This window comes from Ostrea edulis, chromosome 2, assembly GCF_947568905.1.
Source record: "Ostrea edulis chromosome 2, xbOstEdul1.1, whole genome shotgun sequence".
Taxonomy (NCBI): domain Eukaryota; kingdom Metazoa; phylum Mollusca; class Bivalvia; order Ostreida; family Ostreidae; genus Ostrea; species Ostrea edulis.
The window spans coordinates 36,126,551-36,198,639 of NC_079165.1; the positions used below are offsets into that span (position 1 = coordinate 36,126,551).

Below are 72,089 nucleotides of genomic sequence, written 5' to 3' on the forward strand. Positions count from 1 at the left end.
GCTATTTCAAGGTAGTTTATCGAAAGCGAAAGTAGATTTTTAATTAAGTTTACGATATTTACTAATCAAGTAAGACTCTATTATAGCTTATGGACTTCGCCTCACATATGAAGCAATATTAAAGGTGCAAGCAGTAAATCTTGAACAAGCATTTCGGAGTTTATTGGCAAAATTTGTTAATTGATAAGTATAGATTTGTGAAGGATGAAGGATTGTTGTATTTGAAGATATACTCATTTTGATTAGGCTTATTGTCGGCAAAATGCCCACAAATAAAAAATATCATCGGGCTTAACATTCGATGTGTATCATGCAAAAATATTTTCCATATATATATGGAAAGTGTTGTGAGTGCATTGGAATTTTGTGATCGATTATTACATATCATCTAGTCATCATACACAACCTTGGTGTCGAATATGAACTTCTAATATCTCAATAATTATAGCGTTGTTTCCTAGACGCAAAGTGGGAGGAATGGATAGGAGATGGTCATGTAGACAGATATGGTGATTCCTTTATAACATCTAGACATTGTTTACAGGGGTCATTGCTCTGTACTTAAAATTGTTATGCGGTATGCTCAGGCATAAAGTAAAAGACTCTAAGAATCAAAGTTGTTTTTCCATATACATGTAGCCCTTCTCTGTAGTCTGGACTCTTTACTGTTAATTTCAGTTTCGGTAAATGCGTCCTATGCAGTCTGTGTTGAATGGTAAGATTAGTTGTTTGGTATTGCAATTTTAAAGAAAGACTGCTTATTGACTGTGTATGAAACATAGAGCCTTGCCCTAACATTTAAGTCCCTGCCCCATGTGGAGAAAAAGGTAATTATCTCCTCAATTTTACTGTGTGCTAATTTAGTTTAATGTCCAGGAGACAAGAAGACGATTTAAAAAGAAATAACATATTAAACGTTGGGCTAAATATATGAAAATGAAGAACTCGACACTTTGTCAAAATGGATAAAAATATAAGAGGAATATTAAAATCTCGTATTTGCCAAGTTAAAAGTAAATTGCCTACCATTTATTCCCATGTGTTTAGTAAACCAAACGTGAAAGAGTTGCAGAGGTTAAGTTCCCTTTCCAAAGATGAGATTCTGCAAAATCATGTTTCAGTTTGAAACACATTTAATGCCCCTAGTCAATGGCACGAATGAATATGAGTTACCGTATACGTATCAAATTACAAAACTTCAACAAAAATCTCTACAGATATACAGATATGCATTCTGTTATTTTTAGAAGCATATAGATTGTTATAAATTATATGTGTTTGTCTGCCACCCACCACAAAAGACTAACTCCTTGATGAAATTCTTCAAAATCATGTTTTAGTTTTAAACACGTTTAATATCCCTGTGAATGGGACGAATGAATATGAGTTACCGTACCTATACTGGATTCCTAAACTTCACAAAAACCCTTACAAACATAGATACATTGCTGGGTCCAGTAAATGTTCTACCAAGCCCCTATCTTTACTCCTCACGAAAGTATTAACAGCTGTGATGAAACGCTAGACGTAAAGTGCCACAACATATGCGATAAGTGGTGTACACTTTTCCAAAATTAACAGCATCAAAACGTACGACCTTTCAACACCGTACATAGTCATTCCTCACGATAAATTACTAGTAAACATTGAGCCTTTTGGCATCATAGACAGCTGTTTCTTCAATGAAAATGGAACTCGGAAGTATTCATATCTTGTGATCAGTCATCGAAAGAATTACTTTGTTAAGCACCACTCTGATTTTAAGCACAAGTACTCTGAGGTTAATAATAAAAACATGCTGGGGTTCCTCATTGATAATATGTACGTGGTCTTTGGAGATCAATTATTCCAACAGTCTTTTGAAATTACCATGGGCACGAATTGTGCTCCTTTATTAGCCGACGTATATTTTTATATTCTTATGAGGCATAATTTATTCAAAAGTTTCTACATGAGAAGAAAAAAATCTTGCTGTGGCCCTCAATTCAACATTTAGAGATGTCGACGTTTTATCTATCAAGAATGTTCATTTTCGTTCATATTTTGAGGCAGACTGTATTCAAAATCTTAACATGAGGAAAAAAAAGAATCTCTTGCTATGACCTTTAACTCGACATTTAGATACATCGATGCTGTTTTACCTATTAACAATATTCACTTTCGTTCATATGTCTATTCGATATATCCTCGTGAACTCAAAATTAGAGATAGCACAGAGTCTTCCGATATTTCATGTTTGGATATATTGTTAGGTCACCTGAGTAAACTCTGGTGACCTATTGCAATTGGTCTGCGTCCGTTAATGTCCGCCGTGCATCGTCTGTTAACAATTGAACATTTTTAAGTTCTTAATAACTGCCATTCCAATTCTGTAAAGCATCTTTGGAACAAGATATGTGGTTATAGAGAAGATTTGTGAAAATTGTTCAATTTTTGTCAGTATATGTCCCGTCCTTAAGGCCACGGGGGGTGCAGGAGTCCTGAAATTTACAATTTATACCACCAACTGTTTGAAGACCTGATCACCAAAGACTACGAAGATGCATATTTAGGAAAAAACAGAAAAGGATGTACCAAAATTGTGAATTTCGCAACCCCAGGGTTTTGACATTAGGATGGATCCAAATTAGTCATATCATGTTCATGTTACATATATTACGTAAAGCTTTTCATCAGTATAGACACGTTCGAGGGCATTTAAGTATTAAGAACACATCTTGTTTGATACTGTTGCTGTATATCAGAATTTATCTTAGATACTCAGAACAGGATTTTTTTTTCTCTATTCTGTACCACTTGGGACTAGTCTTGTGATACTTATAATACTCAGATGACCGATAATGACCGTGGGTCTCTTCTTGAACAAAGAAATCAAGGGTAAATTAACGGCTCAAGTTTATGACATACGGGATGATTTCAACTTCTCCATTATTAACTCCCCATATTCATGTAATAATATTCCATTGTTACCTGCATATGGTGTATATATCTCTCAACGGATTTAATATGCGAGAGCTTGTTCAAGACATGTTCAATTTTAAAATTTAGACAGGCTATTAACAAATAAGTTGATGTTACAGAATTTTAAACAGTCTTGTTAAAGTCAGTATTTCGCAGATTCTATGGTCGTTATAATAATCTAATTTGCAAATACGACCTGTCGTTAGGTCGGGTTTCATAACAATTGTTAGATCTTTCGCTTTCCTCCATACGCAATTTGATAAAAAGTTGGTCAGGTGCATTTAGAGATATTGGTTATGATCAACTGTCAACGTGCGACGGCGGACAACCATCAATCACAATAGGTCACATGCCATAATCTGATTGATGTCCAGGATTCGAGAAGAATTCAAACGAAGTAATACTTTCACTTTATGAGGCATAACAGAGGGTTCAGACATGTTTAAAAAGAAACAACATATTTGTACGATATGAAGCATAAAGTTCATCCGGGCAAACTAAAACTGAGAATGAAAAACATTCTTGATGCATTAACATGTTAAGTCAATCAACATGGTGTCAATTATTAAGTAGTGGACGTAACTTACGATTCTCTACAAAGGTTTAATTTGAGCATGAAGGAATGCGAAATCAGTGACTTACTATGGATGCCAATGAAATGTCTTTGGTCGCTATTTCCAATATTTCAAATGAATCAGTACAATCCATTTAGCAATATTTCAACGCACTAATCTTTCCTTCATTATGTCAAAGGGATCAAGCGAGACACTATTGAGCATTAGCGTTTACATGTATTAATTGTAAAACATGATCATGAACAATGGATTTTCATGCCAAACAAGCTGTCTTTCTTAATCTGTTTAAGGTAGAGATTGATAGGTTGATGCTAAAAAAATTAACCATTGAATTTTTTTTATTTTGATATATGTTTATGATGAAGCTTCGATATAAAACATAATAAAAAATCAATGTAGGTAATCGACCTTGTTTTTGAGAAATATGGCGATTTTAACAACACCTTCTTTAGTCCTTGTAAAGCGTAAAAAGTGAAGAAAAATAAGTAGAGAGCAATATACAAATAGAGCTATAACATTTTTATTGTAAAAAGGATCATAATTTGTCATATATGGTTCCAAACAACCTTTCACATAATTGTATATTACACATCAATTTCAAGTTCAGCAATCATTATTAACATGCAACAACATTACTTCAACAGAGCTACATTGGCCAGTTACCTTAAAACAGTGCACAATATTTGCACACAGGGTCATACCTTTGCTTAAGCTGCAAAAAAATTACCCATCAAATTTCTTATTTTATTTCATTAAGTGGTCAGTCTATTAGTAAGTAAAATATATGAAAAAAATTATACACCATAATGGGGTTCAATATGGAACTAGCAAAAAATTCCTAACCCCACCCCCTTTTAACAAACTACACATTTTCGTAAGAAAAAGGGCTATTAAAAGATGTTGTAAACAATCCATCAAAAACAGCTTGCTGAAATTCGAAGATTCTTTGTAATACCTTTTTTAAATTAATAAATATAATACAGAAAGTATGTATTTCAAATTTTAGCTTATATTTTGTTGTAGTTCTCGTTGTTGACCTTTGTGCACTTACACTCAGAATATAGATTTATCATACGTCATCATATTTGATGATTAATATCAAGAGTTTTCCCAAATAAAAATCCCCATACAAAATTGAAATACAATTTATATTTGTTAAAACAAATGTCTCCATTACATCCCAACCCCTTTAATATACTGCATGGTATGGATGAGAAAGAATGAGCAGGAACATAGACGTCATGAATTGCACTCGGTGCATTGAGAAGAAAGAGATAAACTACTGACCTTTTTATAACTCAGAATGTTTAAGCATTCCCAAATTACCTCTTTGAAAATTGAACATGACAATAAGAAGGTTTCTATAAACTATTTCAGGGGCGGATCAGGAATTGAAGTTGGGAGGGGGGTGCAACTGTATGAGGCAGGGGTCTGGGGGCCGCCTTGAAGGGGGGGGGGGGGGCGATTCCCCAGAAACTCCTGGATTTTACAGATTTTTTAGGGCTTAAAATATGTCTCCTATGTAGTCATTTTCATTATTTTCTGTCATTTCTAATTAGGTGAAATTAATAAAATAACGCAAATTTTAAGGGTTTTTAGAAAAAGTAGCAGTTCTCCCACTAAAAGTAATTCAATAAATCAAAAGATTTTGTCAGACATTTATTTCTCCGAGAGTGGAGGAAATTATGGCTTCTTTTATCGTATATATTTCTCTAAACAAGAGACCACGATTTACTTTAAACTTGAAAATTTTAAGGGGGCTCGCGCCGGTTGCCCCCACCCCACCCCTTATATCCGCCAATGCATTTATGTATGTGCTCTTGCGATTGACCTTTTTGCACTCACAATGATTGCATTAATATTTAGTTATTTTTCATACATTTTTTTTTATAATAACCAGACACGATTACCTATTATAAGAAATTGATATGATTATACAGCATAGTGCACCAAATATGTTTAAATAACAACTTTATATTTAATATCAATGGGAAGATTTCCACCCAATCGACCCATGGATTGATTGATTGTATCTTGTTTAACGTCTCTCGAGAATTTTTTACTCATATGGAGACGTTACCAAGACCGGTGAACGGCTTTAAATTTAGGCCTTTGCTCGGCGCTTACGGCCATTGAGCAGTGAGGGTTCTTTAGCGTGCCACATCTACTGTGACACTGGACATCCGTTTTGAAGGTCATCTCCGAGGACCAGTGACATTCACACCTGATGCTGAGCGTTTGGCAATGGAACTGTCACTACCTGTTTCAACAACTCAGGTCTGTCGCGGCCGGGATTCGAACCCAGGCCTTCCGCATGCGGGGCGAACGCTCTAACCTCTAGACCACCACCGCGGCTCGACCCATTGATCTCAAGGCTCATATCAGCTATCTTGCTCTCACAAATATATATGTCTCTTCATAAGTTTACGAGTCCTACTTGTAGTCTCACACTGAAACAAAAACTCGCTTGGATAACTTAGAATGCATGCATATTGCATTCACAGTATATATGCACCGAGTGTGTGTAACGGGGGTGGGGTGGGGTTAGAAAATGAGAAATTCAAACACATTGATTAAAGTAATAAAATTGGTATTTTATTTTCATTTACAAATGTTTACTCATTTTGATATATCAAAAACTTAGAATAATCAACAATGACACTTCCTCTATATTTATACAATATTATTGTCTTTAAAAAAGACATGTAATACATGAGTACATGTACTTGTTTTCCATTAAATTCACACTTTAGTATGTTGCACAATATATCCATTGCTCTGGGCTCACAAATACATTATTGATTCTATCCAAGTCCCACATTTTGCAGAAGTTCTTGAATTTTCTCTGTAACCTGTAAAGTTGTGGGGTCCAGGGGATATGACATCATCAATGTAAATGAAGTACCTGTTATAAAAAATATATTCTGTATATTCAAATATTGAAAAAAAGATGAATATCTAATATACTAAGAATTGTCTTTATAAATGTCTGGTGTTAAAATGAAAAATTCTATCTTACTAAGATAGAAAATATTGTACCTTTCTTGCTGATTTTCATGGCAAATTGCTGTTGAAGTTGTTGGCTGGAAGCCCATTTCAACTTGCACTGGTCCTTAGGATGATGCTTAGAAAAAAATCATCATAATTAATATTTGCACAGTCAGTATTAATCATTAATTATACTGTGTCAGACAATGTCAATTTTAAAATTGTGTGTCTCAATGCATGTTTAGTGAACTTTAAAATGCTGATATATTGAAAATTACACACATAACATGTATTTTATTAGGTTAATTTTTAAAATCTTGTCTGAAATCAGTATTACATATGTAACACTACATGTATGTTAAATGTGTACAGTGCAGCAATGTGAACTCTTGCAGTAGTAGTACATCTGCATGATTGTTATTTATTTCATATTGTTAAAGTTACCTTCTATTTAAACTGTACATACCCTCCCACCCCCGGGTCCTTAATGAGGTGAATAAACATCATAATTATCATATTACAATATGAGATGCCAGATATGTTTTCATAAACTGCCAGTTCATTCTAATAATATCAAAACAAGTCAACTCTAGATTTATCAGACCTGTCTCCTTTACGGAGTGTGGGTCAAGAGAAGGACATACATATCTTATTTTCATACAATACATTTATTTGTCTATGAGGGGGGCTTGTGATTTTACAAATATTTTAAATAAAGTTTTGTAGACCTACATGCTTGCATGAAACATGAAACCCCAGATTTGAAATATCTCTCAAGTCAATGAAATTTCAAGATACTATAAGTACTATCATTTATACCAAATAGAATTTTAGTGCAACACCCCCCCCCCCTCAAACTTGTGAGAACCCTATTTTTTTTTTTCAAATCTGGCATATACATGACATCCATTTACAATTACATGCACATGCAGGAGTTATATTTTGGGCACATATGGAATACATAAATGCACAAAAAATGAAACAGCTCCAAATTGTGCGTTTATAGGCATGATAGATGTTATTATAAAATCGCGTTGTGAAATAGCAGAGGAAAAGTGGGTTGAATACAAATTCAATTTGCCATTTTTTTCACTTACCAAACGAAATTATGATTTCGTTGTCCACGTTGAATGCATCCATAGAATTCCTCTTCTCAGAAGAAACTTTGTTTAAACTCTCAATGACTACATAAACAGTATTGAAACTCGCAGCACTCGGACATCACGATCACGCTACATCAACAACTTTGTTTACGTAGCGCAGCTATGCATGGTGGTGAATTTCGTGAGGTAAAAAGTGCCATTCTGCACGGACGAAACATTTAGTCCACTATTATTACATTGACGTATTCCTAATCTAAACTATGGCCAAATTTCTATATCTTTCGTCGAGACGACCCTCTCAATCATCGATTCAGTCACAGCAACAACTTGTACTTTCGGAACCCCTTTTTGTTTTTCAACTACTCTATGGCGATGTACGGAATTCCGAAAAATAATTTCACGTGAAAATAGCCTGGTACCCGAGGCCTTCCGATGTTCAAAGAACTTTGAACATCGGAAGGCCTCGGGTACCAGGCTACACGTGAAAATACACGATTTTTACTGATCACGTGGTTGCTATCGGTCTCTACCTTAAGATAATAAAAAGTGAAGATAATCTGTAAACTCCTATAAGGAATATAAAATTATGAGTTGGGGAAACATGGACCCTTGGTCATACATGTACCAGAAGTGGGATCAGGTGCCAAGGAGAAGTAAGCATCCCCTGTCGACCAGTCACACCCGCCGTGAGCGTTGTATCTCAATCAGGTAAACAGATAAGATGCAATAAGATGAAAAACCCTTATATGATATTCCTCTTTGGTAAAACTCAACTTAAAAACACCAATCTAATAAAAGGTTTCTTGGCACACTGATTTTGATTGCGGATAACTCCGTTTACCTGATCAGGATATGGGGCTCACGGCGGGTGTGACCGGTCAACAGGGGATGCTTACTCCTCCTAGGCACCTGATCCCACCTCTGGTGTGTCCAGGGTCCGTGTTTGCCCAACTATCTATTTTGTATTGCTTGTAGGAGTTATGAGATTGATCACTGTTCGTTATCTTCACCTTGCATGCATAACGTGTGTCGGTAGCGTTTCAGGGGGGACTCGTACTCTTATTTGAAATTCTGTATCTAAAAACATATACAGTGGCGGATTTAAGGGGGGGGGGGGGGGGGGCTCAGCCTGCGGCTCCTCCCCCCCCTATCAAGATTTTTCAAAATTTAGGTAAATCGTAGTCTCTTGTTTAGGAAAATGTAAATGGTAAAAGAAGCCATAATTTCTTCCACTCTCGGAAAAGTAAATGACAAAATCTTTTGATTTATTTAATTATTTTTATTGGGAAAACTTACATTTTTTCCAAAAATCCTTAATTTTTTTTGGTCATTTTCTTAATTTCATCTTATTAAAATGACAGAAAATAGTAAAACTGCCTACTTAGGAGACATATTTCAGGCCCTATAGAATCTGCCAAATCCAGGGTTTCGTCCAGACCCCCTGCCTCATAAACTTGCATCCCCCTCACCGCAATTCCTGGATCCGCCCCTGAGATACTTTTCTTTAATTTCTAAAACGCTAGTCTTGCAAAACTGATAATGTGGTGTTGAATTAAATGTGTTTCTCGCGAGTAAAGGTTCATGCAAACACGTGGTGTTGAATTAAATGTTTTTCTCGCGAGTAAAGGTTCATACGAACACGTGGTGTTGAATTAAATGTTTGTCTCGCGAGTAAAGGTTCATGGAAACACGGGGATACCTCTTCACGGTTATCCACAGAAAAGGAAACGGAAATGAAAATGGGTATTCTTGATACTTTTCAAGTCGTTTTCCAACAATTTACTCTGATTCTGTACCGATATCTTTATTACGTTGTTTGGAAAAGAAAAAGTATCGTTTGGTGAAGTAAGATAACAGACATAATGCCATTTAACATGTACAATTGCATATTGTCTTTGTGAAACAATAAATTTGAAAATTCTATTCTGAATGTTTTTAGAGTGATACACAATACTTCCCCGGTTGTGTGTATGCATAGTAATGAGCACCAATCTAGCGAGCTGTCTCATTTTGTATATTTTTTAAATTTAGGAATGGCTTTCATTTTAGGGAAATATGCCATTCAATCTCATAAAGACTCTTTCAATCTCGAATTACAAAAATCAAATTCACATGAACCTTGCAACAGAGGTCCAATGCCAAGATAGAATTTGGGACGATGAACTCTCTCTCTGCTATAGTTAAGAGCGCCTTACAAAGCAACGATAGACTTTTGACACTTTACCTAAAATGGCCAGGATTTCCAAGTGGAAACTTGGACTTCAGTCTGAGATTTTATTCAAATTTTGATTGCTTAAATAACAGAAAACTAAAATCAAAGTTTGATGTTTTTTCGAGAAATCCATTTACGTCTCTACATGAGTAAAATAATTCTCGAAAGGGACATAAAGCACCACACAAAAACTCCGAACAGATTTTCATCTGAATTTTATATTATTTTCGTTTTCTAACGAGTGTATATGCATATATACTGTCAATATAGCAGGTATATGGTGTGTTACATGTAAACATTACAATGTTTGATCTTTTCCATTAAACACCCCCTCAGATACAATACAAACGAAAAACTATACAATGCATGTGAAAAATTATACATTACAAAAAATACAATAAAAATGAAAAAAAAAAAATGGTGCAATACAGATGAAAAATATAAAATACAATGGAAACTATAGAATACAAATGGAAAATGTGCAATACAAATGAATAAAAAATACAAATTTAAAATTCATACAGTTGGAAAATATACAATACAAATGATTTTTTAAAAAATAAAATGAAAAAGCATACAATACAAATGGAAAAGATCGAATATTGCAATGTTCAAAATGTCATAAAGGAAAATACATGTTATCCGAATTTGACTTGTATGTCTGCTTCCACTTTAACATTATTCGAATTAATTTCAAATGAAGATACTCAAATCCTTCTTTATGTCGGTTGACTACTATGGTAGAATTAGACCAAATGAAGATACTCAATCCAAATTCTTTGTGTTACAATACAAACTAGCATGCACTTCGTTAAAGTTCAAAGAAAATGTTTTACGTGCAGATATTCTTTTAGTGTGCGAGATCTTTATGAATATGTGGCTTTTGTTGAAAGGAAAGGCTCTATCTCCATTAATTAAGGAATATGCCCGCAGATTTCGACAAGTAGCTGGCACTTGTGTGCTACTTGACAGAAGACGAACATTGCAAGGTATGATGCTGAATAAGGAGCGACATATTTTGCATTCAGGCCAACGCGGAACATTTCATTGTATACTAATACACCTATTTTTTTTTTTATCTATCCTGCGGGAGATGAGGCATCGTCCAATAATGTTAATACCTACAGTTCTAAAAATGAATGAATCTGGAAAATTTACAAGATTCTGTAACTACTTTTTCTATTTGAGTTTACTGTTGTACTACATGCCATTGTTATAGGTTATTATCAGTCAAGTATTTACAAACGCTACATGTAATATTGTACTGTTATGAAATAAAATAGCAATTTTATAACGTAGCAATTTTATAACGCTATTGCTTCATATTCCGTGGAAATAAGGCTATTGTGTACTTGCCAGAAATACAGAATCTACTGTAAATGGTTTTACGAGTGTATTCACAATGGTTTGCGAACTGCTATAAAAAGGCATGAGTTGAATCATTTTTGTCATTTCAAGCTCATCAGTGTTGCCCTCTTTGTGTGAGATTCCTAATTAAAAGAAATGAAGCTTCACTAACCTCCATTCTTGTATTGGGGTCTTTAACTGACTTCCTTAGGTACGTGCTAATGAGCATTATCTCGTCTGCTGAGGACATTCAAATGGAAATAAGAGATACATTGTTTGTGTATATCTGTAGAAAATTCAAATCGAGCCTGCAGGTCTTAATAATTCACTAGATTATAGCCACAGAATGTCAGTAGACAGTGACAAGGGAACTGTATTGATGTACCGAGCAAAACTGAAAGTAAAATGGTGAAAACTTTATGATTAGTCAGTAACGATACCTCATCAATATCTTAATATTGTCAGGTTTACAGCAATTCAAACTAAATCGTTACATGACGTGTTTCATACCGATTGTTAGGTCGTTCTTGGCACACGGATTTTGACTACGAATAACTATGCTTACCTGATCAAGATATAGGGCTCACAGCAGGTGTGATCGGTCTACAGGGGATGCCTACTCCTCCTAGGAACCTGATCCCACACTGGTATACCCAGGGGTCCGTGTTTGCCCAACTCTATATTTTATATCGCTTATAGGACTTGTGAGATTGATCACTGTTCCTTATCTTCACCTTTCAGGTATATGGTACAATATCCTGCTTTTCATATAATATAGGTATGATGAATTGCAATTATTGTCAATAATTTGTTGATGGGAAGTAAAGAACAAACATTATTTTCCTTGCAGTGAATCTTTATTAATCCTCCAAATACACATCTTATATCGTGATAAGATAATGAGATAACATAGAATTCCTCTACAAAGGAAGAAAGGGAGAATATTAGGACACAAAGAGAAAGGACAGTAACTTTCAACGATCAGGAGGGACTGTTCCTACAATTTGTGTTGAATTCATTAATATTATTAGTTTCCTATTTGTTGTGTTTTAAGGTTTTTAACGAGACTCTTGATTTCATTTGGCAGGCCATGCACTGATAAGTTATGATTTAAACATCGCATTTTATCTATGTAATGTTTTATGAACATCACTAAAATAAAGGATGGTTTTGATATTTCACCACTGTTTAGTTCTCAACACATGAAGGTTTTGGTATCCCAGATTAGCATTATATTGTTGACATTACAAACTTGATGAAATCATCCAGGAACTGTCAGACAATGTAGCAATTCCATAATAAGTGATCAATTGTTTCTCCTTTGCTTTTACAGAAATCACAAAAATTTGGGTTTGGTTTACCAATGTTGAGCATACAACTGTTGGTAATAATTACTTCTGTATTGAAACCATTGTAATTTATCGTTTGTAGGGCTGTAAAAGAGAGAGTATATATTGCATTTCATTGTTTTTCTGTAATATTTAGATACCATCTCATTTTCTTACCAATTGGTTTTACCATTGATTTCGTCTATTCATGATATATTACATATATCTGTAGGTTAAGACTTTCCTTTTCGTAAATACAAAGACTTTGACGTTCAATGCAATATCATGGTTTATGGACGATTTTTTACAGGGAATTTACTATCATTTTTTGTCTATCGGTATGACTTGAAAGGTGAAGATAACGAACAGTGATCAATCTCATAACTCCTATAAGCAATACAAAATAGATAGTTGGGCAAACAGGGACCCCTGGACACACCAGAGGTGGGATCAGGTGCCTAGGAGGAGTAAGCATCCCCTGTCGACCGGTCACACCCGCTGTCAGCCCTATATCCCGATCAGGTAAACAGAGTTATCCGTAGTCAAAACAAGTGTGCCAAGAACGGCCTAACTATCGGTATGATATTGACTAATTCTTTGTAAAGGTCAAATGATTAATCTGAATATTGATTTTGAAGTTTTCCCAGGGATAATAAATTTCCGTTTTTATTTAATGATTATGAAGTGTTTCCAGGGATAAGAAACTACCGTTTTTATCTAATTAACTTCGAAAATTTTAAAACTTTTTTCATACTATGACTTATAAAGCATGGACTCATTACCATTTCTATATCTATTAATAAGGCTAATATACCACAGTGGCTAATTAAATTTCAATTTCATAATTATCTTGAATTTCTTTGAAAGGCGTCAATACATCTCTCTAAAATGCATTTTCTTTTATATGGTCAATAAAATCTGGTCCTGTATTGAACGATTTATCTCATCTGACAAAATTTTCCATTTGGAGTTATCGTTCCTAATTATTCTTCTTATCCGTGATTATTTTAATCCCTAAATGTAAAAATTCCAACCTACCGTTCTTAGTCCATCATATGCTAAATCTTATGTTCTATTTTCTTTTTAATTTTATGAATAGTTGACTGCTATAAAAGATGAAACAAAATATATTATTTAGTTCTTCCACTGTTAGTAGTAGGACCGGGGTAATAAACTAAATAATTGATCAATCTTCCTCCTACTTGTATCACGTTGCTTTTTTCCTTTGTTCAATTATTGCATTTTTCTATTTTTGTCATGCTTTCATTATTGATGCTTGAGAAATCAAAATCCTAGTGAATTTCTAATTATTTGAATTATGTAATCCATTAGAATTCCATTTCCAGACAAAATTCTATCTACTGAATATTTTTTATGACCTGTGGCCATCCATACTATTTGAAGGAACTAACACGAGACAGAGGTTAGTGTATACAATTTGGAATATGTTGACCATGGTGAAATTGATGGTGTTGCTGATCTGATCAAGAACGTTGACATATTGCAATAAAAATGGAAATGCTAATGATTTTGCACATTGCAAAGGCATAAAAAATTGATAAATCAACTTAACATATTATTTAACGGAAATCATTAACAGTTCTAACGTACACTGCTCCAACAGATGGTAAGGAACAAGTCTTTATCAATAGCTCCCACGTGTGTTATCTTGGAGTCAGGGAAAATTCAATTTTCTCAGATATATCATTAGCATCCCATTTTTTAACTACAGGTTATCAACAGGGGGTATGTGATATTTTGTGTGGCTTACAGCGCAAAAATGATAACCATTAATTTGAGACATATGTTTCTAAAGTTGAAGAATATTTACAGTGGAAAGGCGAGACCTGTTTTATAAACACACATTAATACACTGTTAATCTGAAGCTTTGAACAAAGAGATTTGCCTCCAAATCATTCATTGATTATGAAACAGATGTAGCGATATAAAAGACAAGGTGTTGAAACAAACACCGGGTATTGCAAATTACATGCAACAGCTTAGACTTAAGTGAAAATTCAACATTTTAAAAAAATCAATTTGTACGAACCTTGTTTTCCAGAATTGATGGATACATTGATTTTGTAGGCCTAAAGATCGCATGAAAAAAGAAATTTATATGTAGTTTAAATCATTTATGTATGGCTTACGCTAGTCAGCATTTTTATAGTGTAGTAACCCATCGTATAGGGAATTCATATCTCAATAAATTATTTAATTTATTCAAGGGTTTACGAGCCCTTATTGATGGTTAAGGAAAGTGTCTCAGGCATATGCTTTCTAGGTGTATTAAAAAAAAAAAATTGTTATGCTATGTGAAGAACAAAATACTTATTTATCATGTTTCTATTCATCGAAAGAAGACGAATATTATGTTGATGATTAATTTTAGAAAGATTATTGCGCAAGTTACAATTCAGTTCTGTAATTCTTGCTTAATTTAAGATAATATAAAAATTGCAAAAATAAAATATAAAGCAAAAATTGAATGAAAATTATATAGGCCTAGTGATTGAGAAAACTACTGCACCATCATGTTCATGGTACATGTATGTTGTATTTAATTCTGTAGTATGACGTATATACACCTAGTTTTCGAAGTTCACAGTGTTACAAAGGCGCAATTTCCGACACGACGCTCTATATTACTTTTCAAACGTGATATGAGGAATTTTCGATGGGTAAAGAGTTATTTAGTTGCAGGATAAACAAAATATCGCATTTGTATTGAAAATGTGTGTGATATTTGGGTCCAAGTCCAAAACGTGAAGAGGGCTTTACGAGCCTCACCTTCTATTACGTCATCAAGGGAACGGGGCCAAGTTTTTGATTTTACCCTCGCCCAGATATCACTCATATTTTATGAACATAACCATGCATGTATATTTGATACATATTCATATTCTATATCTTAAAATGTAGAGATATATAAGTATTTCTCTTATCTTTCCCCTTTTAAAGGGGCTGGTTCACGGTTTTCCCCATTTTTATTTTATTTTTTATGTTAAATTTTAAAGATATGACCCATTTAAAGTTTACATCCAAAATTTGGACCTTCTTGATACAAGGATATGGGCAATATTTTAGCCTTATCTCTGTGTTATGCAAACAAGACCCAAGCCTTGATTATGTTTACAAACAAACTAGTGAAATTTTAATTTTATAATTCAAAGCATCCTAATATTGCACAGACACAAATTTAACTTTTAAATGACACATTTTACCTAAAGAATAATTTAAATGTGATATGTACATGTACCATAAACTTATATCGTCAATCATACATTTTCAAGACTTTGTAAACAATAACAAACCTCAATCTTGGTTTACACAACAAATAATAAACCCCTTATAAAGATCTTCAGCCAAAATGTTTGACCATATTTTTTGTGAAACCTTTCAAAGACATTAGATAGTATATTTTGACTGTCAAAAGTGAAAAACAAAATTTTGGGGGAAATTCTTTCATCAAAGTCTTTGTAAGAATTTTCATTAGTCATGAAGTACAGAGATCGTCTGCTGTACAACATATTATTCAATCAATAGTTGAAGCTCTAGCAATACTTTTTACAGATAAAAATCGAACAATCTCCCCAGATATATGACGGAAGATCGGGAAAATATCAGTGTGATTTATATGCTTTGCTGCTTTACTAATAGCAATGAATATGACCCCTATGATTTGAAATGACCTCTGCTGGGTTTATTGGTAACAAGAAAAAATAAGAGTAAATTGGTCTCACCATTTGGAATAGTGATATAAAAAACCCGACGCAGAAAATTGGGTCTATTTCAGCTTAAGAAAACATCAAATTGCTCATCGAAATGTCATACGTTACATGACTCCAAACAGAGATCGCTGTGATTCTTTCTCCATGGCAGTACTTAATATTTGTCCATACAGAAAATCAGAAAGAATACACATCTTAGCTATCGTTTCGCTTTGTTATTTCGGCCTTCAGAGAGCGATTTGGAGAAAACCAGAACTGATATTGTATGACACAGATCATTTAGCAATAGTATGAAACTTGGCTCTGTAATCATAGATCATCTTCAAGTATTTAATGTTTGAGATTGAAAAAATAAGACCATTAGAGTGCAAGTAAAACATTTTATTAAGGCACGTAAATGTATCAATAGTCCAAATCTTATTCAGATTCGTATACGAAAATGTACAAAACCAATAATGCCCAACTAGCTCACGAGAACACAATTAAGATAAAATACACTTCAATATAAAATCATGTGGTACCTGTTTTTGCTCAAATTCAATCCAAGTTCAATTAAAACTATTAGGATAGTGTTTGTACAAGTAATGAACTATTTATTTATGGAATATTGTATTTAAACAGGAAAAATAATATAAGAGCTTTCACTTGGAGACTGAGGCTAATTAATCCCTTTTTCATATGATTAATGTTTTCTTAGCATGACACAATAAACAATACCGAAATCAATGTAATACATAAAGAATCGTGACAAAAAACTCAATTTAAAACTTATGAGGTAGCAAATAATGCGAGGATTGTAACATTGTTTAACTATCTCTGAAACAAACTAAGGCTGTAGACAATTATGTAATTGTATGGACAAATTAAACCCTTTATTGAGACACTTAATGCTTGAAATAAGAATATCGATGTATAATTTCGCTCAAAGTTTAAATAATGCGTCATATACTCTGAATCTATTTACAATGGCTATAACATATTGAATGAACGACAAATGGCCGATACAAAGAGCAACCCTGTAAATTTGAGACGTTCAATTTCGAATGACATATTTTCTATGAAACTGCAGCTTCATACAGTCCAAATACTGATTAAAAATACCTTGGGAAACAAAACTAATGATATTATTCAAATAATCCATTGTGTGTAAACAAGCTTGTATGAATACTCCTACTTGTTATTTAATCACCCTTAAATCATCCACCAGATTTATGATTCAACAGTTTGACAAACTAATATTTTTGGCATTTCATCATTTTATCATAAAACATGATGCGATAATCTCACCATCTGGAATAATGATTCATGGGATTGTAAATCCTTGTATTATATTCTTACTGATTGAATATACAATCATTATTTCCACTGTTTTATGGAAATAAATATAAAAAGAACATCTGGACACATTGAATAACCGAAATTATTCATAATCATTTTACAAAATGAAGTTCAAGCGTACCATTTTCAGAATAAAGTGCATAAACTGTTCAAATATCAAATAGGTAAGCTTCTGATATGATTCCATTATGAAGTGTGGGGTATGTCACCGCACTTCGTGTTAAAAAAAGATTTCACAGGTGTGAGTTACATTTGTGTAATGATGGACAATTTCGGAGATAAAGCCAAAGTTGTACCCAATATCACATGGATTTTCATGAATTCCACATGTGTCATCTGCTGGACGCTCATCTACATAATCTAGAACTACCCTTGTCGTAGGTGACTTTGATGTGACAGATACGATGCATGTAATAACCTTCTTTTTTAAAAATCCAATAGGAAAAAATGATTTTGTATAAGCATTTTAATATGAAAAAGTAAAGATATCAACCAATAACTGATCTCAAATACTACATAAAAATAGAATATCAAGAGTAGGGAAAACACAGAGGAAATTTTAGTGAAAATCCTGAAATAATTGTGTTCTGTAGGAAATTTGAATTTCTTAAGTTTGTTCTCAGTAAGATTTTTCAAGCCGACTAGAAAGTGCTGTATCATTGAATACATTTCAATTTCTTAGACATTATATTTTGCTATAGGAACTTAGATCCAAGAAGACTTTCTAAAGGGTTTTTAAAAACTTACAGGAGAAATTAATCCCCAAGATTAAATTTTTTCGAAAAAAAATCCGATCGAGTTGTTATATTTAAATGTCCAATGGTAAATTAGTTTTATTATGGAATACTTTTTCCTAATGATGTTTATTACATCTGTTACTCGCCCATGTCAAAAGTGATTCTAAAGTCTCTAGATGATGACTTCTGGATAAGTCTAAGGTTATTGGGATAAGAAATGATTATCGGTTTTGGTACATGTATTGCAATATCTGACAATGCTTTAAGGTTCCAAAAAACCATTTTCTGAGCAAAGTGCATCTATAAAAAAGCATTGCACAACTATCAATGAAGATATTTCATAGCTTCGTCGGATTACTTTGTCTATAGAAAAATAATTTTAGTGTATGAAGTTTTACATGGTTTAATGCCAGATTATTTAAATGTTTTTAAATATGTATCAGAAGTCAGTCAGAGGCAAACTAGAAATTCTAATTCAAATATATTGTTTATACCCAGGGCAAAACAGCATTTCTTTAGAAGACCTTTCAGCGTTTCAGGGAGCACTATGTGGAATGCCTTGAGTGAATATATACGGAACTCAACAAGTGTTGTGTGTTTTTAGAGAAATTATCTTGGAGATCATCACCATACTTTTTTTTAGGCTTCATGTTGTTCATATTTATCTTACATTCATAATTCTTTCTTAAGTTTATATGTACTCTACTTCTTTTAATCTGTGTTTATTTTTACTAATATATGTCTGTATGTATGTTATATGCAGGACCATATTGAAAACTAGCGTTATCGCTAAACATGTAATCCTGGATAAATAAAGGCTTTATCATTATTATTATTATAGCTAGATATATACCGGAGGTTGAATTAGTCAAGAAGTTCTAAAGAAGGGTTACATTTGTAATGAAATGGAAAATAAAATCAGTCAGAGTTGTGAAGTTAAGTCTCCTGTCTAACGTTGAATAACAAAGACAGCCATAACGCTAATGTGAGGTATACACATTCGAGATATACAAAGTAATATAAGTCTAAAAGACCCCATATATATCGGGGGTCATATGAACCTCACATCATAATGAAAGTGAAATTAGATGAAACAAACACAAAGATACAAGGTGATCATTTCCTGAGATGCACGAACAAAATGGGTAATTTACTATAGCATCAAGACGAGAAACCAATTTGCATATACATTGTAACTTTTAACTCATTTGTCTTCTCATTCAACACAACATTCTATCCCTCTCAACTACCCTAACACATAACAACCATTTTGTGAATATGACATTTGGGAATACCCTGATAAAACAATGAGAACAAATGTACTCTTGATCACAATTGAGAAACTTGTGAGTGGAAGACGTTGCAATATTTGGTCGTTTCTGTTATAGATGTTCGCCTTGCCATCTGCTATGGATCGAATTTTCTCCGATGCTCAACGTTCTCGTTAAAACAGTGATAAGTTCTTCATCTTTGTCTCTCCCTAGATCTAGAAACGTATTTCTGTCTACGTGATTATGAACACTGTTTTCTTCGGGCTTGCTATTTAGCTAAAAGAGAAAAACGTCATGTGCAATGCGATGTTCAGTGCTATTTGGTATGATTTTAAATGACAAAGGCATTATTCTTTTCCTTAAGTGTAATTTTTTTTTGTTTTTCAATAAAGCAGATTTTCAATATCACATACATTTATTCGAGATAAATTATCAATGCATCTTACTCGTTAAATGGATAATAAATCCATTGAAATAAAGGAAATTGCATACAATGTATAATGTTATATGAAAGAAAATAAAGTCTGAAAGAGAATGTAACACTATAAAATAATATGCTTGTATGACAACTAAGCTGTTGGAAATAAACGCCACGGGTCTTTTGGTTGTGACCTTAACAATGAAGGTCCCGTGCCACGGTAGGCATAGACACGATAAAGAGCCCTCACTGTTATGGAGGTTAGTGCATATGTTCAATTTTGTGGCACATCATCTAAAACTGGAGACTTCTCTACATGAATGTAACAAAAAACCCGAATGTGACATTAAACAATATGCAGAAAAACTTGTTATTCATGAACATGAAAGATAATCAGTGATCAATCTCATAATTCCTATAAGGAATACAAAATAGAGAGTTGGGCAAACACGAACCCCTGGACACACCAGAGGTGGGATCAGGTGCCTAGGAGGAGTAATGAACAGTGATCAATCTCATAACTCGTATAATATGATATAGATGTAAAATATTGTCAAAATTAATTTATACCTCCTGTTTATCCTCACGAGCTTGCTTCTTGGAACGCTTATGGTGCAACCATTCAATGACGAATACAACCAAAGCCAGTACACAGCCTCCTGTCAGAACATAGAACATCCCAGAGGCCACACCCATTTTAATCTCTTGACTCTTGGCACTGGAACGGGGATCCGGACATGTAGGAATACCAAAAAATCTAAAGAAAAACATGTTCCTATATCAATATAATTATTAAATGGAATGTCCGCTGTTGTATATATACTACGATGTGAATGTCTTTGATATCCGGCCTTTTATTCTAAGAACATTTTCACTACAATTACTAGGAAGAGTTGTTTTAGTACACTAAAACTGATGTATCCTGCTCCATTTTTCATAGTTTTAAAACATTTTTAGGGATTATCTTTAAAGTGGAAAAGTAGGAGTACATAACAGTCACCTAGATGCAAGGTGAAGATAACGAACAGTGATCAATCTCATAACTCCTATAAACAATACAAATTAGAGAGTTGGGGAAACACGGACCCCTGGACACACCAGAGGTGGGATCAGGTGCCTAGGAGGAGTGAGCATCCCCTGTCGACCGGTCACACCCGCCATGAGCCCTATATCTTGATCAGGTAAATGGAGATATCCGTAGTCAAAATCAGTCTGCCAAGAACACGTCAGACAGCATTTGACCCAATGATAGGTTGTATTGGCAAACTAGATTGTTATAACGACCATAGAATTTGCAATATGCTGATTTTAAACGAGACTGTTGGAACCCCTGCATCATCAACTTGTTTGTAAGTAGCCTGCTTCGATTGAAAAACGGACCATACGCAGAACAAGCTTTTGCATATCGAATCAGTTGAGAGATGTAAACACCATATGCAGGTGATAATGGAATATTCCTACAAAAATATGGGAAGCTGACGACGGAGAAATTCAAATCATTCTGTTTGTCATAAAGTTTAGTTGTTAGTTTGCCGTTAATATCTACTGTCAATAAAATATCTAAGTATGAAACATAAGTGGACGACTCCGTGGTCTCTTTTATTTCGAGTTCACTGGGATATATTGAATCGACATGAAAATTATTATTGGTAATACATGTAGATAATACATCGTCGATATATCTAAATGTCGAATTGAAGGCCACAGCAAGATATTTTTTCTTCTCATGTAGAAGTTTTTGAATAAATTCTGCTTCATAGGAATATAAAAAGAGGTTAGCTAAGAAAGGAGCACAATTCATGTCCATGGGGATACCAACCGACTGTTGGAAGACCTGATCACCAAAGACCACGAAGATATTGTCAATGAGGAACTCCAGCATATTTTGTATTTCAACTTCAGAGTAATTGTGCGTGGAATCAGAGTGGTGGTTAACAAAGTAATTTTTTTGATAACTGATCATTAGGTATAGATATTTGATTTTTCCATTTTTGTTGAAGAAGCAACTATCTATGTCAAAACGTCTAGTCTTTCATTTATCGTGAGGAATGGTCGTGTAAAGTGATGAAAAGTCATACGTTTTGATGTCGTTGATTTGAGAAAAGTTTTGTGATTTCAAGTTAACTAAAAGTTCTTTAGAATTTTTTAGAATCCACATTTGATTTACACCACTTCTGGCATATGTAGTCGCACAGTACGTTTGAAGTTTCTCCTTCACAGCTGTTAATATTTTCTTGAGGAGCAAAGATAGGGGAGTTGGTAGAACATTTACTAGGTTCAGCAATGTATCATTGTTTTTAAGGATTTTTATGAAGTTTAGGAATCCATTATAGGTACGGTAACTCATATTCATCCGACCCATTGACTGGGATATTAAATGTGTCTACAATTGAAGCATGGTTTTGAAGAATTTCGTCTTTTGAAAGGGCAGTTGGTGTATAGGTACGATTACCAAAAGTGGAAGTAATGCCCTATTCGTTTAAAATACAGTTGTAATAATGAGCCTTACAAACAAAGACAATGTTGTTACAAGCTTTGTCAACTGGAACCAAAACATATTCCTCGTGTAACCTATCTAATTCTTTTATCACTTCTGATTTACTAAACACAGAAGGATAGATGTTACGTACTTTTGTTTTCATTTGTCTAATGCGGGATTTTAATATTCCTCCTAAACTTTTAATCCATTCTGACAATGTATCAAGTTCTTTTTCATATTTAGCCCATCGTCTGGCATAATCCTCGACAGAATTCATAATAGAAATGAAGTTCTGTCGCCAATTGAAAGACCGAGGTTCTCTGTATTTAGGACCTTTTAGAATAAGTGATTTGGGGTCTTCATTTTCAACTATATTAACATCACCAGTAATGACATGTTCAGCTGGACTATAGTTGAAAGATGATGAAGAACAAGAACACGTAGGAATATTAAGTATAAGATGGTATATATCTAGCACTGCAAAGTTTGATTATAACTGAAACGTTTGGATGCAATAGTAGAAGCAGATCATGTGATAGTAAATTAAACTTACCAACATACCAAATATCAAAGGCCTATGTCAAAAGACAAAAAAAGTTATGGCCCGGACAAAACATACCCCAAAATTATATTATTTGACCTTTACATAAAGTCAAGGTCATAAAAATGGCTTTCGACACACTGTCTTATCATGGTATACCAACATACCAAATATCAAAGGCCTATGTCAAAAGACAAAAAAGTTATGGTCCGGACAAAAACAGTCCTACACATTATATTATTTGACTTTAAATAAAAGGTCAAGGGTCATCAAAAATGATAAAATAAAAAAGTTATGGGCCGTATGAACTTTAAATGAGAAGAATTTACACTAAAACAATATATCCCCCTTTCTTATAGTAGAAGTGCTCAGATACTGTAGAGCACTTTTATTTCGCGAGACCTCATTTTCGAGAAGATACAATGATATATTTATCCACGAGGCATAACTTTCGCGAATTATCATTCAATGTTCACAAGAGTTTCATCGCAAGATCTAAATGTTTGCGAATGGCTAGTCTCGTGAAATTACATGCAAATAATATTCTTGCGAATAAAATGATATTTACAGTATAGCAAATACAGTAGAGGATGTCAAATCAAAACTGTGTAAGCACAGATATCTTTTTTCTTTCTTGATTAGCCTTAGATCAGAGCAGGTGTTTGGTGGACTTCATGAATATTGTCCGTTACATATATATAGACGGCTGCTAATATTCTGAAGCCAAGTCAGGTTGTTCTACCTCGTTAATAAAGCGAATTCAAGACAAGTAAACGACAGCAGAAAGAAGACGAGTCTGGGAATACAAAACGACGCCTCCTGGGATTTCTCAGAGAAAAGTGTCAAAATTGCATTACCGATGCTGTCACTCACCACATATTGAGTTCAGCTTTAAAAGCCACGAGGTCATCGACTCGCGGTGATCAGAAAAAAATACATTACAGTTCAATAAGCTCAACACTCGGAAATGGAACTTGAATGTACCATAGCAGACAAAGCAACGCAGTGCTAGATTGAAAGGATAGATCTATTACTACATAGAGTACCCTATATGTACATGAAGGAGGGGGTGCGACACTTATCTATATAGATAGTCCTATATATAGATTAATTATGATTGTCATGGACTGCATTGCACTAAACTGATACTGAATCACAGCCCGTTTCAGAAAGCCTCTACATAATATGTGAAGTACCAAGAAAACGATTTTACGTTATTGTTAACTGCATACCAAAAGTTTTCTACTCTTTACATTTGAAGTCAAACATTTGTAGAAATGAAACAAAGTTTAAGCATTATCTTCTGGGCTACTGAACATTATCTTAATGCTTGATATAATTTATAGCCCATGTATTTTCACTTCCAATTCAAAACAGATAACTTTATGATCCAACTAAAGCTTGTACATAAATTGATTATAATCAAAGCTACACTCACTTGCCCTCCAGCTTGTACAACACTCCATTATCATTCAATTTCAAAATTCCAAGTGAAAGTTTCTCTGTATATGGAGAGTGTTTCCTCGCTGCCATTCCATATCCTTTCAGGTCAAATGGACTCCCTATCTCCATTAAACTACAATCACTAGAAATTGCGTGACGGATGATTGGAGAGTCCCATAAAAAAGCATATTTTTCTTGACTACATTTAAAAAACCCATCCTCCACTCTTCTCACAATTGCTCCTTCTGTTATTTTCATGTGAGCATACATAGCCTGGTAGTGGCTAATATTAGTTTGGCTAAAGAAGTTCTCTATTTGGCTACCTTCGACAGTACCATAATTGTAATCATTCTGTTTGGGAAGATCGGCAGCGGATGTAATAGGCATGTGGGCATTAGAAATTGTCAGAAAAGCCGCTAAGTTGGCCGTATATACAGAAATCACAATTAGAGAGAAGAACCACCACGCACTGCTGACAATTCTGCTAGATATTCCAGTCGGAGACTCTGTTAGATTTCCACGTAGTAAAGTTCCCCATATATACCAGAAACTCTCACGAAAATTGTTTAAACAGCGTTCATTTTTATCAGAGTTCACACGACTTACAGCGAAAAGCATCAAAGCAGTGAATAAGTACGCCACAAATATGGTAATCCAAACTACATGGGATAAAGGCATTAGAAACTGAAAGGGAGATACACTTCTTTCGGGTTTTTTCACAACCAAGCTCGTTCCTTTTGTCATGAATGGCTTTGTAAAGTCCACAACTCTGGAACGTGATGGAGTTATTTGGAAAGGTGCTAGAGCAATATCTGCCTTCTGAAATAGAATAAAAGACCATAATAGTTAAAATGGCTACTTGACTATGGCAATATACAATTATTTTGTGGTCTACTTTCAACATCAATTCAAGAAGGGTAATGTAAAAGTAATGTTTACGTTATCCAAAAGTTGTCGAACCATTCCAGTCCATCCTCGTTTTTTTCCTTTGTAGCTTCCATACTTGCCGTCGGGTACTAGACTTATATTGAAGGAGAAACCTAGCTCTTCCGCCAACTTTTCAAATATACTTATAAGAAAACCCTCTAGTTGATCACCTATGTCTGTTGTCTTGTTGCCGATTCCGGAATCATTCTTCCACTGAACAAATGGTTCTTCCTGTCATTTGAAATATTAAGATTTCTTGATAATATCCAATATGATTTTTATCAATCGAATGTAAACTTCGTTGTGCATCATTGGCTTTTGTCAATATACAACTGATTTAGTATTGTGTTAAACGCAAACTAACAACTCAACTTTATGACTAGTACTGGGAATATTTCAGTTTCTCATCGTCAATTTCCCATTTTGTATAGCAATATTTCATTATCACCAGTATATAGTGTTTATTCAATACGTGAGAGCTTGTTCTGTGTATAGTCATTTTTAAAATCGAGACAAGCTACTTACAAATAAGTTGATGGTACAGGGGTTTCGACAGTTTCTTTTAAAGTCAGCGTTTCGCAAATTCAATGGTTGTTATAATGATCTAATTTGCAAATACAACTTATCATTGTATGCTATCTGTTGTGTTTCATACCAATTATCAGACCGTTTTTTACATACTAATGTTGACTATGGATTACTCCGTTTACCTGATCAAGACAGAGGGCTCATGGTGGGTAGGACAAGAAAAAAAGGGGGAATGCTTATTCCTTCTGATCCCAAATATGACGTTTTCGGGGATCCCTGTTTGCCCTGCTCTTGATTTTGTACTCTTGATGGTACATATGTATATTTATGAGGTAGATCGCTGTACGTAATCTTCACTTTTTCATTAACAAATTGTTGATAAAGTAATTACATAAAATAACTGCAATGAATTGACATATTTTTAAAGAAACCTATAAAACCGCATATCTGTAAGAAAAACTAAATGCATAATTAGGTCGAGAAGGACGGCTTCCATCAAATTGTAAACCTCATGATCCCAGATGTAGGAGTTTTGGGTGGGCCAAATGGTCATAGTGATTAAATCTCTTAATCAGTTGAAAAAAAAAACAACCTTTTTCACTGATAGTACATAAAAACTAAATGCATATTCAGGAAAAGCAGAAAGGGGTGTACCAAAGGTTTGAATTTCGCAACCCCAGGGTTCTGTCTGTTGGGCAAGTACAAATAGTCAACTAATACATGTAGGCCTATATAGTTACATGTATATTTAAAACTTATACGGTACCAATTTTGATGCACCAGATGCGCATTTCGACAAATAATGTCTCTTCAGTGATGCTCAACCGAAATGTTTGAAATCCGAAATAACGATAAACTTGCTAGAGCTGTTATAGGGAAAACAGAGTGCCAAAAGTGGAGTCAAATTCGTCTAAGGATATACGAAAATGAAGCCGATTGTTTGTGCATATTCATATTTTAAGCCTCTACTTTTGCAGTGCAATTTGTAAATCTGTAATTGGGTATTGTGGAGTACACATTTTCCCGTTCTAATTTCTCTCTTAATCTGATGTTGTGATACAAGGCCGTGTATTGTAGATTTGCCGTTATGTCAAAATCCAGTTTCCAAGAGATTTATAAACTACAACCAGCGTTTACAAACTATGATACATATTTTAAAACTATTATGAAAGGTACATCTTATGAATCAAGAAACTATGGCACAATTTCACATGTTAATTGTGGTTTAAACATTAATCAGCATTCTTTATAATAGATATCATAGATGTCCTGAAGCATTATATTCCGATCAAATAACCTAATTTATCATAAATGCAAATCTGTGTTCCACACATTTGTAACAAAGTTTATCCTAATACAAATCTATGTCTCACACATTTTTATCATGGGTTTGTCGTAAGAAATTTCAGCGTTCAAATTAACAGCCATAATTTATCACACAAACCAATTTTGTTGTGACTCTTATTCTCCCATCTGAAAACACATCCTGCTCATCCCTCTTCATCATCGACGTATAAGACTGTGATGGTTGGATCCGCTCCCTAACCCGGTTTTTGCCACTCCTCCATGTTCCGTACTGAAATAAATGGGTCTGTCAAATCGACAGAAAAGTTCATTGTCAGTTGTACATTCAATAAAAAGAAGCAGGTGTGCGAACACCAAGTATGTCATGCATCTTGTTAGGAGTATTCAAAGTAGAGCCCTAAATCTTGCACAACAAAGGAAGGAAAAACAAAGAAATTCTAATGGCTTATATGATTATGGTAGTCATGACAACATCACAATACACACCAAACCACAAACTTTGATAATTCTACATAGCGTGCGTCATCCATCCAAGGGAGAAATTATATATAAACTATCACTTTCGTTACAGTTTTTCGATGCATTTTGCCCAATATCACAAATTCATGAGAGATTGAATGTACGACCATCAGCATTAATGGTAGACAACTTTGGCAATTTCAACATTTGAAATCGGAGTAGGATAAAAAGAGGTCCATGGGCCACATCGCTCATCTGGGTAATTGTATTTTCCCTTGTACCCCATTGTGGCTCCTACGATTAATGGTATTAACTATATAAGTCCTAGGTATAGGCGAAATATAGAGAAGATTAAGTCGAAAATTTCACATATATTCCAAAGCTCTACGGCTCTTCCGTGGAATGGGTCTGTCAAATCGGCAGACAAGTTCATTGTCAGTTGTACATTCAATAAAAAGAAGCAGGTGTGCGAACACCACGTATGTCATGCACCTTGTTAGGAGTTATTGTTGTTTTTCAAATTCCACTGGAGAGCATTAGAGCGAAAACGCTTTGGAATAAATGTGAAATCTTCGTTTTAACTTTAAACCCTTATTGTGGTCCCGTTCTGGTCAAAGAAGTGTAATAGTGTGAAAAAACATACATGCTTGCATATTGCATCCTTTTAGTGGTTACTTGATAAGATAACCCCATATATTATAATCACGAGATGAACAAACTTTACGTCTCCGATTCATGTGTGTGATTTCATATTGATTTGACAAACTGTAGAGTTTTTCCTAATATACTTGTGTACCGATGTAAAAAAAAAAAAAAAAATTTGTCCTCACCTTGAGTCTGGGGGTCATCGCGTGAACGAACTTGAATCAACATAAGGAGGCTTCCATATTAATTTCAGAACTTATAGACATGTGGTTCTTGAGAAGATTTTGTAAACACCCTATTATTTTATGCCCCTTTCTTTAAACAAACTGGGACCCTCGTCACACAGGGATACTTTATGCTAAAATATGATCGAAATTGGCCCAATGTTTCATCAGTTGAAAATAATTTAGGTGAGCTAACATCCTGTCTAAACGGATGTAAACAAAAATAACCAGACTTCATCAAGCAACATATACATTTAACAACACCGAATCACAACAACCATGGTCCAAATTCTATCCAATCAAGAAAACATAATTGTCATAGCAAACAATGATCAACAACATATTTTGATAAAGTTCCATGCATCAAATTGTAAATAGTTATCTGGCAAATCGCTACCCCCTTCACAACTCGTGCTATAATCTTCAACAAGTTGAAGGCGATCACTCATCGTATAGAAATAGAAAACAGAAAAAAATCTTAACTGTACAATTCGTTGGAATTCTAAGTTATCAAGGTTAGTAAATGTTTCAAATACATTTGAAATGTTTAAGCTCACTTACCGTTCCATTTCTACTGGTAGCCAGAGATTTCAGCTGCAGATACGTCTCATTTCTGACCCCCTTTTTAGAAAAGGACAGTTTACCAGTACATCCATGAACACGGATCTGAAAAACCAAAGCATCGCCTCCAATCTATTTAACACGATAATGCACATGTATAGATGAGAAATGAATCAAATATAAAAATATTTTTGACACACAAAGATGTTCGTAACAATTAATTTAAATCTGGCAGTTTGGTGTAAGGAACATACAATTCACTCAAAGTAATAGTATCAGTCTACAAATCGACAAAATTAAAAAAAGAAAATATAAATTGTATAAAACACTTTAACAGCAATTGGTTCTCAAGAGTACATACATGTACATGTAGTTTAAGAATACACTGAAAAGAGTACATAGCGGTGTAAACGTAATAGATGACGATAAGATGACCACGTGATCGAACCAGTGATAGCTACATTGTACATGTATAGAACATGTGGTGAAATATGCATGCTTTTGATCCATGATTTCGTGCATGTGATGGTGAATGTTTAATATTTTCAGGGGAGCTTGTACAGGGAAAATAGGTAGATGACAAATAAAGACATGAATGTGCTTTTCATACAATATATATATGTTGCTCACATTTCTCATGTTAAAATCATTCTGGAAAAGACAATAATGAAAAAATTATCATAAAACTGTTAAAGGCAGGGTGGAGCAACTGAATTTGTATTTGTTTTCTTTCACCTGTTTTCAAACATTCCGGGCGCGAAAAACTAAATAGATGTTTTAAATCTTACATTTCGTAGAGCCTTCCTCATCTGAAGTCTGTTTTTGCTGACATGTTGTTCTAGAATGTTCATATAAACCTTGAAGGCGTCGTGAAGGACGGCATTAGACAGAGATACATCAACCGTCTCCAAGGCACAGTCATCCGGGCTACTGTTGATCATGAGGAGAAGTGACGTCAAGTTAGCGCGGGAATCTAAATAATCGTCTAAGGCAGCTACATCTGTCCCCTTTTTCAAACAAATATCACGGATGTTTTATGATGTAGCATTAGGACATACATTTGATATTGCTTAAACTAGTTCGAAATAAAAAAAAGATAGATTCTAATATTTAAATCGTTTCAATTATACAAAACATCACTCTGACCGTACACGTTATAAGTATAAACTAATGTCACTAAAGCGACACCCCGTCTTCAAAAGCTTATAATTTCCTAAACATCATTAACTTACTATTTCTATTCAAGTGTTTGACTAGATGAATGGAAACTATGATTACAGCGTGATATCCTAAATACTGAGATTTATAACCGATGTGGATCCGATTAAACGCATTCTCTTTATAATGGGATTGGCTTAACACATTTATATAAATGACTGATTTTTGTCTATTACGGACTATCTAATTGAGGGTAATCAGTAAACAAAAACCATCAGCGGTTTCGCAATACAGAGGATTAACTATCTGAATGAATAATAACGATCACGGGCTCAAATTGAGCTACCCCAATGTTCTAGAGGATTCTTGTGTCCTGCAGGTGTCAATGAGGTCAAAAGTTCAAATTAGTCTTCCTTAATTTTTCCTGAAAACAATTGTTTAATCTTCGATCGCCTGCGTACAAGTGACCAAAGTGGCAAGGTTAGGAGTGTTCTGTGATCTGTTCAATTACTATTGCCTTTAACATACTTGCATAGGGATATAAATGAAATTCGTTCGTCCCTACGTTTGTATTTTCGTGTGTTTCTTGGATTATTGTATAGAGATAGATTTCTAAACTTATTAGTTTTCAAAATATGCCAAGTTTCAAAGCGATGGTCCGCTTTGTGGGATTCCTGTACATTTTAAGATCCCTGGTGATACAGATACTTTTTTTTATATACAAACAATCGTAATGAATAAATTAAGCATTGGACAGTAAATACAGTCGTTGTTAAGTCCTAGTCATGAATTTGACTTCCTTAACATGAATAGGTACATGTATATAACATTTAAAAGCGTTTACGGTAAGCAGCTCCAGATCCTTAGAAATCATGTAGCCTGTAGAAACAGACAATAATACGCGAATGAAGAGCACCACTCCAAGAAATCTGAGACAGACTAGAAAATAACAACGTTCCCTCACATAAATGTCTGGAAACGAAAACTAGGCTTAACATTATAAAATTTTGTAATTAGCATCATCTAAAAACATATTATTTAATTTGTACATGCATGATAATCACGTCTTTTTAAAATTTGAGAAACATCTCCACTGTGAGATCCCTTCAAATACCTTACACCGGGACCTCCATAACTCTGAAAATAGCACACTTACCACATTTGCAACTAGCCAAGCATATGGACGGGAAAGTAGGCTAAGATATAAAGCCTGAAACAGACGTAATTGTAATTATAAACTATAATTACTACACTGTACTTATTTTAGTGGTTATTGTAATTTATTTTAGCGCTTCTTTTAGTAGCCTTGTCCCTCTTACATGTAATTCCTATACATAGTTAATCTACATCTTCATAAGTCAAGCGTTATTGATTCGCTACCTGGCACTAACCCTTGACATCAGTGACTATCGAAACGTTGGGCTCGTTCTGATCGTTTCCACTAAAGAGTGGGAACCAATGAGAATGCGGTTCTATTTATAACAACGAGAAGTGAGAGATTCAAATAAAAACACGTGTATTGATACCCACAGTTTTGGCTATTTCAATTGTCTAAGCAATATTGTCTTAAGCAAAAAGGTTTCCAAACTTAATCTACTATCAATAAACGTAATTAGTGGTGTAAATATTACAATTGCTCGTGTTTACCAATGCATTAGTATGAGATCGTGTCATTTGTATCCATGTACACCATAACAAGATACAGTGATTTCATTGGTTGTTTTATTTATAGTGGATTGCGTAATGGTCTAATGGGCTCAACTTTTATATAGCGACTGATGTCAAGAGTTAGTGCGAGGTAACGAATCAATAAACATTGACTTATAAAGATGAGTTAATCTAATGCATAGACAAGTCTAACAGAAGGTACAAATGGAATCTGGAATTAAAAATAAATTTCTTCAAGAATGAATTATGTTGGAAAATGCGCAAATTTTTTATTGTTACAATGTTTCATGTACAAGGTAGTTATTACTACAGAAACGTTTTTAAGTAGGCTGTACCTGCGTTAAAACGATTTTTGTATTTGTTGATGAACATATCACTATTATTCGTTCAATGAATCTGCTACGGACGTCCTTAAGGATCCCTCTGACGTACGTTTCTGACGTATTGTGACGTATGTTGTATGCCTTAAGGTCAGTCGGGTGCCTGTCAACCAGTAAAGACACAACTGGAGGACCTATAGAAACATAAATAATATGGGTATGGATGTCCATACACATGCAGCATATATATCTGATAAAACAAGTGTAAAATCGGAGAACATGTATCTTAATACCAATCACAATGTAATACCGTGTGAGTTAGTTAGTGTTCCGGAACACCTAGTTTACTCTCCCTGCAGTGTTTCGTATTCACCCCCCCCCCCCCACTCAATAAGATCTCTAAGAGTTAAACACGCCACTCTGATTCTACGTACAAGTACTCTGAAGTCGATGTTAAAAAGATGCTGGAGTTCCTAATTGACAATATCTACGTTGTCTTTGGTGATCAGGCCATCCAATTGTCTGTTGGAATTCTCATGAGCCCGAATTATGCTCCTTTATTAGCTGACTTGTTTTTATATTCTTACATGACAGAATTTATTCAAAAGTTTCTACTTGAGTAGAGTATCTTTCTGTACAGCCTTCAACTCGACATTTAAATACATCGACACTTTTTATTTATTAACAATAATCTTTTTCACTCATATGTCGATTCTATATATCCAAGTGAACTCAAAAGATAAGACACCACAGAGTCTTCCACGTCTGCTTCATGGATATTTTATTGAACATAGATGTTAACAGCATACTAACAACTCAAACGGGATTTCAGCTTCTCTATCGTCAACTTCCCATATTTATGTTGAAATATTCCATTATCACCTGCATATGGTGTTTATGTCTCTCAACCGATTTGATACACAAGAGCATGTTCTGAGTATGATAATAATTTAAATCAAGGTTACTGCGAAATGTTGATATTACAGAGATTTCAACAGTCTCGTTTAAAGCCATCATTTCGCAAATTTTATGGTCGATATAATAATCTAATTTACCAATTCAACCTGTCAGTAGGTGAAATGCTGTCTGATGTGGTCCATACCATTTATTAGATCGTTCGTTACATAGTAATTTTGAAGACAGATTACTCTGTTTACCTGATCAAGATGTAGGACTCACGGTGAATGTGACCGGTTAACATGGGCTGCTTACTCGTCCTAGGCACCCGATCCCATCTCTGGTATATATAGGGATCAGTGCTTGCCCCATTCTTAATTTTATATTCTTTATATGAATTATGAAATCGATCACTCGTTATCTTCACTTTCTGTGTGTGTGAGAGTGTGTGTGTTTTCATAAATGAATGTTCGACGCTAATACTGACACTTTAGATATTGAATTTTTTGAGTCCTCCGTTAAAGTGGATTCAAATTGGTTTGATCGCTGAAAATAATATCTACATATATATAAAGATGACAATTATAGTAAAGCCACATCACTACGAGACTAACACGTGATATAGGACTACGGTTCATTACTTCTATTAATAGTTACATTGCGCTACTTTCTAATATTACTTTAAAGCAGAAATTAACCTAAATAATAGTAAACCAAATATAAACTTTCTTCTATTAGAAATCATTTAAACATTTATAATGGCAATTAAATGGTATCAAATAACAAAATTCGAAAAATAGGGGATGTAATGGATAATTATCATGCCAAAATGACACTAACGGGATTGATGATAAAATAGGTGAGAGATGTGGTTTAGGGATAAAGTAAAAAGTATACAAAATACGCTGCAATCAATTAATTTTATGGGTCAATACTCAGATTTTCAATCTGAGAATGAAAATGAATAAGCTGTGAGCATGTTTAAAGACATAATAACACACCAACCACTGTAAAACTTTCCCTTACAAAACGGGACTAGGAATACTATAGTTAACTATGGTTTACTATCGCAAAAATGTAATATTTTTTTTTATTGTTTAAACTGTAATAACTTGATGTCAAAATTGTAAAACTTTGATGAACTATTGTAAAAGCCTTAATGATTTGATTTACTACAGTACTAATAAAATTATAATACTTCGATTCACTACAGTACTGTAAAAACTGTAGTACTTCAATTTACAACAATACTGTAAAAACTAATACTTTGATTTACTACAGTACTGTAAAAGTTGTAATACTTCAATTTACTACAGTACTGTAAAAACTGATATACATGTACTTTGATTTACTACGTATTGAAAAATCTTAAATACTTCGATTTCCTACATTAAAACTGTAATGCTTTAATTTATAATTCAATTCACTATTATAACAAAAATTCATACTTTGGTTTATTACAGTAAAAGGCAAAATATTTTGATCTACTATTGTAAAAAACACAATTCTTTATATGCAAATTACTATTGTAAAAACTACAATATTTTGATTGACTATGGTAAAATATTTTGAGACTTTGATTTACTATTGTAAAAACTATAATACTTTGACTGACTATGGTAAAATATTCCAGACTTTGATTTACTATTGTAAAAACTATAATATTTTGATTGACTATGGTAAAATAATTCAGACTTTGATTTACTTTTGTAAAGACTTAAATACTTTGATACTCTAATCCTTTAATATTTGGAATTACTACGAAAAATAAATAATATTTTTTGAAAATTCAAATAATTTTGGTTACATGATTGATCTATATATATATATATATATATATATATATATATATATATATATATCTTAACTGAGTAAATATTACAACAAATATTTGATTTATTCTATACTACTATAATAAAAATGTTGAGAAAATGTATTATTATAACAAATAATAGTTAACTATAGTTTTCCATTATAAATTTGTTATGACTAGTAGAAAATGCTGCATCTATGAAACAGACAAGGTCAGGAAGAGCGGCATGGTTATAGGGGGTGTTGAAGTACATGCAATGAATAAACCGCATTATTTACCCCTCCTATATGAATATGAAAAGTGTCAAAGTTAAAAAAAAATCGCATGCTAATGCAAACTTCTCTAAATGTATTCGACTTCACTCACGAAACATGTGAAGAGGCAATATATCTGCAAAATAAAAGCTAGTTACAGTTAAGCAGAGATCTAAAAGCAAAATGCAGATTTAATCCAAGTATATTCTGGAAATAGTAGACTACATTTGCTACTGGTAAAGCATCACTTTTCATCTGAAGGAAACAGAGAGAGGTAGAGAGAGAGAGAGAGGTGAGTTATCATGCAATGGCATGTTTAGAGGACAGTTACAATTCTCTGTGCCAGTTTTCGTTTAAAAATCATTGTAATCTGAAGTGTAAAATCCTTACATAAATTTGCTATCGAAATTGTACAATTCAAACAACCCGTTAATTAAAAAGTCATTATTTTACTACCTTCTTCCCAATCGTATATTATAGCCACTCTCCTCCAGTTAAAATACGTCATAATGTCATTGATTGCCAAAGCGTAACTGTGTATTCCCGGTAGAATATTTAACAGGAAAGGACTTTCCTTGACGTCATGCGGAACACCGGATGTGACGATATAGGGTACTCTTTCGAAGCATGTTGCATGGACAAATGTTTCACTGTATGTTCCAATTATAGCCGAAATATTCCGATTGTTGATCAAGTCTGAAGCTACAATACGAAAGAAAGAACGTCAACTATATGTAATATGGAGTTTTAAAGTACATAGGACCTATAAAGTAATGGTTGGTAAGAACACATGAGGGAGTGTGAAATCGAATGATCTATGAAAAGAACCTTACCTAACAATCCAATTAATTATTTTACCACATGCAAATAAGCTAAATCGCATTATATCATTTTGTTTTATATGATTGATAAATTAAATAAATTTTAACGTCCCCCTCGAGAATATTTCACTCATACAGAGACGTCACCACTGCCGGTGAAAGGCTGCAAAATTTAGGCCTATGCTCGGCACTTAATTAGCCATTGAGCAGTGAGGGATCTTTATCGTGCCACACCTGCTTTGAAACGGGACCTCGGTTTTTGGGGTCTCATCCGAAGGACCGCCCCATTTAGTCGCCTTCTACGACAAGCAAGGGGTACTGAGGACCTATTCTAACCCGGATCCCCACGGGACATTTTATACGTTTGTACGAAGTTTTGGAAAACGTTGCTGGAATTTTTATTTAGAGTTAATTTCAAGATTTCTAGATGCAGTTTGCTTGTTGATGTTAATATATTTCATGATTTCTATAATGTCAGGGACGCTTGGTTATTTCTAAATAACACAAATTACGCTAACCTACGAAATATTCACTGAGATATGTTAAGATTAAGTACACCGGGATTCTAAGAACAATCAAGTCAATTATGTTAATGTATGCATGATTTTGATCATTCACAAAACACTGATATGTTTTGAAAGTCCTACCATTTTGGACCTCTGAGATGACATCTTACACAACCTAAAATATCAATAACCACGGATTGTTAAAGTCCGAAGGCCTGGTCACAAACGATAGCGACAGGCGGGTGTTATAATGGAAACATTTCCATAGAAACAAACTTTGATGAAATAATGTTGAGTTGGAAGTATTTTCCATTACTTTCATAAAGTTACGAATAAAAATGAAATAATCATCGAAAAATTATTTCTAAGTAAAGACTATGTACAATCTATACTGGTGATCTCTACGGGATACATCTAATTAGGATAATAATAAGTTCTCTAACGAAACCCCCACATGCAATTTTTGCATCCAAATAGAAATACAAATTGATTAAAAGAAGTATCAAACTTGATGTTATATCCAACATAGAATAATGGGAAATGAGTTTCTAATACCGTTTCTATGGAGATATAATTGATGTTGAAATGCAAACATTTATATTCCCTTTCTATTGCAGTTTTGTGTCGTGTAAGACGTATCCTTTGTCTTCATAAAAATGGTGATATCTCTATGGTGACTTTTCTACTTTCCCATATCTTGAGGCCCCCTCATAGCAAGAAAGGTGTGGTCAATCCAGTTTGTATGGTATCTGTAGTATCCAAATTAAGGTCGACAATAGAAATTAGTTGATGTTCATGGGATTGTTTTTGTATCTGGAAGAAATCATCCTGGGTGATTTTAATTTCCCATGCATGCAATTATAAATGTTATTACCGTTGCTACAAAATGCCCAAATTTGACCATAATCTCATTTTGAATCTAGTTTCAATGAATGCTTTATTCAAGAACTTGCGTATAATGAAAAAAAAGTGAAAATAAAATTTTCATCAATTTCATCTTTGTTATTTTGTTAGCACAGTTTTATCTATAATTTCTCAAAAGTTTCTTGATATTGTCTGTGACAAATACTCTGGTATATCCAGGGGTGCATGTTTGCCCAACTCTCTATTTGTATTGCTGATAGGAGCTATGAGATTGATCACTGTTCGTTATCTTCGTCTTACTATACACCCTGTCTATCACTCTATGTTGCTGTTAACTTGCAGATTCAAACTACATAGCATTTTTCTTTCTTTCTGGCATCCAAACTATTGCAACTGAGGTGTAGTAACGTTTCATCTAAGAGAACTCTCTGTATATTACCCCTTCGCAATTCATTGCGAAACGGGATATAGAAACGGAAATGTTAGTGTGTGTGTAACACAGAGCTTTTAGACACTACAGGCCACACTTTTTTGTTCGATTGATTTGATAGTTCATGTATAGCTTTTTTATTAAGAGGAAGAACCCTGTTGAGTTTAGGGTCATTTACTACGGATTTTCATAGAAAAAGCTTGTAGACACTCATTGCAAGGGGATATGTCCTGCATTTGGGTGTTCTTGTTGATTTTCTTCCTTTCTTCTGATTTTCTACAAAGGAACAAAAGCAAAATCTCCTCATTTTCTACGATAAAGTAAGTTAAGGGCAGTTTACGCATTATAAAACGCGAAGCGGTTAATAAAACAGCGTAAAATGTGGGGGCAACTTCCTTTATATCGTATAAAATGAGGAAAAATTACTTTCATACCTTAAAATCTCAGTAAATTGCGTTTGACATATTTGATGAATAATTCTAAATAAAGCTTGAATTCTATATGGCACGGGCCAATATTGCAGTAGCAACAAAATGGAAACAGAACAGCCAAACGTATTGTGACGTCATTCCTAGGACGTCATATAGCGGGACTAAAAAACAACTTTATTTATGAAATATAAAGAATGATGATAAAATCAAATGAACCAATCAAATTGCGTGTTACAAGTAAAATTAAATAATATATGTGTAAATGTCAATGTTCGTGCTCTAGCTATAGAATTTGGTAATTATACCGAAAACTGACATTTGCACGTACAGTTGTAGTCCCTGATAACGAATTCCTCAAGAACTATGCTCAAGTCAATGGGATGCATGAATATGAGTTACCGTATCTATACTGGATTCCTAAACTTCACAAAAACCCTTACAAAGAAAGATACACTGCTGGATCCAGTAAATGTTCAACCAAGCCTCTATCTTTGCTCCTCAAGAAATTATTAACAGCTGTGAAGGAGAGACTTAAAACGTATTGTATCACAACATATGCAGAGGTGGTGTAAATCAAATGTCGATTGTAAAAATTCTAAAGAAAGTTTAGTAAATTTGAAATCAACAATATCAAATGTATTACTTTTCAACACTTTACACGACCATTCCTCACGATAATTTAAAGGCTAGACTTTTTGACATCATATACAGTTGCTTCTTCAACACAAATGGATTCTACGCACATAAATGTATACGCTGGAGTTAAAATAAAAAAAATTCCTGGAGATCCTCAATAACAATATCTTTGTGGTCTTTGGTGATCACGTTTTCCAACAGTCTGTTGGAAATCCCATGGGCACAAATTGTGCTTGTTTGTTAGCTGACCTGTTTTTATGATCTTATGAAGCAAAATTTATTCAAAAGCTTCTACATGAGAAGAAAACATTTCTTGATGTGGCCTTCAATTCGGCATTTAGATATGTCGACAAAGTTTTATCTATTAACAAAAATCATTTTTATTCATACATCAATTCGATATATCCTTGTGAACTCGATATAAAAGACACCAGAGTCCTCCACATATTCTTCGTACTTAGATATTTTATTGAAAATGAATATTAACCCATGCAACATTAATAGTTATGTTCAGGGTCCGTATTTGTCCAACTCTATATATTTTGTATTCCTTATAGGAATTATGAAATTGATCACTGTTATGTTAACCTTTCATGTATAAAAACATAAACTAAAATGGCCGTCTAGGTCAACAATGTTTTAAATGAAAAACAAATCTAAATGATTTTCAACAATAGCCCAGCTGGACACGTCATTACCGGTAATATCGATAAAGTTGAAAATGAGGACCACTTATTGTAAAAGATCCTAAATTTAACCAACCCCAATCTTTCAACTGGCGATAGAACTTCATTTCCATCATAAATTATGTTAAAGATTAAGCCAGACGATGGCCTAAATATGAAAAAGAATTTGATACCTTGTTAGAATGGATAAAAAGTATAAGAGGAATATCAAAATCACGTATTCGACACATCAAAACAAATGTGCGTACCATATGTCCTTCTGTGTTTAATAAACAAGTAAGAAAAGAATTAAGATAGGTTACATTTGGTTCCAGTTGACAGTTTGCAACTACATTTTCTTTGTTTGCAAGGCTCACCATTACAACTGCATTTTAAACGAACTTAGCATTAATTTCACATTTGGTAATACTACGTATATTCCAGCTTCCCCTTCAAAAGATAAAATTCTTCAAAATCATACTTCACTTTTAAACTCATTTAATATCCCAGTCAATGGGACGAATGGATATGAGTTACCGTACCTACACTGGATTCCAAAACTTCTCAAAAACCCTTACAAACATAGATACATTGCTGGATCCAGTAAATGTTCTACCAAGTTCTATCTTTGCTCCTCACGCAAATATCTACTGCTGTGAAGGATAACATCAAACGTACATGTACATGTATAGTGCCACGACATAAGCCAGAAGTGGTGAAAATTAAATGTGTATTCTAAAACATTCTTAAGAAGTTTAGGAAATTTGAAATTACAAAACTTTTCTCCAATCAACAAATTCAAAGCGTGATGACTTTCCTTTCAACATTTTACACGACCATTCCTCACGATAAATTAAAAACTAGAATTTTTGAAATCATAGAAACTAGTTTCTTCAATAAATATGGAAAAAGGAAATATTCTTAACTTGTGATCAGTCATTCAAAAACTTACTTTGTTAAACAACACACTGATTATATGCATAAATACTCTGGAGTTGATATTAAAAAATGTTGGGAGTTCCCCATTTTCAATATATTCGTAGTCTTTGGTGTTCAGGTCTTCCAACAGTCTGTTGGAATTCCCATGGGCACGAATTGCAAGACTGTATTAGCCGATCTGTTTTTATATTCTTACGAGGCAGAATTTGATTAAAAGTTTTTTCATGAGAAAAAATCTCTAGACGAGAGGTGAAGATAACGAACAGTGATCAATCTCATAAATCCCATAGATAGTTGGGAACGGACCCCTGGACACACCAGAGGTGGGATCATGTGCCTAGGAGAAGTAAGCATCCCTTATCGACCGGTCACACCCGCCATGAGCCCTATATCTTAACCAGGTAAATGGAGTTAACCGTAGTCAAAATCAGTGTGCTACGAACGGTCTACAATCGGTATGAAACACGTCAGACAGCATTTGACCCAATGATAGGTTGTATTTGCAAACTAGATCGTTTTAACGACCATAGAATTTGCGAAATGCTGACTTTAAACGAGACTGTTGAAACCCTTGAAGCTGTATTAGATGTGGCTTTCAACTCGACATTTAGATATATCGACGCCGTTTTATCTATTAACAAATATCATTTTCATTCATATGCAATTTCGATAGATCCCAGTGAACTCGAAATAAAAGATACATCAGAGTCTTTCACATCTGCTTCATAGGTTGTCCGAAGATAGAACTAAACCCTCTTCGGTCTCAATGAGAGGCTGTTTTATCCTATACCATTTAAGTCAGTATACCCGGTATATTTTGGAGTTAGCTTCTACCATCTGATTAATTGGTTAAGGTAACACCTCAAGATTTTAATCCGGGTGTGCAGGTACCCCATTAATTGCTGCACCAAACCAACTTTTAAACAAGAGTTTTCTCTCAAATGTTTCTCAACACAACCGGGCCTTTCTCTCTATTGAATACGATACATGTGTACTTTTTCTAGTTTTAAATTAAACAATACGAACATTTTATCTCCTCCAGGTAAAGTTTTACTGGTACATCCGTATCGACAAACAACTATATTAAGGAGGTACATGTACTCTACATAGTCATAATGGCTGACTTTCTTTTAAAACATGGATATAAATATCAGCAATAATTGTCTATTCATTTACAAAATAATCGCCTAGCTGAGTAGCTCAGTAGGTTAACATGTCGACTGCTGAACTGCAGATTGCGTGTTCGAGTCCAGCAGGGGTTTTCAATTTTTCTCAGATTGCCTTCAACTAAATATGCATGTTTTGACTAATGAAGTAAATTTGAAAGTTTTCAATTTCAAAATGTTGTTGTAAATATCCTCCACTTTCCATCCATATCAAATTTCTCTGGTGTAGCATACATGTACCTCCTTAAACTTAAGGCAATCGGTCGGAAAGCGGGAAATTAAAACAAAACCGAGAAAACATCAATGATTGAATGATTTACGTCGTGTTCAGTACATCTGTAAACGATATATTCTTCTCGTATTCCGGATGGCAGAATGGACAAAATAAAACGATCTACATACATTGCAAAACCTCAATCAGTAAAGAGCTAATAAATTCCACTGTGCTCTAAATCCATTACAACACGAAAACAACTCCTATATAATGTCATATCATCCTTTAGCAAGTCATTTAGGAGAAAACATATTTCATACACGAAAACAACTTCTATATATAATGTCATATCATCCTTTAGCAAGTCATTTAGGAGAAAACAGATTTCATACAGATATGAAGTAAGAGTTCGTCAAACAGAAGTAAATCCAATGATCCGGTAATGATAGTTTTGTACCATCAATATACTAAATCATACTTTTCATATTTATTTTTTGATTAGATACGTCTGCCGTTTTAAACTTGCCCAGATTTGACGCCAGCAAGAAAACGGATTGTCCACACTACAATGAAAAAGATACCATGATCGAAATTTCAAATCAATCAAGGCGAGAGTGGAAGTCCCGAAGAATGCAGTGAAATTCAATTTACAATCAACTATCTTCGACGGGACAATGTTTTGCATTCTAATTATCAATTAATTTCTGTTTCCGATACATCTTGCTTTTAATTAACATTTTGTCTCAGGGTTAAAGTGGCAAAGCAGTCTGATAGAGCACGCGATCACGTTATCAGAACACACTTACACAATGAAGGAAGTGCATACTCCGCATTGCCATGAAAAGGGTTTACACGATAATTTTTACAGAAGGAGTAGAATTAAGGCGAAACATACGTGTTATTTAGATATTCTACCTTTAGCAGACACGTGTTATTTATATATACCTTTAGCAGACACGTGTTATTTAGATATTATACCTTTAGCCGACACGTGTTATTTAGATATACCTTTAGCAGACACGTGTTATTTAGATATTCTACCTTTAGCAGACACGTGTTATTTAGATATTATACCTTTAACAGACACGTGTTATTTAGATATTCTACCTTTAGCAGACACGTGTTATTTAGAAATTATACCTTTAGCAGACACGTGTTATTTGGATATTCTATATTTAGCAGACCTCCGTGTATTTGTGGTATGATGAAGTAAACAATGTATCTCTTACTCCTGTGCAGATAGTGAAGTCTATAAATTACATGTGTTTTGCAAAACTACTGACATGGGAAGGTCCGAAACAGAGACAATATTTTCGGAGAGTACTTATTTTCGAATAATATCAATTTTCTGAAAAGGACAAACAGCTGCAAAAACATTAGACTGTAGTAAATGCTGGAAACTTACCATTCCGTACGGTGTCAAAGGTCATTTCCAGATGACTTGATGGAATGCGCACAAGGTCGAACTCATGGTACGGATCTAGTTTCACAAGGAAGGAGCGAATTTCTTGAAATGATATTTCTTGATGCTCTAAAACACCTGAAATTTTCAAGAATAATTAAGAGATTTACAACTCAACATATTGCCTGATTAATCAATCATTTATTCTATCTAGCTAGGAGATATAGCTGAAATGCCATTTTCTTTGATAGAATCAAAATGAAGCATTCTTCTTTGCAAATGTGTTTCAATGTCATATTATAAGAATACGATAATGTATTAAGAAATAGACCTCGATAACTATATGCACTGGTTATGCAAAGACACAAGTTATGAAAAGAGTTCAAAATCAAGTGCAGTAAATGCCGATGTTCTCCTTTATTGATAATATCATCGTCACCAGTTGTGTTTTTAACAAACACAAAAGCATCTGTTGTTGAGAGTCATGGCGATCTCTTTACTGCATCACGCGTTTGTTTTCCGCGTGTCTCTTTCTTTACAGGATTATGAACTAATACTTGCCTTTCGCTAAGAGAGTCTTCTAAACCCCAGCCAATTAGCATGATTCTTGCTAGTAATTACACCTACTTAGTACCATCTCCCTGTCCTTACTATAAGGCAATGCTGAAATCCGTTTCTTTCCGATCACGCAAAATTATTATGAAGAAGTAGTCCCTTTATGTTGCAAATCAATTATTAAGCACGTGGGTTGGAAAATCCTTAGTTTGCACTTTTAGAGTTGCTTGAAGACGTGTCTATTTTCAACTTTCAATTACTGGCTTAATTCTTATTTGTTTTCTGTTGTTTTACCCCGATTTGGCAATATTTTTGCCACATTTCTTCGCGAAAGCATATTGCAATCAAATTAAAGGATGTTTGCGAAAAATTATAAAGTCGCAATTACGAAATATTAAGTTGTAATTACGACACAAAAAATTAGAATTACGTCGAAATCAAAAGTAGTTATGGCGAAATCATTGATCGAATTCACAAGGTAGGTTACAAAGTTGCTATATCCATCCACAACGAGGCGACAATAATAGTGAACAATTTCAGACGTCAAAATTTCCAACTTCTAATCTCCATCCACACCCCCAGTCAGAATACGTCACATCAATACATTTCTTCTTGAAATAAGGATTTTCATAAGTTGTTATCACAACTTTTCATCTCGAAATCACATCTTAAAAAGGTCATACCAACGACTATTTATTAATAGTTATTTATTATCTCGTAATGCGGACTTTTTCTGCCATAATTACAATTAATCGCCTCGTAGTTACGACTTTCCAAGGAGACCTTCAAAATGGATGTCCCATGTCGCGACAAGCGTAGCCACGATAAAGAACTCCCACTAATACAGCCATGAGCGCCATCTATAGGCTCAAACTGTAGCACTTCACCTGGTGACGCCTCAATAGGAGCCAAATATTCTTAAAGAGACGTTAAAACACACCAGATCTTTTCTTACAAATCTTTTAATATATTTGTGTTTCGCTATTACTACTTTTAATTTGAAATTGCGACTTACTAGCTCGTAATTAGTTTTACTTTCTTAACCTCCTTTCATCTTATTCAAACAGGCTTTCGTACCTTTTTATCGTCATGCAGTTGATGTTAGACTGAATATACATGCACCTCACACGCTCTATCCCCCCCCCCCCAAAAAAAAACCCCTTTCAATTTTATTGTTTTCTCAATTTGTATTTTGCCGATTTTATACTAGTCACCAATGTACTTTAAGAGGAAATAAAAGAGAGAAGGTCATAAACTGATTATAAACTATATTGCAAAAAGACATTTTCAAGTAAAATTGATATTAGATAAAAGCAGCACTGCAATATAAAATGTGTTTACGTTTGATTCCGTATCAGTGTTATGTACGTCCATTTAGCATTTTGTAGCAAGGCACCATTGTGATACAAAAAACAATTATTAGCCGCAACATTGAAAATAATGGTCGAAATGAATTTACACAGCTTCTTATGACAGTTCTTCGACTCTTTTCCTAATATTTCATATCTACGCGTTCATAGCGTTAGGATATGTATTAAAAATCCATTAACGCCAAGGCAAGTAAATCTACTTATAAGATGAAAAGCCTGTGTTAGACTTATCTTGAAGCTATGCAATCTTGCTTGCATTAGGTTAATTAATCAATTAAATGGCAAACATACAATCTAAATTTGGGTAAGTGAGTGATACTTAAAAGAAGTCTAAGAGTTAATTACAATGGTTTTGCGTCACTACATGATTAATGACTCTCGTCAAATTTACTTATCGAATCGGGTACAATAGGCAAACTTTATTCTCCAGGTTTATTAGCATCTTTCAAATATGCATTCGAGCAAGCACGTGAGTTGTGGGATTGGAAATGGCTGATCAATTTTGTTTCTGTACATTATTTCGTTTACATGAGTGAAAAGAGAACAGAAAGATATTAATTCATTAGTCTAGTATCACATATGCATTTATTGCCCTCGGAGTTACATGTATCTGCTTGTGGGGAGAACTCGACAATTAACTTACTTTGATAAACATTGTCTCGTATAAGGCGAGATGTTCTCTCATAGGCAACAACAACTATCTCTGTACAGATCAGCATTAGTGTTTTGAAACACGAACCTTTGTGCCACATTGAATTGTTCACAGGGGACGACCTTGCAAGATCAACAATATGACTAAATGCAATTTGTACAATACTTCTCATAATAATTCAGCGGATTTGTACGTGTCTTCACTGTAATGCCCGGAATGAGTGGAAGCCGATAAACTTCGGCGAGTATATAGCCCCGTCCCAGTGTGTATACTATATATTGCCAGACAAGCAATAATAACAGATAAAGTAATGAGCAAGATAAAGCAAATCTGAATTATTTATCTAACCTACAAGCAATGCTCTCAAAATAAACAATTCAATTTCTGTTAAGGTAGCAAGTAACGGTCAATATGTAGGGGCGGAAATGCGATTTCTAGCAATTGTGTACGTGTAATCCAAAGTTTCATAGGAGATTTATACAGATTGAACACAACTGAACAGAAATGTTTCATTTCCGGTAAATGTCTGTGACCGCCAAAGTTACAAGCTTGTGAATGCGAAAACAGTGAGGGTTTCAAGATTGCAAAAGATAGCGATCATTTGACGCCATTTGCTTTGACATAGCCTTTGAAGTCTTTCATGAATGTAAAAATGATTAAACTCTAGAAAGTACAATACCAAGCGCTATAGATAACAGTTTTCATTTACGCCTTTTTTTATGTGTGTTACGTCCCTTTGAAATGTTTTCAGTCATACCGAGATATAGGTAAAGTGCCTAGAATCTAGACCACAGTGAGGTTTTTGTTTATCGTGCCAACACCCATTGAGGTAAGGCCACATCCAAAAAACCGGCGACTCTCACATTTAAATGTCGAGCGTTTGTTGAAGACACAGTCACTACCTAACCTTACGTTTTAGATTTGACGCGGCTGAGCGGGGCTTCAACCCACGATCTCCCGGCCTGACGCAAACGCTCTAACCACTGACCCACCACTCGTCCGTCGTCTATCAGGCGGTGTTCACTTTTGAGTAGGTTGATTGATTGAATATTGTTTAACGTCCCTCTCGAGAATATCTCACTCATATGGAGACTTCACCATTGCCGATGAAGGGCTGCAAAATTTAGGCCTATGCTCGGCGCTTAAGGCCGTTGAGCAGGGAGGGATCTTTATCGTGCCACACCTGCTGTGACACGGGACCGCGGATTTTGCGGTCTCATGCAAAGGACCATCCCATTTAGTCGCCTCTTACAACAGGCAAGGGGTAATGAAGACTAATTCTAATCCGGATCCCCACGGATAACTCAACATTTATAACTTATCTTCTAAAAATGATTAACCAATTTGGAAAAAAAAATTGTTATTTATCATATTTGCTCCAACTGTACTGCGGAATTCACGATCTTATCCACCTAGGTTAAGGCAAAGTTCTAAATTAGAACTATAAAACAGTCGTTTCTACTTCTAACCATCTAGTAGACAAACAATGTGATTATAAAAGTGTTTATGAACATGGAAAGACTCAACCGAATTGCAATACCCATGACCCTAAGCGAATAGGGAAGTCGATCCTTAGAATGTATTTTACCATGGTTAATGTAAAGATCAAAGGAATACAGCGGTCATTATTTTGCGATATACATTCAAACGTAATAACTTATTATGAGAAAATTGATACACACCTCGCTTGCATTTTGTTAATACAACAGTTAAGTCGATAACTGACGATTAAATTTTATATTCATAAAAATTAATGAAATATTCAGAATATAACAAACAAATTTTTAAATGACTGAAGAATATTTGTCACTCAATATAGAGTAATCGTCTGCATTCCGAGATCGATATGTGCATGTAAACTAACATGGCGATGCACAGACAAGTTAACACTCATCCACGCATGCAGTTTTCTTGGACTGTGTATTTAAAAAAGTTGATATAATTCGTCAACATCAAACTAAATGCTTGAATTATTTTTCAAAATAGATCTAGTATACCCTGCCATCTCACTCTTTTCGTCGGCAAAAATTACATGTAGGCCTAGTCCGTTTCGGAAACTGCCATGACGTCACCAAGTGACTTAATTCGAAGCTCTATATATAGGTAATCGATCGGTTCTATATTTCCGAATCGTAGTAAGTTTCTTGCTTTCGTGGATGATGCAGGATAACCTGCTCGGTCTCGAAATGTTGTTTGAAATAGAAAAGCCCCGGCTAGCGCCACGAAAGTAGATTATTTCAAAACCTCATTTCTCGACCTTGGAGGTTATGTTACTGAACACAAAAGAGATACAATTGGCGCATAAGGAACGTATGCATGGATTTTTGTTTGTATCTTATTTTATATCTTATTCAACAATTTTTTTTAACTCACGTAGAGATGTCACAAGATTTAGCTAAGTACCATCACTTTTGACCCTGTGCATTGCGGTTACGACTGTAGGAGTGAGGGTTCGTTGTTTTACTAGCGCCTACCATGACACGAGGCTACGGTTTTTGAGAACTTGAGCATTTTACTTCTAATGCTGGGCGTTTGGTGACGAAGCAATCACTGTTATAGGTATTAGATTTGATGCGACTCCAGGATCGAGAATCCAACACGGTACTTCCGGTTGCGATGTGATTATGTTTCCTGGGTCAGAGGTTCAGATCCTAGGGTGGGGGTAATAATAATAATAGTAGCCTTTACTTATCCAGGATAACACAAATTAGCATATAGCTAGTTTCCATTGTGGTCCTGGGGTTACATACATTATATACTGAAAATGTATTCAATCTTTAGAAATATATATCTTTAGTGCCTTTAAACTTATGGCAGACAAAGTGGTTGCATAATGAGTGTGAATGCCTATACCTAAGCACCTTTAGGTCAAGGGTTCTGACCATAACTGGACTAAATGGGTGATGCCGTGCACCTAACAGTTTAAGAACAGTCTTCTGGTTATCCCATACCAATAAGCAGAACGACTATTAATATAATCAAATGAGCTTGGAGGTCTGTGAATATTATATCACTGCATGGATCAGGGGTTCAAGCCATAAAATTGAGCTAAGTACATGTAGGTCAAAATGGGAACTACATTAAATCTGTAAGAATCTTCTGTAGTCTAGAACAATCCGCAAACAGACTGGGTGCATAACGTGGTTGCCAATTTTTTCGTAGCTAAAGTTCCTCTTATCTTGTATTACAATGTTTCATATATTTTTCAGTTGATGAATTATTAGCTTTCCTCGACAAATTTGAGTTTATAGTATACTATCGGCGCTAGCATCCCAGTCCCTTTTTGAACTCAATCCAATTCGAATCGCAAGCCATAATATACATGTGCCATGTCTGGAGCACTTCCCTAGACGTCACATCCATAGATGTAAACTGCCATCCTGGATAGGGATTAAAAATGTTCGATAGATCTCCCTGTTAACCACGTTACAAAGCAAGCTTTGGAGAATGTTACATGTACATGTCATAGATTCAGTCACTATTCCAACTGACTATAAGCCTAATCCGAATTTGACTGTAGGCCTTATCTGGATTAAACTTTCATGAAAACTAAATCTAGCGTTGTTAAGAACTAATTACTTCAGATGTTGGCTGTGACCTAATTTGTCCGGCTGATTAACCTGGTTAAAGTTTAGCATGTTACCGTTTGGACTTAATCACGTTCTCATGTAAATTTAGTTCCTACCAGGACCAAACTCGCACACAATGTTTGCTTTGTTTTCTGAGCTTTACTTTTTAAGGGTGATTGACAAAATTGACGTTTAAGAGCTTGTAGAATAGGAGATCTATATAATTTTTTTTTTTTTTTTTTTTTTTTTTTTTTTTTTACATTTATGGTACATGGTAACTGAAAGGGATATAGACTACCGAAAACGTTTGAGATGTGAGAGTGGTCTCTATTTTCTAAACAAGTAACCGTTTTTTAGAACGGTGTCCTAGCCAACGTCTTAATGTAATTCTACTGTATACTTCAAATGATGTCTGAAGGAATGCATGGTAACTTGCAGTTTACTGATGCCGGGTGAACTATTTTACAGTCTTTATACTTGACACGAAGACTGTAAAATACATCTTAACCTTTAGAAGGCTTAAGGTCAAGGTTATAATGGTACTTCATAGTGTCTCTTGTTCAATTCATTTCATGATCTCCATACGATATTGAATGTTTCCATACTAATTGTGTTTCTGTCTAAGGTTTAGAAAACTGTATATCATTCACAAGACATGCAGGATACATTTTACTCCTCCGGGGGTAATTAGGGAGGGTCCCTTAATGACGGGGGTAATTAGGGAGGGTCCCTTAATGACTCTCAGTCCTGTAGTTTCCGGGAGTAATTGGGGAAGGTCCCTTAATGACTCTCAGTCCCGTAGTTTCCGGGAGTAATTGGGGAAGGTCCCTTAATGACTCTCAGTCCCGTAGTTTCCGGGGGTAATTAGGGAGGGTCCCTTAATGACTCTCAGTCCCGTAGTTTCCGGGGGGTAATTAGGGAGGGTCCCTTAATGACTCTCAGTCCCGTAGTTTCCGGGGGTAATTAGGGAGGGTCCCTTAATGACTCTCAGTCCCGTAGTTTCCGGGGGTAATTAGGGAGGGTCCCTTAATGACGGGGGTAATTAGGGAGGGTCCCTTAATGACTCTCAGTCCTGTAGTTTCCGGGGGTAATTGGGGAGGGTCCCTGAATGACTCAGTCCTGTAGTTTCAACTACTTTCCATACTGATACTGAAAGTATCCACGCTTGATACGCTTTTAGTCTACCTTATATAAAGTGCATGACATTCAGAATACACAGATAAAATTATTAATTTTGAACGCCAATGATGGGGGCATGTTGAATATCTTAAAATTGTACAACTTTAGGTAAACTCGCGTTTTAGAGCTGCTTTTTTATGTTATGGCAGATTTTGCAGCTTTTATGTGTCAATAAACATGTCGCCATTAATTCCCATCTATCCATAACCCCCATTTTATTGAATCCACTGCGGTTTATCCCACTTTGCTGTCGATTCAATTGACGGCTGCAGCTATGATGAACATATTGGCACTGACAAAGACATTCTCGTGCTCTCTGTGATACATCAACCCTCAACCTATGGTAATCAGATTGGAGTCGCATCAGGAACAAACCATGCATTCTTCGCTGATCGGTCGATATCAATCCGTCCCTCCTCTGATGCCCATTTTGTCAAAGTGCTTCTACGTACGTGGCATGACAACGCTGTCTTGTTTCTTCAGAGCTCTTATGAATATTGATGAAGGATATTTTTCATTATTTTCCACATCTTTACTTTTTCGAAAATAAGGCTAATCATCGAGAGCTGACCATCACGTACAATTATTCATTACTGGACAAAAGAAATTATGTAAATGACTGTTAAGGAAACTCATTGCTTGCCTAAGACAGAGATAAATAGCAGAGAAGTAATCTTGACCTGCCATTTTGTGGATGGAACTCTTCTGTGAGTTCTCAAGCCGTGACTGCTTGGCGTCTATTGTCAGTTTTAGTCTCTCAGGGTAAGACCTGCAACTGACTGAATAGATTATGATATCACCTCGTCTTCGATTCAAATACTCACGCAATGAATCAAATTATCTCGTAAGGAAATTTCATATGCACTTGCCAGATTTGAATGAGACTACTTCCAGAGACCGCCTTCCTTAAAAGGTTTCAATTTCAGGTTTGACTTCCAATGAAGGCTCAATTGAATCGCACGATCCTAATTTAATTATCGCTAGGGTTCATACATCTTCAGGTTATCCTCTTGATTGTCATCTAAACCTTTTGCAAATACATCGTTTCTGCATTCAAACTTTCGTGATTTTCTGATAAAAGTAATATAGGATTAGCGTCCAGTCCTCCTGCACTGTATAGCTGTCAGTTTTTGATAATGTCATTCATCCTTAGGGAGTAAAAAATCCTTCTAAAGTAGCTAAACAATAGTGTTATTCAATACATTTAATGCATTTACTCTCAGAAAAGATTTACTTTTTGACATTTGTCGGAAGATTTGAAGACGATTCCGTTCAAAGTCTTCTTCAAGAGTTCATCCACGTAGTGGCGAATTACTTTGCTAAGTTCTATTTACATGGTGTTTTTTGTTTTTGTTTTTTTTTTGTTGTTGGTATTTTTAAAAAATTTCTATAACAGGACCTTTTAACGTATTGGATACACCCTGGTAATCCAGTAGAGGTTGAATTGGTATATCAATGACTGCACAAATAATTTCCATCAATTTTCCTACTTAATAATGTATTGTTTAGTTCGTTTAATAAATAAAAGTGTGTTTCATTAAGATGCTTACAATTGATTTTCGGAAAAATATCCACACATATTTTATTTTACAACAAACTAGAAAAATTTATATGGTGACAGGTTAATGACATGGAGGTTTTTTTTTTTGTGGACCACAATTAAGCGATTTAGCGTTAATAAACCCTACAATCAATGCACGAGTACTGTCCATTATGTCCCCTTGAACTGCCATACTGGACTGTATGCTACAGCATTTTTGAACACTCCACCCTTTACATGTTTTGCGCAGGAAAAGGGCGAGGATATTCCGAATGAATGTTGTAATAGTGGATACAGAGATACCATTCTCCTCCAACCTGACACACACGTAAATGAAGTTCGTTCGTTCAAACATTATAATTGGTGTGCTATAAAATTTTGGAAAATGACCCTGTATTTCGTCTGTTGTTTTCCCACAATGCATTAGACAATGTCCCTCACAGAATGAAATTTCCTTCTCGCACTTCTTAATAAAATGTTAAATGTAACATAACATTTATTATCATTAAAATTGTGAATTGAATTTCAGTCTTTATACACCCATAAATGCAATGCTTACAGACATACGCTTTGTCGTTTTCATACTTTGCTTTATAATGCATATGGATTTGGGATTTCACCTCAGCAAGTGGGATATCGAGGGTTATTAATGGTACATATAATTTTAATTATTCATAAACGCTGTAAAGAGATGACGGATGTTAAGTCAATGTTTAATAATACAGATCCATATTTTCCCATTACCCTCTAATGAATTGTCTTCGTCTCTGTGAAATTGCTGTTCTGCATTAACATTCAAACAGATATTTGGATAGCTTTAGAAATCGAACTTCGTAAATGAAATCAATGTATATAAATGATTATGATGAGCAAGACGCGTGTGATTTGAAACTTAAGCGAGATTTTAAAAGTAATCCATATATTAATGATCATGACAATTTTTTGTTTCAGCATAAAAACACATTTTCTGTTTAAAGAGCTGTGGGTTGTCAACTGCTGAATAATAAATGGGACGTGTCTTATGTGTACTTTGAATTACTAAAAGTCATACTAGCACGGATGCGTATCATAAAATTTCCATCGATCTGAAACACAAGATAAAACTCCGTAAACAAAAACAGACATGGAACGTGTAAACAGCTTGCACTGCAATCAAGAGATCATCGGAAATAAAATATCAGCCATTTTGTTTCGGTTCGAACAGGTGCGCTGTACCCTATAGTATGGGCGGGTGTGGGAAGTAATCGCATTACGCTTCATATGCGAAATCATGTACGTTATAGATTTATCTGCGATGATGAAATTTTACGCTAATGCTAAGAAAACAATGACTGAACGTTCCTTTAGCCAATGTAAATGTAATAATACAGGAACATTCGCCTTCACATGTACACGTGATGAATTTGTCTTACAGGGTTGTGTTTGGGTTCATTAAATGCAAAGGAAGGTATATATTAAACCTGTTCTTTATCAATTATCTCCCATGTGTGTTTTACATTTGAGCCAATCCAAACCCTGCGGAGATTTGAGATTGTTTTGTGAGTGGTAATCAAAATTTTTTTATATGATAATCAAGGTATGCAAACAAGTTCAAAGTCAAAATAATAAACATGAAGATCAGGGACAGTATCTTAAAATTACACTAATAAAGTAAGTAAAATCAACGAAAATACTTTCACAAATGATTTTTAAAGCGCATTTAATATATCTCATTCGTGCTCAGTTTAGTCTGTCTGCAGAAAATTGTAGGCTTTGAACTGCAGATAATTGCAGGTTTGTAAATAAGAAGAAAAATAAAAAAGAACGCTGGGCACTATTTCATCCAAGTCCGAGCTTATCACTTTTCAAGAGTCTACTGGGATAGCAATTTGTTGGCTTTTATCGAAACAGATTTCAATCTGCTCTCGATTAACAATACCGACGAGTATTACTCGCCTTCTCTCTCTCTCTCTCTTCTCTCTCTCTCTCTCTCTCTCTCTCTCTCTCTCTCTCTCTCTCTCTCTCTCTCTCTCTCTCTCTCTCTCTCTCTCTCACAACTATAAGGGAGTTGTATGCCTTTTTCAAAGTACGATTTAAATTTACATGTACAGGGATGTGTTGTATTTTCCTTCGCTTCTATTTGGAGGAACTATATTTCCTTAATCAACAAGAAATTCTTTTGCATTCTTACCCACCAATTTTGTTTTACTTAAAGTCGGGAAAACAAAGACAAATCCAGCATACCTTGTCTTTTATCTATATGTTCTGTACTAATACAGGTACATAAAACTTTCATCGGGAAAATGTATTATGACTTTTGACAGTAATAAACTTCGGTTCTACCGATGATGTAAATTATGCTAATCTTCCTTTGTTTCTATACCCCATATTTTAAACAACCTAGATATTCGTTCAATACGTCAATTACAGTGGTGAATTGATTTAAAGAATGTTTATTTATGAAAGTGTGGTTTGTAAATACAATTAAAATCATGTCAGCCACTTCCCTAAAATAAATCGTTACCAAAAACTCCCTTATAGGTGTATTTTTCTACTTGGTAAATTAATTTTTTTTTTTTAAAAGAAATTAAAACGGCCAACCTACCGACTCTGTGAGCACTTTCCATGCACGATGAGAAATGGGACAGAAGGAAAATTAAAGTCAGGCCTAGGATCCGCATCACTGAAAATAATAAACGCCGTTCACTGATCCTAAGGGAAACAACTCTCGGAGTTTGGTCATGTCCTCGGATCCCGGAAAAGTCACCGGCAACGCAATATTTCTCTTGTCGCACAGAAAATTCGGTTAAACATACGGTTCCTCAGAGTAATCATCGTACTATTTAAAATTATCCCGAATGACATTATCGCTCGCTCTGTCTAATTAGACCTCCTTTCCCCCTTGTTTAGTTGATTAACAAAGAGAATAAACATTTTTATCATGATAGAAATCTTAAGCAACTCGGAAAAATCTCCTTCGCGTAAATCCATCGGAATACTTTGATTCAATCCATACTGAATCAGATTAAGCGCAGCTCCTATCGCGGTTGGAAACTGTGGTAGTATCGTTGCTGTTACACATAAGGTTTGCCACCATGTGACGTTGAAGTAAATAAGAAAACCCCAAAGTTCTCTTTCGTTGTGGTTCGATCGATATCGGAAATGTCCGATCGGTTCCGAATAGATCATTCAAAGATATCCGGTGTATTAATTATCATTTATTTCCACTGTCAATGTTTGTTTTCCATTTTCCTAATGGACAATTTCATTTAATATGCATTACCTGTTACGTGTGGTGCCATGAGAGTTGCCCCTGTCAATCGAAAAATGTAAATAGGACAGAGCCATGATATTTGCAAATTGAGATACTAAAAGTCTTCATCGATAAATTTTTAAAAGCAGCTTTTAATTTTCCCATGGATCAATTATATATAAACCTCCTCTGCATATCCCGAGGGTGAGAGTTGACATGCTACAAGCTAATGACGGGTAAATGATGTTTGTTAATGTTTGTAAATTTCTTGCTGGAAAGAAATGAACAGTTATTCTTACTTTGGGAAACGGTTGGTTTTTTTTTTTGTGGCTTGAATTTTGTCGTGGTAGTTGACATTATCTATACTTTGACAATGGAAAAAAAGAGTCATTTTATTGATATAATTTTCCCAACCTTTAAGAAGAGATTTTTATTTTCACTCCCACTAATACTTTTATTCAAATTTGATTTGAGGCTGTTTTTCTTTCATTTTTATCCTCCACAATGGATAATTCAGAGTACAGATGATGCCAAGGTCTTCGACCATTCACAGATTTTCATCGAAGTCTATTGGCAGAATAAACAATGACATTACCTGGCAACATTTTTACCTCAAACCAAACTTAGACTATCCTTGAGATGAATAAAAAGTACAATAGAGTTCTACCACACCTCTCTAATCCCAATGAAAAATGTTACTTTGAACTCGTCATAATCAGTCTCATCAGGATTAAGTCCCTTAACCTTGTGCAAATGAAGCGAATTGATCAATAATTAGCAATACCTGTGGGTTTAAAGCTGAAAGGTCTAAAAGTTTGTCTTCATTTTCAAACGTGATAAAAATTTACCTGTTATTTATACATGTATATGTGACAAAATTTATTACTCTTCATGTCTTTGACAGGTATTCAATTCCAAACATTTACCAATAAACAATGCCGCGTCAGGAAAATACAATAGAGAGAAATCACACGACACTTCCTGTCTTTACCATATGTTTGTGGCAACAGTTGACATTCAAAATCTAAAATTGTCATCATTTATCAAGTATAGGCTGCAATTCATTTCTTAATTGATGTTTGTGTGTAGAGGTGGATGGGAGTGTAATAAAATTATACGGGAACTCGATTAACAGGTTTGTAATTTGCCTAAGTACATGTACTAGAAGTCGTAAGATCTTGAAACAAAGGGCCCATGAGTATGCACTTTTAATTGTCTTTCAGAAAGCATTGTGTTACTCATGTACTATAAATGCTTCTCCATTTTTTAAAGTTAAACAATTCAATCTCCTTAGGTCACCACGCAAACACCGCGCAATAATTTTGTAAATGGATTATATAGTAAGGGTTTTGTGTGGGCTCATTCACGCACGTGATCTCTCTGAATAAACATCCGCCATAAAATATTCCATATAATTTTCCGTACTAATTCAATTTTGGGAATTGTAAGTAAATGCAATTATATTTATTTTGCTCATTCTGTGTTTAGATTTAGATCAAATTAATACTGATATGAAAACTCTCGTTAAGTGCAATCTGGACAACACAATGTATAATTTACCAATCTATGAGAAATCAAAAAACAGACACGGTGGCGCAAAACGGTTTTGCATTGTCTGAGGCGTATAAAAATGCTTAATATTCAGTGCTATTCATATTTCCATTTATTAATACAGGAAAAAAAAAATCCGCAAAACAGGTTTAAATTTTATTTGGCGAGTATTGGCCAGAAATTGTGGGGTGCCAATGACAACATTTCTGTGCAGATCCACAAATATGGGTTTCACAACAGTCAGTTTCAAAAAATTCACAGTTCAATTGCACAGAATTGTTTCACGTTCACTGGCAACACAACAATACCTATGAAATTAGTCGACTCTGTTGGCGCAAACGCCTAACAGAATACAGTGCACGTGGCTATTCATAAAAAGATACTTCTCAAATTATTTATTCGACTGCTCCGTATGAGGGCAGCATCAGAAATGAGACCGATCCCGAGGCGATTAACATTTATACTTAAGGACCCTAATATCCCACACGCGATTTTTATTTAAGCATTTCTCGTAAAATAAGGGCATCTATTTCCATATTTTTTTTGTTTTTGACATTGATTCGTTAGTACAATGGAATGGAATAAAAACAAGCATTTTGAGAGTATTGCATGGTAATACGACACTAAGCTCGTTTAAAAATTGTTTACGCCTCCAAAAATCGCACCTTCCATCCTTTTTTACTTTCGGAGAACGCTATTGGAACGTAATCCATACGAGACTCAGACACAACTGTGTATTGAATATAGATTTATTTAGATGTAACATCATTGACAGTCCTTTGTGTACTTGTGGTAAAGTAGAAGATGCTTACCATTTCTTTTTCTCATGTGCAAAATACACCGCCCCAAGAAATGACCTATTTAATGCTATTTTTAGAATGGATAATTTGCATATAGTAGACACGCATGTATTATTGGGAGATAATGCAATCAGTAACACAGAAAATGAAAAATTATTTTCCTATGTTCAGTTATTTATAAAGAGATCTGGTCGTTTTTAGTTGATGGGATTTGCATAGCGATTACTTTGTAAGTACTACATGCATATATTAATCAATTGTACATACATGTATATATTAATCAATTGTACTTATATATCTACAGATATAATTTATTATATAATTGCTTTATGAAAGCTAATCATTTTTGACCTTTGATACCTTTTTGTTTCATTTCTTGAACATTATCATATATGTAATCAATTGTCATATAGGAGAGGGCGTTCTAAGTTTTAAGAACTTGTGCTCAATCCGTTTGTTATAACATCCAGACAATAAAATATGTTCAAATCAAATCAATACATGTACATGGTCCCCTACCGATCGCAAAAATTATTGGACCGCAACAATATTCGTAGCTCATAATGTAAGTTATGGTAAAGGGGGAATCGGGGAACTAGGATAGTAATGATTGGAAATAAACTACTATTAAGGTACAAAGACTAGACCAGGAAAAAAGACAAATTTATAATTAGGTTTAGTCTTTAACCAAGTCAATGAACTGTGAACTGTAGGTGATCATGAATAATTTAGCTACATTGTTATATTATTATGCTAGAAGTTTTAATGAATGTAGCACTCTCGTCAACAGCAATAAGAAACTTGGGTGTAAACTTTAAGCTGGTGTGGATGTGACTCCACTAGTTTCTATCAACTTTGTAGAGGCGAACAAAAATGTACCAATTATTAAAATGAATATATGCAAGCACAAAAAAGTCCGAAAAAACTGATATTTCACTAATTTTTGGAAGTCAAAGGGCCGTAACTCAGCGAAAAATCACAAAATTAAAACTTGATCTGTAACATGTTATGGCAAAGCAATGTATCAAATATGAAATGAATACCTGCAAGCACAAAAAAGTTTCGAAAAATTATAATTCATGCTATTTTCTAAGTCCAAACGCCATAACTTGGTGTAAAATCAAAATGAAATAAATATCTGCAAGAACAGAGAAAAAAGTACGGAAAACCGGATTGCAGGACTGACGGACGGACGGAGTGCAAACCTAAAGTCCCCCTTCGACTTCGTCGGTAGGGGACTAATAAACAATGAACTAGAGGGTGAAAAAATTGTTCGCTTGATATTAACTTCCGACATACTGGACATCTTGTTTCTTTCATGACATCGTCGAAGAAGAGAGGATTCTAGAGCTTGCCGAAACTGAACGATAACCATCACACTCAGGCCTGTCACGTGTTTTCATGTAGTGACATAGACGTTATTAGTATCTGATTTACGGTGTGCTCGTTTAATTCATAAACCTGCAAGATTTGTCAACAGAAATTTGAGTGTGAAAAAATCCCTGTAAGACAAACTGGGTCTGATTTATATTTGCATCCATGTTGTGTATAGTAATTTTCCAGCCAATGCATTTAAGTGATAAATGTACATGTAAAAGATGGGACCTGATATAGTTTGAAAAACACTTGACTTCTACCTCCCCGCTATCTTAATTTTCCCACCAGGCCCCAAGACCATAAACTGAGAATACACTTAAGTCAAAATTTAGATTTTTTTTTTATATTTTAAAATTTATCTAGCACAGATGTTTAAAAAATGCGGGCTTATTAAAAAAAATTAAAATGCATGTATTTATTTATGAAAATTATTTCAGTAGTTAGCTGGATTTGAAATTTAGACTTGAGAATATTCTCAGTTTATGGTCTTGCTGCACCAATTTTAAAGATTGATCCAATATTGTTTAACGTCCCTCTCGAGAATGGGATCCTGGTTAGAATAGATCCTCGGTACTCCCTAGCTTGTCGTAAAAGGCGACTAAATGGGACGGTCCTTCGGATGAGACCGCAAAAACGGAGGTCCCGTGTCACAGCAGGTGTGGCACGATAACTAGAGCTGTGTATCGTGAGGGAAAAAAGTATCACGATATTTCATAAAAATATCGCAATATATCATGATATATCGAGTTTTTATCATGACTGGGTTTTTTTTATAATTATTTTTTGATTTAAAGGGTAGAAATGTATTCTGCACACAACTTTCGATGTGTCTACTTTCTCATCCACTTTTTTAAACGCAAAGTATTCCCAAACTTTTGATTTTCCTTTCGGATTTCTAACTAGGCCTGATTTATGCTGTGATTCCGCCATGGTTGTTTACGCAAATACTCTAATTTTAAAACCAAAAACGTGTGCATTATATACTTCCGGAAAGTATCGATAAACATCGATATTTCATTTTATGTATCGATGTATCATATCGACCCCTCTGCATCACAATACATCGATGTATTGTTACACCCCTAACGATAAAGATCCCTCCCTGCTCAAAGGCCATAAGCGCCGAGCATAGGCCAACATTTTTGCAGTCCTTCACCAGCAGTGGTGATCTCTCCATATGAGTGAAATATTCTCGAGAGGGATGTTAAACAATATTCAATCAATTTCGAGAATCTTAGGCCTATGCTCAGTGCTTAAGGCCTTTGAACAGGGAGGGATCTTTATCGTTCCACACCTGCTATGACACGAGGCCTCGGTTTTTGTCGTCTCATTCAAAGGACGGCCCTATTCTGTCGCCTCTTTCGACAAGCAAGGGGTACTGAGGGCCTATTCTAACCCGGATCTCCACGGGAACCAATTCTAAAGAAATGGGATGTATAAAGCTTATAATTGAAACTCAACTCTTTCCTCATTATTGATGGAAATTGGTACCGAGTAATAATCTTACTAACGTGACAAAACAGTGGGCCTGGTATTTTAGACGTAAGTTTCATACATTGAACTGCTTATGTGATACCCAAATCCACAACCATTGTTATTCCCTTGCCAAACTGATCAGTCTTTAAATGCCTTAAGGTAACTCCATACTCCCAGTTTTATCTGATACAAGTTTAAGATGTGTATTTATTTCCATTAATTAAAGTTACAACTAACAAATTATCAAATAAAATACATAGGTCTTCATACTTCTTAAGATGTGAGACGTATATAAACAGAATCATATATCACCGTCAGAAAATTACAATTTTCCTTAAACTGCGTTATTAAAATTCCATACAAACTGGTTATTACAATATAGCAGCATTCATAACAATTTCCTGAAACTGTATTTTCACAAAATATACAAAATGTCTGTAAAAAAAAAAAAGGGGGGGGGGATCAATCGCATAATAGACTTGATAGAGAAATCAATAGAAACAGAGTTATTGCCCTTGGATTTAATATTTTGAAACGTATTATTGATTATTCATCTGTAACTTAGACTTTTGAAACAAGATTTTTTTTTACAATAACTATAGGAAAAGACTCTAACAAAATTTATTTTCTTATCATGCATAAATCTAAATACATGTAAATCATTGATTTTGCAATATCTGATGACATCACAGGAGGGTGGAATTTCTTTAACAAGATCTACAAGTTATCCTTTTGAATTTGTACATCTTGAATTGCTATATATTATAGCTCGGGTTTACATTAGATAAAACTACCTCCCTTATTCTTAGAAAGTGTAAGCAGCCTAAAACAGTGACTTCATAGTTATTACGCCATATTGGCCAGGACCCCATCATTTGTGCACGAATGTGCTCAGTCAAAGGTAACTTATCATCTGCCTTGTTTTAATACACTTAAAGCCCTGAAGGAGGTTTGTTACAATAAATCTACTTGCAGTATCCATTAACTCCTCAATCTTGCATTTACAACCGGTAGTTGATATGTCTGCTCTAGTTGTTGCGTCTGAATAGCCATTAAGAGACTGAAATCCCATAAAGTTAACTAATTGCTCAATAGGGGAGGCCAACTTACTGGATACGGAATCTAAAATTTTCAAATGCTGAAATTCCTGTAAGATATACATGTATAAGGATTCCGTATTTACAGTGGAGTGGCCTTACCTCTGAGTGAAATATTGGAGGAATTGGATCCCTTCTTGCCCCTGGGGCAAGGAATTGGAGAATGCCTCCACTGCCTACGAGAAATTCCAGTTGCTAACCAGGAAAAACAAAACTAGCTTCCTCAACAAAAACATTCTCTGTGATTTTGACTGTGGATTTAGGATACTGACCAATGCTATTTTATTATCAGTTTGGTATTAAGAAGTTAAAAATGTTAAATTGTTAAAGTTATGTACAAGACATGATGTAGATACGATATTGACAAACCAAACATGATATCGTACCGATATCGAAAAGTACCACTTTAATAATCACATATCTTTACTGACGATATTGTGTCAATATCGAATCATGATAATGTTTGAATGGCTGTATGAGGTCTAATATAGGATTGATTTCTCTTCCTGTCGATACCAGCGATATCGTATCACGATCGTTTCTCTTAATGTAATGTTAGAACTGAAATAGAAAGGATTTCTCTTTCGGTCGATATCGAATCATGATCGTTTTTTAATGGTTGTATAAAGACTAAAATAGGTTTAATTTCTCTTTCTATCGAATCAAGATCGTTTTAAATATAGTGTTAGAAATTAAATAGAAATGATTTCTTTTTGTCGATATCGAATCATGATCGCTTTTGTAATGGTTCTTTGAGAACTAAAATAGGTTTTGATTTCTCTTCCTGTCGATATCGAATCATGATCGTTTTAAACTTAAGTGTTAGAACTGAAATAGAAATGATTGTTTTTTCTGTCGATATCGTGTCAATATCGAATCATGCTCGTTTTAAACTTAAGTGTTAGAACTGAAGTAGAAGTTATTTTTCTTTCTGACGATATCGTGTCAATATCGAATCACGATCGTTTTTGTAATGGTTGTATGAGGACTAAAATAGGTTCCATTTCTCTTTCTGTCGATGTCGTGTCGATATCAAGTGACGATCGTTTTGCTTAATGTAGTGTTTACATTATGCTGTGTCGATGAAGACTATTAATTCAAATACATTTGAAATAGAAATATTAATGTCGATACGATATCAGTGTGAGGATGTCGATATCGACATCGTATTCAGGCATGACGATATTGACTCGATATCAGTTTGATATTGTCGATATCGACATCGGAGTAAATCTTGAACATGTATGAAAAATTCGATTTTGAAGTTCTCTATTGAATTAAGTTTCCCCACTAGTGATCCTTGACCTTTTCCCTATTTTAAAGGCCGTCTAGTAAACCTTACAATTCTAAACATTCTCCATAAGGAATTCTAATACACATCTCGTACCTATGCCTAGAGCAACTATGCATGTGACTGGGCTCCGAGTTCTTTCATCTGCAAAAAGGAACACCAAATCCTGAACAACCTGATTGAATGAGTTAATTAATTGTTAACACCTTCCCGAACCTTTCTTTTCTGCAAATATGATAACATCTAAATAGTGAGACAAAGTATGTAAACCCGATTTTTCAACTATAACATATTGTAAGAAAGTAGAAAAAGTTTTAAAAATAGCACACAATACATTGTATTGAACAGTCCATTGGTAGACATTTATCAATGTAGTAATTACCTAGAAAATTATTTGAAACCTACCAATTCAAAGTCTCCCGGATAAATGGGGAGTGATCGGAAGACATTAATCATACCAACCTTCGCTAGCTCAGCACCCTGTTCTAACTCCGAAATCATCTGAACCACGTGGACACTTTACTGAACATGAATCAGAATCTGTAAATGTATTGATGCCAAGAGAAGAAGGGTTAGACAGGTGAGCTATCACCCTCCACTTGATGTAGGTAGTCCATTGGAGAAATATGTAAATTATGTATTAGAGGGTAAGGAAATTGACCCATGACTCGACCCACTTAAACGTTTCTCCAAATTGATCTTGGTACCGTATTGCAGACACAGGATTATTTGAAAAGCTAAATATCCCTGGCCCGATGTAATTTAATCTAAGCCCTATGGATAAACCAAGCAATTCCTTAGCAGCATGCCTTATTGGATAGTTATGTAAGTATTGAGATAGTGTCCTATCAACCAGAATTCGTGAACAACCTAAGTGTCAAATTCCTATACCCTGTGGATCGCTGAACTGGTCTTGTGGTGGTGGTGGTGAATGGCCTACTTGCCTAATCCCTTGAGGGGAGGCATATCCTTCTGGGTATATCTGACGGTAGCTGAAATGTGGCATTGACCCACTTAGATGAGCTGCCACTGGACAGTTCAATATTGAATTCTCATGTCCACACTTTATTCAGACATGCTATTATGAACATGGATTTCTGAAGCAAAACTCCTGAAAGCTGAAGGAAGAGACTCACTTTCTCCATGTGCCCCCATAACTGGAAAGGTATTGTTGGCCCCCACCATATAGATGACCCATAGCTCGACGTCTACTACTGTCTATGACCTGAACTGCTCCATGGCCATCTTAAGCCTGAATTGCTCATCACATTGCTTCCACAACTTGTTCCTCCTGTATCAATTCTAATATCATGGATATATTTCAACATATCTTAAGTTAGAGTTTTGTCGTGTGTACAACAGAAGATATACTCTGAGAAATTAAAAGTAGTGTATCAGTCCACTTCCCAGTCGATGCAATTTCCATTCTGATCTTGGACACAATTGCCCATCATCCCGCAAGACAAAAACTCTGTCACTGACACTATCCTTAGTATTAAAATTCTTTATTAAAATGACAAATCAATATATCGACCCTCAGAAGTGTTTTCTGTAAATGAAGAATTAACATTGTGGCTCAAAGAAATCTGCCCTGACTTTATTTGGGGTTGAATTTGGCCTTGTGTTTGAAAATTGTCCCCAATTCAGTACCTGACAACATTGATACCATTTAAAGTGAATTGCCAGAGTTGTCTGTGCATTCCAGTGCTGTCTGAAGAAAAACTGGCACAGTCACCACTGGGACTTCGTCGTGGATTTCTGTTTGTGCAGTTACCCGTTGATCGCTTCTCCTTCCTCTCTGCAACGCTTACGCCTAGTGGTCCCAACTTGACACCGCTTGGCTTTCGGCATGTTCTCACAAATTTATGAAAAATAATTTACACACTTTAGAAGTTCTAGAGTGTTCTAAGATCACATTTTAATGTTCGAAGTTTATGAATGTTTTTTAATACTTAAATTAGTTATGTACATGCACTACTATGATTGTTTCGAATATAGCCGATGTAACGTGGTAATTTTAACAATTTATTCAATCTAAACAAAATTGTCATCGAGCGAAATTATTCATTCTTGGATCAATACTACTTATTTAAACATATATATAACTTTTAAGTACACCAATGTGACAGATTATTTCAAACTTGCAAATTAAAGTAATTCCACCCTCCTGTGATGTCATCAGATTTTGTAAATCAATGATTTATTTAGATTTATGCATGATAGAAACGTAATTTTGTTGGAATATTTATTGTAAAAATCTTGTTAAACATAAACTATTTCAAAAGTCCAAGTTATATATGAATAATCAATGACATGTTTCAAAATCTTGAATCCAGGGGCAATAACTCTGTTCTTATTGATTTCTTGATCAAGTCCTTTATGTAATATATTTCTTTTATTTTTCAGACATTTCTGTAAAGAACAGTTTTGATAAAATTGTTATGAATGCCATTATATCATTATAATCAATTTTTTGTGCAATTTTGATAACGCTGTTTAAGGAGAATTGCAATTCTCTGACCCCTTGTTTGTCGTAAGAGGTGACCAAATGGGGCGGTTTTTCGGTTGAGACTGCAAAAACCGAGGTCCTGTGTCATAGCAGGTGTGGCACGATAAAGATCCCTCACTGCACAAAGGCCGTAAGCGCCGAGTATAGGCCTTTGTAGCCCTTCACCAGTAATGGTGACGTGACCATATGAGTGACATATTCTCGAGAGGGATGTTAAACATATACAATTAATCTGACGTTGATATGATTCTGTTTCTCGTATCTTAAAAAAGTGTGATGACCTAGTTATTTTATATTAGGTTTAGATTTGATAGATGGAAATAAATACAGTCTATATTTTTATCAGATAAACAATACGAGAATGGCGTTACTTTAAGGTGGCTCATTACACCCAAATTTTATTTAATGGCTCGTTTGAGCATTTCGTTTGAATGATTTCACAATTGAAAGCTTTTAATTATTTTACTTGATTTTTGTGTATTATTTTTTTTCCGGAATGATAATAAGGGTGTTTTGTTCGCATGTTATTTTTCATTAATTATAATGTAAGGAAATTGTAAGAACCAAGTAAGACATTGAATGCTATTTCTAATTTTCCATTGTCTAGTGGCAATATTATAGGGTTATTAAACTTATATTGGTGAATATTGGCACGAGTTGGCTGTGAAAATGCACGAGCTTGCGAGTGCATTTTGACAGCCAACGAGTGCCAATATTCACCTATATAAGTTCAATAACCCTTTTATTATATAGTCAAAGTATTTAGTTGTTAAATTATACCCCCTTTCACTCAAAATACTCCTAAATAGATGGTAATTCGTCAATATTGGCATCTAAGGTGAAGGTGTGCAATATCAGCATGCATTTCTTAACTGTTCAATATTTAACCCGTCATTAATGCATGAAACAAACTGATTTTGTGAATGGGGACATCATATTTCATGTACAGTAAAACATTTTACTTAAGTAAATATCAAATACCGGCTCTGTCAGATTCGGAGGACCGTCGTTTGCCATTTTGGCTTGTTTACGTCGTTACGATAACGTCAATATTGAACGTAGCTGCAGAACTGTAGCTCTCTGAAAAAATATTTTGACTTAACAGAGAGCTACAGTTCCACCCCTATTAAAAACCTTCGATTTACGGCGCACAAAAAGCTGCGCACGGTTGAGGCCTGATATCGTTGTATTCTTGAGTTGCTGTCTCATAAATTTAATATCAAAAAATTCTTAACATATTTTCCTACTATACTTGTGTCTAAACATACCTTCAAATATTCATTAAAGCCCCATGCGACCTGAAAACTCCCAGCTTCAAATGATTTCGTTTGTTGACGTAGCCATATTAGGTAGCCGGTCAATTCGTACCCTGTTGTTGTTGGTATCTATTCATAAAATTCGTTATATGTTATGTATTCGCTCTCCATTTATTATCAATACGAATGATTTATAGAAATAAAAAAAATAAAGTTTTTCTAAAGGTAAAATAAGCTCTTGATTCATGAAAATGCTACTAAAGTCCTTAACACTCGTGTGGCAAGGATGGAGACCGGACCAGACTAATGAAAGACGCATTGCCGTGAGTTTAGCTATTTGAATAATTATTATTTAAAGGCACTGGGATGATATATTATTTAAAATATTTAGCTGAAATATTTGTGGGGATATTAGTTCACATTTAGACGTTATTGTGCAAGTATGGGAATTAACCAGGTTCGAATTGACCGGCTACCTAACATGGCTACGTCATGACAACAAACGAAATCATTTGAAGCTGGGAGTTTTCAGGTCGTATGGGGCTTTAATGAATATTTGAAGGTATGTTTAGACACAAGTATAGTAGGAAAATATGTTAAGAATTTTTTGATATTAAATTTATGAGACAGCAACTCAAGAATACAACGATATCAGGCCTCAATCGTGCGCAGCTTTTTGTGCGCCGTAAATCGAAGGTTTTTAATAGGGGTGGAACTGTAGCTCTCTGTTATGTCAAAATATTTTTTCAGAGAGCTACAGTTCTGCAGCTATATTGAACGCTCATACTCGGAATGTTTCGGGTGCATACAATTTACGCAATGCAAAGTTAGCGTTCAATAAATTCTCAGGATATTGAACGCTAACATTCTCTAGATTTTACACAGATTTTATAATATACTAATTATTAGCTATATAATAAATGAGTAAACTAGTGTCCCAGTAGTGAAATAAGTAGTTGTCATTTTGAAAATGATGAGCAATAACTGGCCTTAAAGTTTTGTTCAAAATGTTGATATACTCCAGTGAATTTTAAATTATTAACACCAACTTCTGAGAATATCCTTATATCTTCATGGGTGCCCCCCTCTAAAATCGAGTATTTTCTGTTCCAAGGACGCAGAAACACTACAGTTGTCAGTTAAGAAAGAAAAGGTAGCTCCGAGACAATTCAGCAAACCACAGCAAAACAAACGCATTTCACGTATTAATGAAGTCAATTTCAGATATATCCAAATTCCCCAAACAAAAGGACAAGGATTTACCAACACTCACAGGTACATTCTTCCGCATTTTATGTTCTTTAGTAGAGGTTAGTCTACAGAACACGTTCAGTAAAAATCGGAAGACTAACCTCAATATTTTAAAACTTTTTGCTTAAAATGTTTAGTACGTTATGAGTGCTCAATAAGAATTATGATGATAGTATTCCATTTATTGATGGAGTATGTAACTCTTCTCTAGCCAAAGACAAACTGTACAATGAAGTTCTCATTACCGTCTTCCTTGGAAGACGGTATACAGAGTTGAAGTGTTTTACAGTCTTCGGACTTTGCACTTCCTCTCTTTTTTCATTGGTAGAAAGTGCAGGAAGTGAAAATTTTCAATTATTTCATTGGTTGAAATGCTCTTCAAGGCAAGGGAGATAATTTTCTGGTGTTCTAATTTTCGTACGACTTAACAATTTTTCAAGATTTTCAATCTTAAAAAAATCGACAAAACGAACAAAAGAAAAATGCAATTCATGAAATTGACACATTACTTTTTTAAAAGCAACTAATACAAAGCATTTCTATGGTTACTTCATTTACAGCAATGTTTTCATTTTTGAATACAAACAGAAAAACTCGCCGTTTTTTGTTTTGATTGCTTGTGTTTTGGGAATTGTCTATTCGGTAGGGCTAATCCCTACAAAACAGTTTTAATGATACCTTAATCTAAGAATTACATAAGAATAAATAAGGCTTGACTTCAAAATGAGGATCACTGTTTTTTTAAAGCATGCAAAAGAATAATCCATCCACCTGTTATTACAATTTAGGTAAACGAGTCTAATTTATGCATTTTCAGGGACTTCCAGAAGTATAGTTAATTATGTGTGATTGTTTCATATTTTTTCTTACATATCATAGAGTGACGTTTTTTCATAATTTAAATCAGAGACACAATGGTATTTATGTCTGTGAAGTACCGTTGAATCACAAGAATTTTTATTCAATTTAACTTAGAATTTTGATGAATTCACTCTTGATTGCTGATATGTATTTTATGATATAATTTTTGTCAAAACTATTACAATATTCTCAGGTCTTTATCCTGGTTAATTTCTAAAGCAGTTGTACTGTACAATATGCAAGAATAATTTTTATGCAAATTTGAGCAATTTAAATCTTTTTAGTTTGTTTTGTTTCATAACTTTGTTAAAAAATAAATATTTTGATATACACATTGAAAATCTCAGTTTCATTTGATATCGGCTTTAATCAGTGCTAATACAGGGAACAGTGATTTTGATTTCCAGTACATATACCCTTCATAAATACAAACTTTTACAATGGGAGTCAGGACACAGCTTTGTAGGCATGATGTCCGTGAGATTATTTATTTTAGCTCAATTCAATAATGAAGACAAGGGACATAATTCAACTTCGCTCTATAGAGTTGCTGCTAAAGACGGCAAGCTTTTTTAAAAAGCTTTACTTGGTAAGATGAAAGAGTCCAAAGCATGTTTTCAAAGTTCCATGACAAACGATGTGATAGCAAAACATGTGAATCAAATTGTTGATGTTCTTTGGTACATCTATGGCTCATCTGACAAATTTGCAAGCAGACAAAGTATATCTACTGCAGCAGATGGTTTTTCATTTCCTAAAAGATAATGGTAATATGATGGAAATATGTTTAATAATGATCATTCTATCTGACAAACAGAATCAATAAATAATACATGAATTTAATATTTCAGTTTCTTAGAGTCTTTCTGTGGATACAACGATTGGAAAAGAAACAACCAACAACCTAGACTAGAACAACACACAATCAAACTGCATTCTGCAGCTTTGTTCAGAATTCCTAATCTTCCATTTGTCTCAAACTGAGGAGACTTTGGAGACTGTCTCAAGAACCTGAGCATTGCTCTAAATAATTATGCAAACTTTCTAGAAAAGTCTAATTCTGAACAGAAAGTAAGACAGGGACTTCATCACCACTCTTGGCAAGTGGCAGAGCATGTTTTTTCTGAGTAACACTCCCAAAACAGAGGATTTGGTAAAAAGTGAATACACAATTCTGGATTTTAAGTTATCCTCAATGAACGTTTTTTGATGAAGGTATTCATATCACTTCCCCTCTCCTGAATTCGTTTGAAAGATTTGGTTTTCTACGAGACCTGCAGTTGTCGATGTCTATAAATGTGCTAAAATATAATCCTGGTGGTACTGTGGGTTCAACTTGTTTTATCTGGAAAGTGCCTGATAAATTAACAGTTAATGAAGTTATGCACGACACAATGAGGATTATTAAAGACCTAACACCTAGACTTCCAGAATATCACACAAGAAGAATGAAGAAAGACTTCATCTCCCGTTACTCAAACCTTAGAAGTGTTAGCATACCTTAACACATTTTGAGATCAATATATGCAGACTTCTACAGATCAGAACCCAACATTAGATGCTCGGGTAAGGCAATAAGTTATTTCCGAAGATGCAGATCTGGTGCTTGATCTCTGTCACCTAAATAAAGGACGACCAGCAGACACATCAAACATTTCGGTTGAGCATCACTGAAGAGACATTATGTGTCGAAATGCGCATCTGGTGCATCAAAATTGGTACCGTATAAGTTTTACATTTGAAGTATTTTTTGATATCTTGGGAACCAAAGTTTAAGAACTCGCAACAGTCGATGATCGAAGGCATGGGGTAGAGCATTTCTCCAAGTACATTTCAGTGAAAGATTTAATTCAAGATGTAAAAAAGATATGCAACCTGGTGTCCCTATCCCTAGTGAATCATTTTGCATAAATGCATACATCTACACAGCGAAGTTGTATCAATTTAAAGTACCTTACAATTCAAGGTCCCAACTCGACAACTGCGACTCAGTCTTCAAATTGAACATTTTTGCGCAGCACAGTTCAAGTATGTGAGGCAGTATGCTGTGAAATTTAAAAACCATGTGACATTCTTAAGCATTGATGACAAAGCCAAAGTAGATATAGGTGATCCAGGCCAATATATATCAACAGGGGCTAGTGGAAAGAAAACTTTGGTTCCTACTGGATCACAGCTCTCTGCTTTAGACCATGCTGTTTCTAGTAAAGGATCTATCACACCATCTGTATGCCTAAAAATGAATATCCCAGAGGATCCAGATGATTCTTTTTACAAGGGACAGGTTTTTGTCACATACAAAGACACGGTGTTTCAACCCAGTAGTCCTATCAGGCATGTTGCTGAAATACAGAGTATGTTACAAGCTGAAGGAGATGTGTCTCCTGTTCTGGTGATCTTTTCAGATGGGGATCCAGATCATCGTCTGACTTATCACTCTGTGAAATTACATGCATTACTAATAATTTTCAAAAAAATGTTCAAAAACCTTGACTTGGACATGCTGATCGCACTGCTCCTGGGCACTTCTGGCTTAATTCTGTAGAGAGGATACTGGCCACCCTTCATCTGGCTTTACAGAACACCTCCTTAGCAAGTACCGAGTCCAGTACTATATTGAGCAGATCTTAAAAGGAGCCAACTCCATATCAGAAATAAGGAAAATGTCAGAACGGGTACCAGCACTTAAAAGATGCTTGGCTCACATCAGTCACCTCTTTGGTGAATACTCTTCGAAATCGTACAGAAAGATTGACCTTGAAGGGTACACCTTTTAGATGCCTTGATCCAGCATAGAGATATTTGATTTTATCATGAAATGCTCATTAAAACAGGGCTAAATGTACAATCTACTACTGTCGTATAGTTGTTGGTTTTTAATTTAAATGGTTTATATCTATATTTTACAAATATTTTTCTATGAATGTCATGTTAGAGAATTTAATTTTCAGACTATCAAGACTTCTTGACAACCCACTGTATCCAGCATCATTACCTGTTCCAGATTAAGAAATGTGAAAATCCTAATTGCTGTAGGCCAAGAAGATGCATTGAAGTTTTACTCATCATGCCTGATCCCATCCTAGCAGCAGACAAGGAACATTATCAACCTTTGAGCAGGTGCTAGGACAGAAAACACCATAGTCAGACAGACCCTCATCCAACAATCAAACTGTAGCAGCTGAATAAATTTGACATCTTATATTTCTTTTTATCT

The 72,089-nt window shown here is 34.7% G+C and overlaps 1 protein-coding gene and 1 long non-coding RNA gene across 8 annotated transcripts; both read right to left on the minus strand.

Moving 5' to 3' along the window:
- Nucleotides 1-6,204: 6,204 nt before the first annotated feature.
- LOC130051643 (uncharacterized) lies at nt 6,205-6,852 on the minus strand. The gene is made up of 2 exons (XR_008799912.1): nt 6,576-6,852; nt 6,205-6,441 (listed from the first exon to the last, which is right to left on the minus strand). It is a non-coding gene; the product is annotated as an uncharacterized LOC130051643 (long non-coding RNA).
- A 9,759-nt stretch (nt 6,853-16,611) lies between these two features.
- On the minus strand, nt 16,612-55,267 carry LOC125681110 (glutamate receptor ionotropic, kainate 2-like). 7 transcript variants are annotated; one of them, XM_056153894.1, is made up of 14 exons: nt 54,756-55,267; nt 43,310-43,444; nt 35,689-35,934; nt 35,345-35,368; nt 32,284-32,462; nt 31,437-31,490; nt 29,911-30,129; nt 29,753-29,773; nt 29,123-29,227; nt 27,373-27,504; nt 25,413-25,631; nt 24,469-25,292; nt 20,581-20,767; nt 16,612-19,868 (listed from the first exon to the last, which is right to left on the minus strand). In XM_056153894.1, the coding sequence occupies exons 1-14, from the start codon at nt 54,829-54,831 to the stop codon at nt 19,704-19,706; spliced, it is 2,586 nt and encodes an 861-aa protein (XP_056009869.1). In that variant the 5' UTR covers nt 54,832-55,267; the 3' UTR covers nt 16,612-19,703. The 7 variants fall into 7 exon arrangements, with proteins under 7 accessions (XP_056009869.1, XP_056009866.1, XP_056009867.1 ...); XM_056153891.1 differs by having other exon boundaries at nt 27,373-27,519; XM_056153892.1 differs by lacking the exon at nt 35,345-35,368.
- Between the last annotated feature and the right edge of the window lie 16,822 nt (nt 55,268-72,089).

Bases quoted from the DNA above. Each gene is read 5' to 3' on its own strand.
- LOC125681110 (XM_056153891.1), bottom strand. From the start codon at position 54,831: ATGCGGATCCTAGGCCTGACTTTAATTTTCCTTCTGTCCCATTTCTCA. The intron at 27,520-29,122 runs GTAAGTGAGCTT...TCGATTTGACAG, and splicing joins CTACCAGTAGAAATGGAACG to ACCCATTTATTTCAGTACGG. The intron at 25,632-27,372 runs GTTTGTGTGATA...TTCAAATGACAG, and splicing joins TAAGAGTCACAACAAAATTG to GAAGAACCATTTGTTCAGTG.